The sequence below is a fragment of the Notechis scutatus genome, chromosome Z (genome assembly GCF_049901735.1).
Source record: "Notechis scutatus isolate UNSWTSFEM ecotype Mainland chromosome Z, rNotScu1.2, whole genome shotgun sequence".
Taxonomy (NCBI): domain Eukaryota; kingdom Metazoa; phylum Chordata; class Lepidosauria; order Squamata; family Elapidae; genus Notechis; species Notechis scutatus.
The window spans coordinates 70988163-71056810 of NC_142025.1; the positions used below are offsets into that span (position 1 = coordinate 70988163).

Below are 68648 nucleotides of genomic sequence, written 5' to 3' on the forward strand. Positions count from 1 at the left end.
GTAATCTGCTTTTTTGTTTTGTTTTGGGAGTTGTTGTTGGTACATATAGTTTGATGACTCTTTTGACTTCAAGTAAAAATATGTTATAATGGTCTTCAACGGTATTGCATCCAGTGAATAGAGATTGCCAATCAAGGGATGAGAGATCGTTGTCTATAAGATCATAGTTGCCTTTTTGAAGTTACAATAGGGGATTACATCATTGTGGTGATTTTTGTGGATGTATGTTGAGACAAAAGTCGATCATATTGTGGTCACTACTGGAAAAGGGTTCTGTAGATTGTATTCCGTAGATTAGGTTCAAACTGTTGCAGAAGATGAGATCGAGGCAGTTGTTTAGTCTAGTGTTGTTGGTTACTAGTTGTTCCAGTCCCAGATTTGTAATAGCATTGTAGAAGGTTGTGTGTATGATTTCAGTTGTACAATCATTTAGGGTCCAGTTAATATGAGGTAGATTGAAATCACCAAGAAGGATAAAAGGGTATGGGCAGGATGCAGCCCATGTTAGTAATGTATTTAGCTTGTTTACATGTTCGATGTCATAATCAGGTGCTCTGTAACATAGTAAGAATCGAATTGTGATATTTGAGGATAGTTCACAGATGATGGTTTCAGGAAGGGCAAACTCCTGGGTAACTTGGATATTTTTTAGATGTAAGGATTTTTATAGAATATAGCAACTCCACCTCCTCGACGATTTTCACGATCTGATCTGTAAACATGATAGTCTCTTACTGTGGTAATGGAGTCGGGAGAGATGCATTGAGCCATGTTTCACAGACAAATATAATGTCGAAGTTAGCCATATTTAGGAGGAAGAGAAATTCAGGTATTTTATTCACGAGGCTTCTTGCATTGAGTAGTTTGCATTTAAGGCAGGCAGTAGTTGGAATTGAGGTAGTTGGGGGCGTGCGTGCCTAGTCTTGGGTGATGGTGGATGGGTTGAGGTAGGGTTGTGGTTGAGGGTAAAAGCTGAGTATTGGGTTGAGTGGTTTACTTTTGATACAGTCAGCATGGTAGTCAATGTACAGGTCCTTCTCTCCATTGTCTAGACGGTTTTTGAGTTCGATGCGGAGTGCACGGGAGCGGGCACGTTGCTGTATGGTTAGGTCAGGGCGGCAACGGAGGTTCTTATGGATGGTGTTGGTTTTGGTGAGTGAGTTTATAGTATAAATGAATTTACGTTTGCTTGATTCATTTTTGCAAATGACCCTGCACAAGCGTGGGGCCACAGAGCCGTCTCTATTTTTGAGCTCTCGGTCAATGCGGAAATGTCAAGTATTTCATCAGCGGAGATGGTTGATGCTTGATAATTTCTGATGATGTTTCGGACAGTTGTGATGTCATCATTGACATTGATGTCTTCTAGACCAAATAAGATGGCGTTTGGACGTTTCCGTTCACGCTCAACGGCTTCTCTGATGAGAATTGGAATATCAATATTTGTCTAGGTTGTGTTTATTTGTGGATTGGGTTGTGGATTGGATTGTGGTTGATTGGTAGAGATGTGGTTTGTAGCTATTGGATGTTCAGGTTTTTGCGTTGTGTCCTTTTTTTCAAGGTTGGATATTCTTTCTTTTACGGCGTCCAGGGATGCTACTATGATGTTGAGGGATGTTGTAATGGTTTCGATGGTAGGGGATGTTTCAATGGTTTCAATGGTATCAACTCTTTCAGACAGATCCAGTTTGGGTCTGCATGATTTGCAGAGATGTGGAAACTCATTGGATGATTTTAGGTATTGAATCATCTGCTCAGGTAATCCCAAGCAGTCATGATGAGTGTATTTTTTACACAGAGAACATTTGATGGAGTTTTCATTATCCTTTAGATTTTTGTAGCATTTAAGGCATGTGCAGGAGTCTTGTGGTTCATTGGTGGGGATCATCTTCTCTTTAGGTTGTGGTTTGACGTAGGATTTTCTTTTGGGCATGGTATGATTATGATGGTATTATGATGGTATGATTATGATGAGCCTACTGGAGTACTTATAACCAGTATTTGAAATTTTGACTGAAGTTCCCCCTACAGTCATGTGACTGCAACCAGGATACAATTAAGGCCATTTGCGGTGTCCTGCACTCATGTGACCACATTTTACAAACGTTTTGCTGAAAAACAGCATTTAATTCTAGCTTTTAGCAAAACTACACCCACAGCAGTTCTCTTTATAACTATGGCATTTGTATAGGGGCTCCAGATTCACTTAACAACTGCTGCAAAGAATGGTTTACTTTTTTTATGATTATCATGAGTTTCAACCAAGATAGATAGGCTGTATTATGGTCATAACTTGAGAGCCATCTGTACTTTTTCTGCCATCATGAAACAAAATATAATACTGTAAAACTACTCAATCTTTCTTAAGATAAAAAGTGTTATTTATCACAATTCTGAATAATTCTGTGCATGGCTCAGATCCATGATTACCCTGTTGGAGGGGTCCTTGAAGGACCGGATCCATCTGACCCACTTTGTAGGGGTGGGGGGAAGAGGGGGAGACCACCAGCTGGGTTGAGGGGAGCCGCATCTCCCCTCCCTGGCTTGGTAAACTCCCCTAGAAGACAGAGAGACGTGGCAGTCCTTAATGGCTGCCCTGAAGACTTGAAGCTGCCGGGACACAAGTTTGTGCTGGAGAGTGAAAGAGGTGAGTTGCGTGTAACTGGATAAAAGACTTTGAACATTCTTTTTGAAAATCCCGAAAAAGCGGAAAGAAGGAGCCCTTGTTTGGAAGAGTGGTAGCGGCGAATGAGAGATAAGAGGAAAATATAAGGTAAAGAAAAACTGGAAATAAAAGTGTTATTTGTGATTAGAGACTAAATTTGAAACAGCATACAGAATTGGACATTAATTAGGCATTGGATAAAATGCTGGACTTATTTGGAATTGGTTAAATTTAATGTTAATACTGAGTTCCAGTTTGAGTTCCTTCGCCGACAGACTGAAACCATGATCATGCACCGTTTCGATCCATGCTCACCGCCAGAGTGCCCCGAGCCAGCTGGTTTCGGGGTTAAGCCACCCCATAGAGGTGGTGAAGAGCGGGGAGACTGCCAGCAGGGTTGAGGAGAGCCGCATCTCTCTTCCTCAGCTGGCCATTACTCCCTTTTCCGAAGGCAGTTGCAGTGGTGGTCAGAAATGGCCACCTCAAAGAAGAACTCGACTGGAAAAGAATGTGCAGGAGGAAGATAAGAAGAGAAAGGTTTGGTTGACTGGGTTAAACTGCAAAAGCAACAACGTAAGGTACCCTGGAATTTAAACTATAAAAAAAATAACATTGTTCCCAAAGAAGATTTTGAAGCAGCGAAGGAGAGAGGGAAGGGAAAGGATTTGGTTTTTTTTCTTCCCTTCCCTATACTGATAGCTAAGAGACTTAAGCAAGAAATTGGAAAAAAAAATCCACTTTGACATCAATAGGCATTTAAGCTGAAAATAAAATGTCAAAGGAATAATAAAGATTTCTGGATATTTAAAAGCTTTTAAAAGCAGGAAAGGAGAGAAAAAGAATAAAAGGGCAGGATCTGGAAAAATGGAGGAGACTGCCTGGAACTAAAAGGAATTTACAGTGAAACCTTAACAAGATTCCTAAAAGATACATTTTAACTGAAACTTGGCAACAAAAAATAACAGAACCCCAGGAAGAGAAAGTGGAAAAAAGAAGCAAGAAGAAATAGCTTTGGATTATTTGGATTACCTGGTGATCTTTGGATTTTTGGTTATTGTATTTAAATGACTAAAATCAATCAGGTGGTTGTTTAAAAGTGTTTAAAATGGCATCACTTTTAGAAGAACTGAAAATGGAACTTAAAAAGTACAAAGAAGATGCACAAGAAGGGAGAGGTTCTTTTGGCTTCATATTTCAATTCTTAGAAATGGAGATCTGGAACTATGAGAAACAACAAGAAACGCTGGCAGAACAAGAAGATTGGGACAAAGAAGAAGCCATCTTTAATGATCAAGTAATTTTATGTGGGGGAAAAAAGGAAAGGGGGGAAAGAGAATGAAAAGTTTAAGATTTGAAAAAACAACCAAAAAGAAGAAGAATAGTTTGAAAAATAAGTATAATATTAAAAAGCAACAGAAGAGGGAATGCAGAAGAGAGAATTAGAAGTAGAGAGACAAGGGGATAAAAAGGGGAGGGAGAAGAAGAGGGGGAAGAAGAAAAAGAAAATAAGTTATAAAAGACAGAAACAAGATACAGAGAAACAGGGAAAAGGTACAAGGATTGAAAGTATAAGCCTGTTTAGAGATAATGGGTGAAAACTTAACTGTAAAAGGAATTCTGCAAAGGTACATAAGATAGTATTGTTATATTACAAATAGAAATAATTTTAGAAAATATGATTAAAATGATGGATAAAATATTTATCGTAATCTAGTGGAATGTTTGTTAATAAATAAATGAAATAAAGTGAATGAGAGAATTAAATTAGGAAAGGATGGGAACATTTTAATTATTATTAATGATTTATAAAATATAAGTGAAGAGAAATATGGAAAAAAAGAGAATTAATTATGGAAAGTTTATAAGTGTTCCCAAGGAAGTATGATATTTAATTGAAAGAAATGTTAAAGATGTTAAGATTTTAAAGAATATTAATGATAGAATTGAATTGGAAAGGAATGAGTGCTTTATTTACACACACACACACACACACACACACACACATATAATCTTTTTTAAAGAATATAGTGTGTATTTTAAGAATGTACCGAGCAGAATTCGATTGGAAGTTATATATTATATTGAATGTTATAATCTTAAAGGTATACATTGAAGCTTAAATAAGAGTTGAAGATATAAAGGTGTCATAATATAAATTAAAAGATATAAAGGTGTCCTACTCCAATTAGTAACTACAGGGGAAAATTTGTTTAATGAGAAAAGATAATATGAAATTGAAACAGGACAGACAAAAGTATAAATATAATGATTTGAATTGAGATGAGATAATCAAAATAAAGTTGAGAAAATTAAAAGAAGGGAAAAACTATGTAGAAAATGTAAAACAGTAATAAGATATGGAATAGAACGCAAAAATGAGCATGAAATTGAGTTTGTGTCTGTATGAAGAAGTGATAACCCGGGACCATGCTATTTTCAAAAAGAGATGTTTTATTTGTATTATGTTTTTTTGTGAAAACCCAAATAAAATTTTCAAAAAAAAAATTAATGTTAATACTACGGAAAAGTAACTTATAAATAAAATAGTTTTAAGAAGAAAGTGATACAGAGCACCACCTAAGAGTTAAAGACTTCTTTCTTTTGTGTTTCTATGGTAAATTACTAGTTGTAACAAGTTCCCCAGAAGCTTCAAACGGAGACTCTTGATAAGGACTATAATAGAAAAACTTGACTTTTAACAAAATAAAGAATAATTTAATAGACAAAAGAAATGGAAATAATAAGCAAAGAATTTAAGTCGGAGCTTCAAAATGTGAGAGAGATGCTTAAAGAAAAAACAAGATTATTGGAATTAATGATGAGTAAAGTAATGGCATTTCAACTTGTGGAAGAACAAAGGGAGGAAAACAACACAACAGCTTTGATGACCATGAACAACAAGGATTACTGTCAAAGGATGTAAAATAGAGACATTGACATTAGAGACAATAAATAAAAAAGACAAGACACTCAAGACTAAGAAGAAGAAGGGAATATACAAGAAGAAACTCCAAAAAAGAGAACTGAAAATGGTGGGGGGGGGCATGGCCAACAGGCAGAAGGAATAAAAATAAAATTAGGAGGAAAAAAGAAGAAAGACTGGGGAAACTTAGAAAAGGGAAACCTAGTCAAAATCACATGATTTAGAGATAAGGATTGGGGATTGTATAAAGGGGATACCACATGGGAATGTATATTGGTATTTAGTTTTAATATTTGATGGGAATCATTTTAGGATATATATAACTGTATATGAAGTGTGTTGTTATGAACCCCTATATTAGAGGATTAAAACAGGGGAATGGAAATGTATGAAAATATATAGATAAATTTTGGATGAGTGGTAAGGAAGAAAAATATGATTATTAATGATTATAAGAAAAGTGAAATGTATTAAAGCATACAAATTTTGGCAAGTAGAAAAGGGGAAAATATAATTATTAATGACTAGAAGAAAAGTGAAGTTGAAATGAGTTACATTAAGAAGCCATTCTAGTGATTTTAGGGGGGGGTATTTTAAAATATACATGTTTTAAAATATACAGTTGATTATTTAATGTTTATAAGTTTAAAATTAGGGAATTAATTATCAAATTAGATAATTAATGTTCTTGTTCTCTAATTAATGTTCTTCTTGTTCTCTAATTTCAAATGTCAATTTACTCATTTCAGCACATTCCATTATTTTCTTAATAACTTCCTCCTGCATTGGTATTTTCTCATTTTTCCAATTTTTAGCAAATACAATCCTAGCTGCTGTTAATACATTTACAATCAAATATTTCAATTCCCTACTGTATATTTCAGGTAAAATTCCCAGTAAAAATATCTCTGGTTTCAAGTCTATGTGTTTCTTTGTCATTTTTTCCAACCATGTGTGGATTTTAGTCCAATATCTTTTAGCTTCTGCACACGTCCACCACATATGGTAATATGAGCCCAGTGTTCTCATATGGTAATATGAGCCCAGTATTCTCTTTAAGTGTACTACATCTTGCTGTCAAATGTATCCCCAAGTACTTAACGTTATTTGTGACCTGGATTTTCAAAACATCCACCAATTCTTCCTTTTGTCTTACCAACATATTCTTTGTCAAGATCTTCGTTTTATCTTTATTTATTTTCAAACCAGCTACTTTTCCATATGCCTCTATCTTTTCTATCAATTTAAATGCTGTTTCTAATGGATCCTGTAAAATGAAAACCAGGTCATCTGCAAATACTTGCAGTTTAAATTCTTCCTTTTTAATTTTCATCCCTTTTATATCTTTTTCTTCTCTAATATTTCTATTTAATACTTCCAAGGTTAACACAAACAACAGAGGTGACAGTGGGCAGCCTTGTCTTGTCCCTTTCCTTATATCAATAGAATCTGTCAATTCTCCCTCTATCATTACCTTTGCTGTTTGTTTATGATATGTAGCTTTTATGTTTATGATATAAAGCCCATCTGCTCCAGCTGTAATAACATGAATCGCCAGTTCACATTGTCGAAGGCTTTCTGCACATCTAAAAATATCAAAGCCATTTGTTTTTCAGGATGTGACTCATAGTATTCCAAAGTGTCCAGAATTATTCTCATATTATCTTTAATTTGTCTCTTTGGCAGAAACCCATTTTGATCAGGATGAATAAAATTATTCAAATATCTTTTAAGTCTTTCTGCCAATATTGAAGCAAAGATTTGATAGTCTGAGTTTAGCAGGGAGATAGGTCTATAATTCTTAATTTGTTGTGGGTCGGCGTCCTCCTTTGGGACAAGAGTGATATATGATTCTGACCATGATTTGGGTATCCTCTTCTTTGACATGACTTCATTCATAACTTCTAACAATGGAAGATTCAAGGATTCCTGTAATGCCTTATAAAATTCCGCTGGAAGTCCATCCAGACCTGGTGCTTTTCCATTGTTTTGTTTCTTAAGTGCCTCAGTTAACTCCATCATGGTTATGTTACTTTCTAGCATTATTTCAGTCTCTTTAGGTATCTGGGGTAGATTGGCATTCTGCAGATATTGTTTAACTCTTTCATCGTCTATATTTTCTTGTTCATACAATTTTCCATAATAGTCTCGTATAATTTTTTTCTTCTCTTTGTTTCCATAGGAAACTTGGCCTTGATCATCTATTAATTGCAATATTTTTCTTGATTCTTTCTCCTTTCTCAATTTATATGCTAACCATCTACCTGGATTATTTGTGTCTTCAGAATAGTTCTGTTTCACACTCCTAATTTTTTGTGCTAGTTCTTCTTTTTCCATTAATCCCATTTTGTGTTTAATTGTATCCATTTTTAATTTAATGTCCTTTTTCTGTGGCAGTTTTTGTAACTCTTTTTCAAGTCTTTTATATTCATCCTCTAATACCTTAGAGGCTTGCCTTTTCATAATATTTCTTCTCCTTGTATAGTCTATTATCAAGCCTCTGGCACAAGCCTTCATTCTGTCCCATAGATTCTGCATTGATGCATCCTCTTTTTTATTTTCTTTCAAAAAAAAGTGAATTCTTTCTCCATTTTCTGTATAAAATCTTTTTCTTTTAATATGGTATTATTTAAAGTCCATCTGGATCTTCTTCTTTGTCCTCTCCATTTAATTGTCATTGGATTATGATCTGCCCAGGTACTTGTTTCTATGTCAATTTCTTGTATATTAGAAATCAATTCTGTTGACATCCATATCATATCTATTCTAGACAATGATGAGTGTCTGTTTGAATAAAAAGTGTATTGTTTAGTTTTAGCATTTCTTTCTCTCCATGCATCTTTTAAATTTATTTCATCTTTCATTTTAAAAAAGGATTTAGGGAGACTCTTTCTATTTTGCTTTGTTGTTTTCTGTGTTGTATAGTCCAGTTTATCATCTACTATTCCATTGAAATCTCCCATCATGCAAATATTAACATAGTCCAATTCAATTATTTTCATATGTAGTTTTCTAAAGAATTCTTCTTGATTATCATTTGGAGCGTAAATTGCTATCAGGAGTGTTTTCATATTATTGTCCATTATTCCCACCATTAAAATTCTTCCATCATCATCTGTATAAATCAATTCCGTTAGGATAGTATCTCTAATATATAAGACCACTCATCTTTTCTTACATCGTGTCAATGCAGTCAATATTTTCCCTAGCTTTGGCTGTGTCAATATTTGTTCTTGTTGCTTTTTAATATGTACTTCTTGTAGACAGATTGTATCAAATTTTAATTTCTCTAATTTATGGAAAGTTTTCCTTCTTTTAACAGCTGAGTTAAGTCCATTTATATTCATTGTAATCAGTTTTTTCTCTTCCATGGTTATACTTTATAAGTAGGTTTTGCAGCCCTAGTAGAGTTTGGTTCTCATTGTTCTCTAACTTCCACCTTTCTGTCTACTGCGCCTTCCTCTTTTTCAATCGCTGCTTGACAGTCCTCTTGGAATTCAATTAGTGACATTCTCTTTCTGTCTCCTCCTCTTTCCCTCTGAAGTATTCTGCATAAAATAATTCTGCTTTCTCAATTGAATCAATTCTGTGTCTTTGCTCCTGCCATGTAAACATTAAACCTTCTGGTATCAGCCATCTGTAATTCACCTCTTTTTTAAAGTAATATTTTAGTCAAGAATCGATACTCTCTTCTCATCTCTCTCAGTCTGCAGGCAGGCAGACTGAATTGCTCACAGAATCACAGATTAATTTAGAGATCTATCTGCAATCAGCTGCCTTAGTCTGTCACATAAAATTTGCTTGCAAGCAAACTCACAAAATTAACTCACAACACACCATGTATGTAAATATTGAATATTTTTTATAAAAAAGAGCAACTTTTACCCAAAAGCAGGCAAAGCAGGCAGGCAGATTGAGTTGCTCACAGAATCACAGATTAACTTAGAGATCTATCTATCTGCAATCAGCTACTTGAATCTGCACTGAAAAGCTTAAATCCTGAGGAAGGTTCGCCTCTCCTTTTAGATTAGCTAGAAAGCAAGATATCCAAGGATTTCCTGATTTCTACCTAATCTAAATCTCCTGGCAGAGCAGAACAGCTGATGGTCGGGGAAAAAAAGGAAAATAGCAACTTACCAAACCAGGCAAGTTGGATGGCTCGCATGCTAGGTAAGGAGTGAGTGGGCGGGGAGGAGTGGGGCTAGCCAGTGGACCAATTGTGACACAATTTGGGGACAATTGTGTGTGCAGTGTTTGCAAGAAATCACCAGCTGTGCTGCCTGGACAGCTGACAAGCGCTGCGCTCATGTGTGCAGCATTTGAAAATCCTCTTGTTTCTGCTTTTTCAACCTCAGCTGTGCTGCACAAAGAAGCTGAGGAGGGAAAAGCAGGGAATAAAGGACAGCCTAGAGCCCAGGCAGGTCGGTGGACCAAACACCGAACTGGTTTGGTGTCAGCTGTTCTTCTATAGAACTGGGCCCAATCAGTAGCATCCCACCCCAGGGCCGGGTATATGTGACTGGCAAGGGATGATCCCTCAAATAACCCTGACCCAAGCCATGATGGGCTTTAAAGGTGACAACCAGCATCTTGAATTGCACTCAGAAGCAAATTAGCAACCAATGCAGTTCCCACAGGAGAGATGAGACATGTACATACTGAGATGTACACAAAACCATGCAAGCCATTGCATTTTGCACCAACTGAAGCTTCCAGATGTTCTTCTGGGGGATCCCCATGTAGAGCGAGTTGCAATAGTCAAGGCGGGAGGTGATTAGGGCATGAGTAACCATGAGAAGGGATTGTTGGTCCAGGAAAGAGCATAACTGGTACACAACCCTCAGTTGCACAAAGGCCCTCTTGGCCACAACTGCCACCTGCTCTTCAAGCAGGAGTCATGAGTCCAGGAGAACCCCCAGATTATACACACAGTCTGTTTGAGACAGTGCCACCCATCCAAGACCAAAGGTGGCAATTGTCCATGAGCCAAAGAATTCCAAACCCCTACAGCAGCCCACAGCCATATAATCAGGGATTAATACCATACAAACAGTGAAAACATAGAAAACAATGCCCTAATCAAGAAACTTCCAAAGAGAAAACCACACTGCACACATACACCAAGCATTGGCAGGACACGGTATTGTATATAAACAGGAAGCAAGCTCCATATTTTTTAGTTTTGGTGATGTTATCTATTCAGGTAATGAAATGTCTTGAAGGAAGACATCTCAGAGAGTATCAAGAACTCTATAGCTCAACCATGAGTTATATTTATTCTCTTCTGTTAATTACTGAGCTGTGCCTTATGTGGTTTTTGTTTCAAACAATATAGGTTATTTGGCATATCAATTCCTGTTTCAGGATACAGTACCAACCAAAGACAACCCAGAATTAATAACAGGAGTGTCTGAAGTCCTGAAATGTCAACCACATTTAGCTAGAACTTACAACAGGTGCTTCTGCTTAAGTCTTTTTAAAATTGTTAGTAGTAGTCTCATTTAAAATTACAAGGTTTTGTTCAGCAAATTCCTTTGACTAGCAGACAGCCACATATGATTAGGAATTGAATGGATTATGGGGGCCATAGATCTTTTGGGGAAAAAATAAGCCTAAGATAAAAAAGAAACCTAGCATCTATAGAAACAGTCCTTTGGGACTGAAATCTCAAACTCTTTTTTGTAAGAACCATATGATACTTGATAACCATATATTAGAGAATTTCTTTAAGGAGAAATTCTTAAACCATTTAATTCATATTTCAATTATAATGGACTTTCTTAGAAACTCTTCAGTTATGAATGCGTTAATTTCCCAGAACAGCTTATGAGGTACTTAGGAACTGAGGACTTGGCAGTACAGAAACAGCTAATCGCTGGCCATCAACATACCAATTGGAATCTGCAATCAACCAAATGGAAAGTACTACATAAATATGATGCATAGAATAGTCCAAGTCCACATTCCAGTAGAGAAAAGTTCCCAGAGAATGGGCTCCAGTATGAGTCCAGTAAGGTCGGAAGACGAAACTTCTAGTCCTGGTGATCAAACCAGATTGGATCTTGCAACATTATCCTGGGTCATGTATATTTGCCTTCATTCATGAGTAAAAATTAAGTTCAAGGGGAAAATGTAGTATTGCTCATTGACTTTTTTTATTCACAAAGAATATAAATAAGGCAGAAGAAAACTCTTACACCTGGGACATCTGGGTTATTACATAATATTGAACATCTTTAAAACATAAAGTTAAGAATGAACTGCTTCATATATATTCCACCCAGGGGTGGGATTCAAATTTTTAAACAACCGGTTCTGTGGGTGTGGCTTAGTTGGTGGGCGTGGCTTGGTGGTCATGTGACTGACTGGATGTGGCTTGGTGGTCATGTTATTGGCTGGGTTTGGCCAACTCAATAACACTCACATCGAGGCACGCATCTCCTCGCCTGGCCTCTCATGATTGTGGGGATGCTGCAACAGTCATAAGTGTGAAAAATGGTCATAAGTCACTTTTTTCAGTGCCATTGTAACTTTGAATGGTCGCTCCACACAAGCAGAGTACCAGCAAAGGAGGGGAAAAAACTTCAGAGACATTCCTGAGACAGGAAGTCTAGTCCTGCCAAGAATGTAATAAGGGTTAATGGAAAGGCAGTTTCTGTAAGCAATACCAGAATGTTTCCTTTCTGCCTTCCTTACAGGATTAGGCCAGTAATTTCTTCTAAAAACCGGTTCTCCAAACTGTTTAGAATGTTAACAACTGGTTCTAGCGAATAGGTGTGAACTGGTAGAATCCCACCCCTGATTCCACCCCGAGGCAACCTGTTCCCCTGAGATGCTAGTAAATAGGCAAACTCCACTCTGGAAACTTTTCTAATTTGCATCTTCATCTCTGCTTGATCTATTGTTTATACATACACACAAAAAATCATCATTACTTAAACATTGCCTTTTGCTTCTTTTCCTATATGGTAAAATAGCAACAGCACTTAGACTTATATACTGCTTCACAGTGCTTTGCAGCTCTCTCTAAGCAGTTTACAGAGTCAGCATATTGCCCCCAACAATCTGGGTCCTCATTTTACTGACCTCGGAAGGATGGATGGCTGAGTCAACCTTGAACTCCAGAATCAAATTCCTGGAGTGAGCAGAGAATTACCCTGTGATACTACATTATAACCACTGCACCGTACAAAACGTCCTGGGTAACTGTCTGAAAATATCAGATTAAATCTCATCCATTAAGAAATATATCAAGTGATAGCTGAAAGGGTGGGGCGGGGGAATAATCTAAACATGTTGTCAATGTGATAGTGTAAATCAATAGTTTCCATACTGTTTCTTCATTGTTTCTTCATTGGCAAATATTGATATCCCAATCCTCATCAGAGAAGCTGTTGAGCGTGAACGGAAACGTCCAAACGCCATCTTATTTGGACTAGAAGACAGCATTGTCAATGACGACATCACAACTGTCCGAAACATCATCAGAGATTACCAAGCATCAACCATCTCCGGCGATGAAATACTTGACATTTCCCGCATTGACCGAGAGCTTAAAAATAGAGATGGCTCTGTGGCCCCACGCTTGTGCAGGATCATTTGCAAAAATGAATCAAGCAAACGTAAACTCATTTACACTATAAACTCACTCGCCAAAACCAACACCAACCACAAAAACCTCCGTTGCCGCCCTGACTTAACCATACAGCAACGTGCCCGCTCCCGTGCACTCCGCATCGAACTCAAAACCCGTCTAGACAATGGAGAGAAGGACCTGTACATTGACTACCATGCTGACTGCATCAAAAGTAAGACACGCAACCCAATACCCAACTTTTACCCTCAACCACTACCCTACCTCAACCACCTACCACCACCCACCATCACCCAAAACTACCCACCACCCACCATCACCCAAGACTAGGCACGCACGCCCCAACTACCTCAATCCCAACTGCTGCCGGACTTAAATGCAAACTACTCAATGCAAGAAGCCTCGTGAATAAAATACCTGAATTTCTCATCCTCTTAAATATGGCTAACTTCGACATTATATTTGTCTGTGAAACATGGCTCAATGCATCTCTCCCCGACTCCATTACCACAGTAAGAGACTATCATGTTTACCGATCAGATCGTGAAAATCGTCGAGGAGGTGGTGTTGCTATATTCTATAAAAATCCTTACATCTAAAAAATATCCAAGTTACCCAGGAGCTTGCCCTTCCTGAAACCATCATCTGTGAACTATCCTTAAATATCACAATTCGATTCTTACTATGTTACAGAGCACCTGATTATGACATCGAACATATAAACAAGCTAAATACACTACTAACATGGGCTACATCCTGCCCATACCCTTTTATCTTTCTTGGAGATTTCAATCTACCTCATATTGACTGGACCCTAAATAATTGTACAACTGAAATCATACACACAACCTTCTTCAATGCTATTACAAATCTAGGTCTTGAACAACTAGTAACCAACAACACTAGACTGAACAACTGCCTCGATCTCATCTTCTGCAATAGTTTGAATTTAATTTACCGAATACAAACCAAAGAACCCTTTTCCAGTAGTGATCACAATATGATTGACTTTTGCCTCAACATACGTCCACGCAAAAATCACCACAACGATGTCATCCCTAGTTGTAACTTCAAAAAAGGCAATTATGATCTTATAGATAACGATCTCTCATCCCTCGATTGGCAATCTCTATTCACTGGATGCAATACTGTTGAAGATCATTACAACATATTTTTACTTGAAATCAAAAGAGTCATCAAACTATATGTTCCAACAACAACTCCAATAAAAAAAAAAAAAGCAGATTACCCATATCAATAAGGAAACTTCAATCCAAAAAGAGATCACTCTGGCGGAAAAACAAATCTGGTCACGTTGCTAATTTCAAAAACCGATATAAAAATTTATGCCACCAGATAAAGACCGAATGCACCAATTACCACATTAAACAAGAGGAAAACCTTCTAAGCACCAATTCCACCCGTGCTTTTTACAATTTTGTAAACAACAAACTAAAAGACTCAAGGTCCATCCCTCCCTTGATAGGACCTGATGGTAAAGACTGCAGCGACGACACCATTAAAGCCAACATCTTTAACACATTCTTCGGCTCAGTGTTTGTAAACAGTAATGGATCATGCCCAATGTTTCCTAGCCGTACCACAGACAACAATAATGATCTAATACATATCGATTTTACAGTAGACAACGTTGAAAAAGCACTACGCAACCTAAAACCATCTCTATCTATTGGACCGGATGGAATATGTGCCTACTTCTTAAGAAAACTATCCGCTGCCATAGCCAAACCTCTAAGCATAATCTTTGAAAGATCTTTCAGAACCAGCTCCTTGCCCAACCTATGGTTACAAGCCACAGTCATTCCCATCTTCAAAAAGGGAGACCCAAGCCTAGTTGAAAATTACAGACCAATCTCCTTATGCTGCGTCACCTGTAAAGTCATGGAATCAATTATTAACCAATCCATCATCCTCCATTTAGAGACAAACAACCTACTCTCCAATAAACAATTTGGTTTCAGAAAAAACTATCCTGTAATCTGCAACTCTTACACTGCAAAAACATATGGACTACTCAACTCGACCAGGGCAAAGCAATAGACGCAATCTACATAGACTTCTGCAAAGCCTTTGATTCAGTGGTACACGACAAACTACTCCTAAAAATAAAATCTTATGGTATCTCTGGACAACTGAATAACTGGATAGAAGCATTCCTGTCAAACAGACAACAAATGGTCAAAATTGGGAACGCCCTATCAAATCCAGTACCTGTCAATAGTGGTGTTCCCCAAGGCAGTGTTCTAGGACCAACTCTCTTCATAATCTACATAAACGACCTTTGTGATCATATCAAGAGCAATTGCGCTCTCTTCGCTGATGATGTAAAGCTGTTCAATACCACAGACAATACTACTACCCTTCAAAAAGATCTAGACTATGTATCTGAATGGTCTAACATATGGCAACTCCAAATCTCAACAAATAAATGCTCTGTCTTACATATTGGTAAAAAAATCAGAAAATAAAATACAAACTGAATAGTCAAGATCTTGTTGATGACCCAAGCTCTGTAAAGGACCTTGGAATACTCACCTCTAATGATCTAAGTGCTAGAGCTCACTGCAACTACATAGCCAAAAAGGCATTAAGAGTTGTTAACCTAATCCTACGTTGCTTTTTCTCTGGTAATATCTCACTACTAACCAGAGCATACAAAACATTTGCTAGACCAATACTCGAATACAGTTCATCAGTCTGGAATCCTTATCACGTATGTGATATTAACACAATTGAGAAAGTCCAGAAGTATTTCACAAGAAGAGTTCTCCACTCTTCTACCCGTTATAGAATACCTTACGCCACCAGACTCGAAATTCTAAAACTAGAAAACCTCGAATTACGCCGTCTTCGGTCCGACTTAAGCATGGTATATAAAATCATACATTGCAATGTCCTACCTGTCAATGAATACTTCAGCTTTAACCATAACAACACAAGAGCACACAATAGATACAAACTCAAAGTAAACCGCACCAAACTTGATTGCAGGAAATACGACTTCAGCAATAGAGTGGTCAATGTCTGGAATACTCTACCCGACTCTTTAGTCTCTTCCCCAAACCCCAAAAACTTTAACCTTAGACTGTCTACTATTGACCTCACCCCTTTCCTAAGAGGTCTGTAGGGGGCGTGCATAAGCGCACCAACGTGCCTACCGTCCCTGTCCTATTGTTTCTCTTATTCTTTTATTTTTCTTATATGTACCCATTTCATATATTCACAACTATGTATACACTTGTACTTATTATCTTGTAAACAATTGACAAATCAAATAAATAAAAAAATAACTCCCTCAAGACAGTTTGATTTACCACAATCAATCTTCAATTGCATCATACAATTTCAGGTGAACATTGAATGACATTATAGACCACAATCACATACTGGGTAGTTACTCAGTAGCTGATATGAAATGTCATTAGCATTATCCTATGTAAATATTCTATGTAAATTATCTTACACATGAGGCTTTCCATAGATAGTAAGCATTGAAAGTTTTCCTTAAAGATATTTAAAAGAGTAGTATATATTTTGACATTTAAATAATAATAGAAGTAGGATAATAAAATAGACATTATGTATTCTTGCTTAAAAACTTACAAAAAAAAAAAGACAAGCCATAGCTTTCTGCAACTTTTATGGGATCTGAGTTTTTTAGGGTCTCAGTTTTTATCTCTGGCTTCTCTAGATTATATGCAGCAGCTTCCTATATCCCTGCTAATTTAAACAAGCAAAACCATAATTAAACGCAGCTGATGGTGTCTGAACATATTTTCCCTATTATCAATATAAAATCATCCTTTGCATTGTGGAAAGGGAACTTCATGAGGACAGTGGTGACACCCAAGCAGGAAAAGCCCAAAGGGAACATCAGGCCAGCCATAAAACAAACTTGCATAGGAAAAGAGATTTAATAAAAGGTATTGAAAGAAGCCCCCTAGACAAAAGCCAAGTAATTAAGAAAGCTAGGGAAACAAGGAAAAGAAATCCCTTACAAACAACAGGTCATGCCAAATCAGCAAAAACAAATAGACAAAAGACATGAAATAAATTCCATAGGAAGCAGACAGGAGATTGCCACAAAACAAATATAAGAAAACATTAGGACGAAACCGATAATCCAATCAAACCACCCCGCGGAGTTTTATCCTCCGGCGGAAATGAAGACAACCCCTGACAGGATTTAAAACATTAAGAAATACAAACACAAGCACTCACACACAAAAGGAGAAACAAGTATAAAAATCAGGGGTTTATTATACAAAGCCAGCTAGCCCAGGAACACAGACTTCTTGCTATCTCTTGCCTTCCTGAAAAATAAAAAGAACCAGCTTCCAAGTAGTTGCCTGTATCCTTGCACTGGAGTTCTCCCAGCAGAAAAATCGAACCCTCAGAAGAAAGGCATTTTCCAAGCCTTTCAACAGCGTATTATACTTTTTTAAAAATGGAAGCATTAAACACAATTCCTTTGTCAATGCTCATAATGTTACTGACACATATCTGACATATGTGTGTGAAATGGAAAAAGATACAATATTCCTTATGTCTCCCAATATTGTAACACAGTACTAAGATTTGAATTTTAAAAGGTCATTTCTGATGACAGAGAACTGAATTAGAGTACTTCTGTGTGTTAAAAAACAAACAAAACTAAACTGAATTTTAGTGTGTTTCTCAGCAATTTCCATTGCATCCAATAGGATAATGCATTGCTTGCGTGAGCTGCAAATTAATCAAGAAGGTTAATGGGAAAGATTTTGATTTTTCATTTCTTTCTTGTTTATGTCTGTCTAACATATTAATAAATTGGAATTTAATTAATATATTTATAATCAAGAACTATTATTACAGAATTCCCTTGAAAATTTGGAACAGAACAAAAAAGGGATTCTAATAAATTTTATTCCTATAAATCAAATATTAGTTGAATAAGCTTCAATTGTTTTAAAAACAAGTGTAATTGAAATGCAATTAAGCATTTTCACCTTCCTTCAATACTATCATTAAATCCCTACTTATTCCTTTGTTTAGACTGATTCATATCTTTAGAACAGTTTTAAACAATCTTCTTTCTACCAGTTCCAGATGAAGATTCTCACCCAAATCCTGTTTTGAATTACGTTTTAATAAATACACTTCAAATTGAAATCATCTTTGTGTTTTGTCCTCTTAAGTTTTGATTTCCCACATGCATCATTTTTTCTAGCCATGATTAATATAAAATTTATTCCTGAAATAAAAATCATAAAGTACCATCTCTACCTCTTCCCACCACCAAGATTAAGTCCCAGTTACAATATAGATGTTTTTTACCTCATATAATTTCTGCTGATCTATAGAATTCCACTTAAGTCATAAACTCTTATTTCCAATTATTTATTTTAAATTGTAAATATTGCTAACATCTTAGAAATCAGTATACATTATAGCTTGAGTTTGTGATCAGCAATCTATAATAAGTCAGTCTCTGGGAAGGAAATAGTTCTGAAAGAACTGTTATTCTTGTTTCTCTGGGTAGAAAATGTATGATGCAAGATCTTTATTTAAATCTTGCTTTCAAACTCTTAAGCCCCCTTAATTTGGAATTGTACATTATACTTGAAATGGGACTGCTCTTCTCCATAGTGCTGTTACCCAACAGCTGTCTGTATTGATAGAAAGACAATTAATCAAATTCTTCACTTTTCCCTCTTATCTTAAAGAGAACAAAAGAAAATGAGTACATTCTTATACCAAGAATGTTGGTGACCCCAAGCAAGAGAAACTCAGTTCATAATGTAACTGTTCAAATAGACACACTAGAAAACCAGACAATCCTCTACTTGTAAATTTTTGAGTTAATCAACTTTTGCCCATACAAACTCCAGGTCCTGAAATTGAGACAAAGTCAAAAGGGTTAGCTTACAGAATGCCACATAGTTGAGCAAGGGGAGAAAATGGAAAACACAGCATATTATTATGGTATGAATCATTCCACAATTGGAGTGATCATTATGAATACAGAGAAGATTATAGAAAATGCAAGAAGTTCAGTGCCTTTGTAAGCAATGATAATAAGCAAGAGGACAGGAAAAAGGAATGAAAAAAATGCTCAGCATGTGGATTAAAGATCAGCATCAGCATCATGTTCTTTTAGCCAGGAGAAGGTTAAACATTTATTCTATGGTTTGCAACAGAAGGCTGGTCCTGCTGAAGATACAAATAAACGTGGTTCCTATATTTTAAGGCTTGTGTGAAGCTTAAGAATGAAAAAATGAGTAGTGAGGCAGTGAGTGCAGATGAGGATACAGTCAAGGAGTTCCTGGAAACTGTCAAGGAGATCACTGAGGAAAATGGCTATTTTCCTCAGCAAATATTCACTGAAGTGGGACTTTATTGGAAGAAAATGCTGGCAGAATGCCCAGTTTTAAAACTGTCCTACAAAGTTGCAATGCTTTTGATGGCTTGAACCTAAAAATGTTGCTAGTTTACCATTTTAAGAACGTCAAATAACATTTCAAAGGAGTTACTTCCAGCTGGGCAGAAAACTAAAATATAATCAGATTATTACTTCTAATTATATAAATATATTTTGAAAATGGATATACAACAGCCTTTTGGAATGTAAACTGTCTGTAAGTAGAGGACTATATGCATATAGTATTTTCAACATTGTGGGTCCTTCAGATTTATTTATTTATTTATTTATTTTATTTGTCAAACGCTTACAATATAATAGAAATAAGAATAAACATACATGAAATAGGTACTAATAATTGGGGACAATAGGACAGGGACAGTAGGCATGATTGTGTGCTTATGCATCTCACTTACAGACTTCTTAGGAATGGGGTAAGGTCAATAGAGGTTAGTTTAAGGGTAAAGGAGTGGGAGTTTGAGCATGTGACAACAGAGTCAGGTAGTGAGTTCCAGACATTGACCACTCTGTTGCTGAAATTGTACTTCCTGCAATCAAGTTTGGAGTGGTTTACATTAAGTTTATATCTGTTGTGTGCTCTTGTGATGTTGTGGCTAAAGCTGAACTATTCATTAACTGGTAAGACATTGTAATAGATAATTATATGTACTATGCTTGAGTCCAATCTTAGCCAGTGTAGTTCAAGGATGTCTAAGCCTAGAATCTCAAGTCTGGTGGTGTAGGGTATTCTATTGCGAACAGAGGAGTGTAATACTTTTCTTGTAAAATACTTCTGGACTCGCTCAATTGTATTAATTTCTGATATACAGTGTGGATTCCAGACAGTGGGATTGTATTCAAGTATTGGTCTAGCAAAGGTTTTGTATGCCCTAGTTTGCAAATCAGTATTACCGAAGGAGAAGCTTTGTAAGATTAGATTTACAACTCTTAAAGCTTTTTTGGCAATGTTGTTGCAGTGAGTTCTGGCACTTAAGTCATTTGATATGAGTACTCCAAAGTCCTTGACAGAGTGTGGGTTGTCAACAAAGTCATATCTGCCTAGCTTGTATTGATTTCTTTTACTAATGTGTAGGACAGAGCATTTGTTGGTTGAGATTTGGAGTTGCCAACTGTTTGACCATTCAGACATCATCAGGGTTGCTTTGAAGGAGGGTAGCATTGTCAGTGGTGTTGAATAGTTTTACATCATCAGTGAAGAGGACACAGTTGCTTATAAGGTGATCACAAAGGTCGTTTATATAGAGTGTAAAGCGTGTGGGTCCTAGAATGCTCCCTTGGGGAACACCGCTGTTAACTGGTGTAGAGTTTGTTAGGGCATTTCCTATTTTAACTATTTGTTGCCTGATTGACAGGAAGGCAGTAATCCACTTATGAAGGGATATGGAAATACCATAAGAGTTTAATTTTAATAGTAGTTTGTCATGTACCACTGAGTCAAAGGCTTTGCAGAAATCTATTTAAATTACATCTATTGCTTTACCCTGGTCAAGTAGTGTAGTCCATATATTTTTGCAGTATAGAAGTTGCAAATTGAAGGACAATTTTTTTCTGAAACCAAATTGTTTATTGGAGAGTAGGTTGTTTGACTCTAGGTGGAAGGTAATGCATTGGTTAATGATTGATTGCATGACTTTGCATATGACACAACACAATGAGATTGGTTTGAAGTTTTCAACCAGGCAGGAGTCACCTTTTTTGAAGATAGGGATGACCATTGCTAAAGACCATAGGTTTGGTAAGGAGCTGGTTCTGAATGATATATTGTAAAAAAATAATTAATCAATTAGTTAAAATCAAATAATCAATTAAACAGTGTTGTACTGAGAAAATTAGAGAAGAAAGAATACTGGGGGTGAAGGCAGAAAGAGAAGGAGATTTGGTTTGAATGACTCCTGGGGTTATAGGAAGAGAGCATGTGTTAGGGTGGAAGCGTGAATGAAGGTCTTTTAGCAGAAGGTCCCTCTTCTTAAATCTCATATTTTCTGATTTTCAGTCAGCGATCTTAGATCAGTCTTCACATGGATTTTCTGATCTTTGGCCAGCGATTTTTAGGCAGGGAAGGCACTCAGCCATTGGAAGTTCAGCAGTTGGAGTTCTACCTTTGATCAAGGCTCCAACGGGCTCTGGGCTACAGTGCTCCCTGATGAATTAGGAGCTCCGGCTCCCCGGGATCTCCAGTGCAGGCGGTGGTTTTTATGGGTGGTAAAGGCTCCAACGGGCTCTGGGTTACAGTGCTATCAAGGAATTAGGAGCTCCGGTACCCTGGGATCTCTGATGTAAGCGGTCTTTAAGGGCAGTAATTAAGGGTGATAAGCACTCCGGAAACCAGCCCTCTGTCACAGGATCAGGTGATTACCACCAATAACTGATGCAGGCAGCGACTTAACAGAGTTTTTTGATTGGGGATGATCAGTAAATCTATTTATAATCAATTTACTTCAATCAGTAAGGGAAACAGTAAGAGCCCCACTCATGATCAATTGACCAGCGGAGTGAAAGCCTTACTTTCCTAGTTATGTGCCGCTATCTTCAGATATGATAGGTTAATTTAAATATTTTACATATCAAGTCTACACATCAGTCTAGAGGCATTGACTCTGAATAAATAGTTTTGGTGAAGAATCTAATGATTTTGGTGAAGAATCTAAGAGCCAGAGAAAAATTGTTTGCTCAATGTTTATTTAAGTCATGTTTGAAGAAAAAAAATGATTCAACCTGCATTATATCAACTGTAATTTAAGGTTAGGGCTGCAGTGGAAAATAAGCTAACATGTACATATTTTGTTTCCCAGCACCATCCTTTGGCTAAGATGGAAATTAAATTCCAACACATTTACAGTATCTCAAATTAGGAAGACAGCTGGTTTTCACTGTAATGATTTGATTCAGGATTTTATACTATATTTTGGTAGAACTGTTAACAGGAATTCTGCAAATAAATTGAAGATAAACAACTTCAATAGAAATATATATGGGAAATATCTGTTCACAATGACTTTGCATGGGGAAGTATCCTGAACTACCCATATTTTGGTAGATGAGCACTTATTGGTATGATTAATGTTTAAAGGTGTGAGATTATAAACAAACCGAAAAGTATTTTCCCTATGGTACTTGTAACAACTGTTGATTTACATCCTGTTACAAGGAAATCAATGCTATGCCAAGATTTGCTTCTTCTTTTTAATAATTCTTCTCTTTTATCATTTCTCTTGAAAAAATAATACCATTCAGTTGTTATTTAGAGGAGAATAAAATTTTAGCAACAGTGTCATAAATAAGGTTTAAAGTTCCTAGATTTTCTTTAACTATTATGTATGGGGAGTATGTATGTAAGTTTCCTATCTTGCACTGTATGGCCACACTTATCCACTTCAGCAAAGACAGTGCTACAGAGGTGGTAAATATGCAATAAAAAACAAACAAAATTGGGTCTTCTTTTACTGGTAACAATAACACAAATTCAAATAAACCACCAAATATAATGCGAAAGCATGCTGAGAATGAGAGAGAGAAATAAACATCTGTTTTTGAATAGATGCACAATTTCTAGGAAATTGAAAAAGAGTTTTTGGCTCAATGTTAACTGGGATAAATTTTTAGAGTTTTTGAGGCACAGGAAAAGGAGCATCTGGCTTTTCAGTTTAAGGTGATGCATGATTCCCTCTTAACAGGAAATTAATTCTGTGGTGCATGTTATTCCTCAAAATCCAATAACTGTCTAAATTTTATTATGTTCATATACAAGTGTTAAACTTAAAATATATTACTGTTACATTTTGCTACAACAAAAGTTGCAATAGAATAGAATAGAATAGAATAGAATAGAATAGAATAGAATAGAATAGAATAGAATAGAATAGAATAGAACAACAGAGTTGGAAGGGACCTTGGAAGTCTTCTAGTCCAACCCCCTGCTTAGACAGAAACCCTATACCATTTCAGACAAATGGTTATCAAATCTCTTCTTAAAAACTTCCAGTGTTGGAGCATTCACAACCTCTGGAGGCAAGTTGTTCCACTGATTAATTATCCTAACTAACTGTCAAGAAATTTCTCCTTAGTTCTAAGTTGCTTCTCTCCTTGATTTGTTTCCACCCATTGCTTCTGTCCTACTCTCAAGTTCTTTGGAGAATAGCTTGACTCCAATGATTCCAAATTGTAACAAATAGAATAGAATTATTTATAGAATTAAAATAGAATTCTTTATTGGCCAAGTGTGATTGGACACACAAGGAATTCATCTTGGTTCAAATGCTTTCATTGTACATAAAAGAAAAGATACATTCATCAAGAGTCAGAATCAACAGGTACAACACTTAATAATAGGCATAAGGTACAATAAGCAATCAAATCATACTAGTAAACAGTCAACATAAATTGTAAGGATTCAAGCAACAAAGTTACAGTCATACATTCAAAGTATGAGGGGATGGGCAATAAGGAGTGATGAGAAGATTAATAGTAATAATAATGCAGACTTTATAAATAGTTGGATAGTATTGAGGGAATTAATTGTTTAGCAGAGTGATTGCGTTCAGGAAAAAACTGTCCTTGGTTCTAGTTGTTCTGGTGTGCAGTGCTCTATAGCATCATTTTGAGGGTAGGAGTTGAAACAGTTGATGTCCGGGATGTGAGGGATCTGTAAATATTTTCACATCCCTCTTTTTGATTCGTGCAGCATACAGGTCCTCGGTTGAAGGTAGGTTGGTAGTAATTGGTTTTTGTTTTTTTTTGCAGTCCTAATTACTCTCTGAAGTTTGTGTCTGTCTTATTGGGTTACAGAACCAAACCAGACAGTTATAGAGGTGCAGATGACAGACTCAATAATTCCTCTGTAGAACTGTATCAGCAGCTCCTTTGGCAATTTGAGTTGGTGCAGAAAGAACATTCTTTGTTGTGCTTTTTGATAAGAGGACTGCCCTTCATGACCTTGTCTTTTGTCTTCAGTCTCTTTAAATATTTGTATATTATCTCTGAAATCCAGATTTCATTTTGATATAACAATAACTGTTCATCATTACAGATATTTTCCAGGTACTTGTCTAACCTTTTTCTAAAATGAATCAAGCCAGTGGCTATTCATTAGTAGTATTTGTTTTAATTATTGAAGAAAACTACTTTTATATCTTAAATTTACTGCTAATCAATTTAACTGGATTCCTCTGAATTATACCATCAAGATAAAGGCATAATGTTTCTCTACTACATTTATAATCTCTACTGCATCTCCTCAATTTCCCCCCCAGCTGAATATGTTTCTCATAATGAATATATTCTTTCTTCATAACCTATTATATTCTTGTTTTAATTTCCCAATATGGAGCTTTATGTTTCTTGCTTTAAGTTATCATTATGAATATAAATAGATGTAGACAATATGACTGCACCACAGAATCATAAAATGGTATGATTATTTTGGAGTTTATGAAATATCTTCAATTCAGTTGCTGATTCTGAATTGAACTCTCTCCACCCCCCACTTATGCCACAGGTACCGGTGTAATAACAGCAAACCAGAGGTGATATTCAGTAGGTTCTGACCAGTTCTGTAGAAGTGGTAGTGGAAATTTTGAGTAGTTCAGAAAACTGGCAAATACCACTTCTGACTGGAGATTTTACAGTATCCTTCCCCTGCCATGCCCAACAAGCCACGCCCACAGAACTGGTAGTAATTTTTTTTAATCCCACCACTGCAGCAAACCATAATTTGAAAGTGCAATACAAACATGTATTTAATAATTCCAGAATACTTTACATAATTACACGATATATTCCAGTTCACCATCTTTTAAATAGGTGTATAATCATGAAAGCCAACTGGATAAGAGGGAGCCAGTTATTGTCTCTCAGCCCAACCTACTTCATAGAGTTGTTATTAAAGGAAAAATAGCTTGCAGGAGCATTAAGTAAGTTCACTGCCTTGACTTACATGTAAAAATTATGGGGTAAAATAGAATTAATAATAATAATTTTAAATAAATTTCCTCAAAATTGTGGCATATAAATGCCTACTGTATTTGGCAAAAAAAAAAAATAGCTTCTCTTCTGCAGTCATGTTAGATTCACTAAGAATATGATCATGAAGGTGGACTTTTTTTTTTCTTATTCTTCTTTTCATGAATGGAGAAGTACCTTTAAAACTCAGAATTTATTTTCCCCTAACAAAAAAAAGTACAGATTTTAATATGTGAAACTTGATCAGTGAACAAAGAACAAAAAGGGATGTTTTCCTCTATATTTTAATACATTATGATAAAAATTCAGTAGAAATAAACACCAGATATTTTGCAAATTCAAAAAATACAGAGATCCAGTGGTGAGAGTCTGAGAACTCTTTATCTCCTGAACACTAGCGCACATCCATACAGAGGGTACAGAGATTATCCAGAATAATACATATCACAAAGAAAGAAAAAGAAAAAGCAATTAGAGTCCAGAAAGGACTCTGAAATAAATCAGCATTAAACCACTAGTCAACTTTTGAAGCAAAAAGCAAAATGAAACAATAATTTAAAAAGTGAAAATTAGGACTCATACATTTTTAGAAAACAAAACTGATGACATAAAGGTGTATACAGCCAGTGACTTTTCAATCACTTCCAGAGGAAATTGGAATGTTCAAGAGCCCCCTTCCCAAATGGTCCATGATTATCCAAAAGTCATCTTGGGTTAGGGTTGTGCTCCCATTCAAAACCAAGAGCAACACTGCAAAGAATCAACTTTGGCAGTAAAATCAGCAGTTTGTTGGTAAGAGAAAAAAGAAGCTCTTACTATACAGCAGCCATCTTTAAAGAAAGTTGATATGTTATTAAAACTCTATTTTTAAGCTTTTCTTTGCAAGACTTAAGATACTTTATTTCCCCCAGTTTTATTTTAAAGAACAAAAGAATTAAAGACCCAAAATCATCATTGGATATGCCTTCGTGATACTTAGAAGCCAAAATAATATTTAAATGTGCAATTCCCATATTTAAAAAGATTGTCTCTTCCTAGTCTGGAATGTATTTTCATCTTTGAAATAGTTTATTGAGAGTAGCAATGCAGAAACAATAAATTGAGAAATACATATATTTTATCAAAGTTTGGGGTTCTAGAGAACATTATGTATTAACTTTTACTTTACACATTAGTATCCTTTCCTTTTTACATCAGTCAGCAAAACGACAAAGCTGACATGACTTTTTAAAGAACTTTTTAATTTGCATATTTAAAGAAAATTCGGTTTATGGCAATAATCTTAAGAGAGCTGCTCTAATCTACACAGGAAGTCAGACTTATTGTTTCAAAGTAATGCAAGTCAATCCAGGATTATTTCTCAATGCTGAGAATTGTGAGGCATAGTCTAATAAATTATTGTTATTATTACTTTTCTTTCTTTCATGATAGCTGTATCAAGTTCTGCAGCATTCTAAAGGATGTCCCTTTGTATGAATGTAGCAGAGGTGTACTGCTACACTTTAAATATTAAGAATCTTCTTTGTAGATTGCCTAGAATTGCAAATAGTTTAAAAACTTCCAAAAAATATATTTGAAAAGGATTTGTGATTACTTTAACCTCAGAAAGAAAAAGTGAAGAAGAAGAAGGTATTTAAAAGAAACAGTCTGTTTGGATTGTTTGGTGATTTTGGAACCTTTGGAAATTATTTCTGATTAAATCATCTGGGTGGTTGTTTGGAAAAACTTTTTCTCTACACAATGGCATCACCTGTGGATGGATTGGAACTTATATATCAAAAATATGAAAGAGAAAAACAAGGAGGGAAGATGGACTTGGCACTATTTTTCAATACTTAGAAATGGCGGTTTATATTTATGCGAAGCAGAATGAGGATGATGGGGACAAAGAAGAAGAAGAAGCCATCTTTGATGAAAAAGGACTTTGATTGGAGACGGGAAAAAGCAAGAGAAAAAGGAAAAGAGGTCTTTAAGATCTGAAAAACAGCCCAAAAAGAGAAGAATAAGGTGAAAAAGGGACATTATGTTAAGAAACAACAGAAAGGGGGAAAGCAGAATAAAAGGGAGGTGGAGAGACAAGGGGTTAAAGAGGACAAGGAGAAGAAGAAGCAAGGGAGAAAGGAAGGGATGAGAAGCTCTAATGGTGGGGAGCAAGATATTAAGAAGCAAAAGTTTTTCAGAGATAATGGATAGATCTTATTGTTAATGGGATTCTAGAAAGGTACATAAGATTGCATTTTTATATCTGTATTTAGAAGTAATTATAGAAAATTAGAAATAATATGTAGCTTAAAATGTGATAAAATATCTAACATAAATAAGTGAAATTTTTGTTAAGAAAAAGAGAGTACTGCAATGAAATATGATTCAAGATTGTGATGTGGGGGGTAATAATCGTGGAAAGCATAAGTGTTCCCACAAAGGCATGATATTCAATTGAAATGGATAAAATGTTTAAGATATAAATGATTGTTAAAATTAATGATTAGAACATGGTATACTAGCAAAAAAATTTGTGAAATGAGACTTGAAGTAGAAGAAGGAGGAACATTTCAATGAAATATTGAGCTATAATATGTGATGTGGGGGGGGGATAATTATGGAAAATAGGGCTCTCATAAAAGTATGTGATTTAATTGAAAAGTAATGAGTTAAACGTCTAAGATATGAATGAATATCAATACTAATGAATAGATTTGTATTATTTTTGATAATATAGTATAATTTTAGAATGTACCAGACAGAATCCCAATGTATGTTATGTATTTTATATTAGGTACTATAAATATAAGGGAAAAAGATAAAGGCATCATACTCCATATAGTGTACAGGAGAAGTATTTCTTCTTTTTTTTAAAGAAGAAAAATAAATGATTGGCTGGAATAGAACAGACAAAGAATAATAAATATTAGGATATGAATTGAGAGGAGGAAAAAAAATTGAGAAAATTTAAAGGAGAGGAGAAGTTATATAGAAAATTGAAAATGTTAATAAGATATGAAATGGTATGTAAAATGAATATGAAACTGAACTTGTGTCTGTACCAAGAGTTTTAACCCGGGACTAAGCAACTTTCAGAAAAGAGATTTTTTATGCTTTTATGTTTTGTGTTTATGTGTATTTATGTATTGTTTGTCTTGAAAATAAAACTTGTTTAAAAAAAAAAAGAATCTTCTTTGTGTCAAGCCCAAGAAACCAGGAACCATGTATGAGTTTATTTTATGTTATCTATAGCCAAGAATCTTTTCCCCCCAAAGTTTTTTTATTTTTATTTTACATACCTATCAATGTGTGAACAACATAACACATGGATGTTTTACATTTTACATCCAATAACATATTAGTAATCATGTAAATTATTTTTCCCCATAATCTTATTTCATTCTAGCATCCTTATATTCCATTATTGTCTCCTATTTATTTATATATTCAATATTTCATTATATTGGTTCTTTTATGTTAATTCTCATATTATTCAAATATACTCAATGTCACCATTATATTGTATACCATTATTTTCCACCCCAGTTTTAAATTTTAGTTATGCCACTACAGTTCCCAAGAATATTCCCTCTTTAAAAATATAACATTCACCAAATATATCCTTCCTTTTGCCACAAATAAACATCAGTAATTATATTTAGTGGCCATTTTGACCAGCCTCTTCTCTCTGTCGTGGCATAGAGGGAAAAAGCTCTGGTGTTTCATAGGAGAGTTGTGTTCTCTCCCGGGACCTCACAGAGTGCTAAGGAGTGCCCCTCCTTAGCTTCACCACACCTCCAAGGTGGTTTTCGGTTCCTTATGGAGCCTTCAAACAGTGAGAAGCCAGCAAAGGAATGGAGAACTCCACTCTCTGCTTCTGGTCTCATCACAACGTTAGCCAGAAGTCCACTTGCACCCAGTTTTTGAAGGGACAAAGTTCTTTCAAGGTTGTTCCAAATATCTTGGAGAATAACCACAAATCTTCTGTGGATTAGGCTGCCTCAAATCTTTCTGTTTCTTCTTGTAATCCCAAATAGACTTGATGATGTAGACTTCAGGGCTTGTGGGGGGGGCACCATAACTTTCAGGACTTTGTCATGCCCCTGTCGGAATCTGATTTGGAGGGGGAGGTCGAGCAGCTGAGAGGGAGTGGGAGTGTGGCTCTGTTGGCTGTGGAAGAAACTGAAGAAGGGCAAAGGCTGGCTGGGCAGAGCAGGGAAGAGGTAGACCAAGGGAGAGGGAATTCGGAGGAAGACCCAGGCTCACCCCCTCTTCATCCTAGGGCACTCAGGAAGGAATGGAGAAGGGAGCAACGTGAGTTGCATGACTTATGGGGGAGGAAAGGGCCCTGATTCCCTTCATTAGCTGCAACTGGGAACACAGTGTTTAAAAAGGGAAGCTGCACACAGCAAAGTGGTTGGGAGCAAATCGTGATTATCTGGTATCGTCAAGGCTTATCTGGGTTCCTGGTGTCTTCCCAACTGTGTATGTTTTACTTTCAAGTCTGCAATTCCTTCTCCTGCCCTGTCAAGTTAATTACTGCAATGTGCTTTGTATGGATTTTTATTTACAGTTTATATGTACTTTGTTTTCGGACTGAATTTCCTCTACTTAAAAACTGTTCCAGCTGAAGGTAACCTGGACATTGGGGGCAAAGTTGGAGGTACTAAAGGGACACTTCTTGCTTATTTGACTGTGTTGCCTGTGTTGCATGACCTGGGTCATCATAGACTTCTTGTTCTTCTCTACATTGAAGATAGTACCACTCTCCAGTTCTTCAGCAAACTAACTGCCTCCTGCTTAGCCAAATATTTCAAATTTTGACTACTCAGAACAGAGCACCTGCAGCCATTTTTCTGCACCCCAGTTCCTATGTTTTCATACATGGTTGAGTTATTTAGCCTTGTTTCTTCTATGTTGGAGGTATGGTTCTTTAGCCACAGTTCTTTCATGAAAAGCTCTTCTGCCCAAACTTCTCCAGACAGTAGATGGATGTATCTGGGTCCCATTAGTTTCCCCAGTTCTGTGCTAATGGCACTGCTAGACATCTTCTGATGTTGAAGGGAAGTAAGCATGAGGTGTCTTTCATCTGCTGAATTAAGTTTCCTTGTCCAACCACAACGTCTATGGTCCTCAACATTGCCTGTTTATTTTTGCTTCTTCAAAAGAGCTTGAACAGCACACCTTGAAATCTGAGCCTGCTTTTAAATCTTTGGTAGAGACCTTGCTGATGCAGTATAACTACCTTTTGTCTTGTTCATGTAATCAGTTTTTCATGCTGTATGATTTATGACATGCAACTGTCTTTCACAACCTCACCTTAGTAGCAGAGTTTGGCTGTTCCTCCCCCAGTTTTAAGCCTTTTACAAGCTGTTTCTGTTTCAGTTAATGATTGTGTTTCAATCTACATATGAAATTGATGATCATTAGCACCAACTTGGTATAATTGGTTAATCATACACCTGACTGATCCCATAAAATTACTTGCAAGTATGCAAGTGTAAGAATTGATGCTGTTTTGAAGGCAAAAGTGGTCATACCATATATTGATTTTTTTTGCAATATTTTTTTTAATTTTTTGTTACAACAAAAATATAATTGTGTGAACAGTGTGTTTCTGTAGTGTCTTACATTTTGATACAAATATGACAATACTCTTGTTTAATATAATTGACAATCTTTTAAAATTTAATATTAGTACATATTTTTTATTAAATTATCAATCTTGATTATTCAATATTATAGTATACTATTTTTGTGTCAATCTCTATATTCTTAATATCACTCCTTTTACTTCCAAATATATATTAATAATCATATTTGCAGTGTTTACCAGATTATATAGTTCTAATAACAATTTACAAATTTATATTAAATTATAATTTTCCATTGTTTATTCTGTCTTTAATTTCTAAATATGCCACTTGTCAGGTGAGGCTCCATTCAAAATCCAAGAAAGAAACCATTAGACTTCATTGTTATAAAGAAAAGGACTTTTACTGGAAATCAAGTGGTAGCATCAAAATAATTCAAGATCTGAGGCATTAGGTGCGAAAATCACATATACAAAGTTACGGCAATGTTCCCACCCACAATAGTGCAAACTGGCTATCCAATTTGAGATGTGTGTAATGTCATGTGGGGCATCTTCAGGTGGTGATTCAGACATCTGGCCATTGACCTTGGCCTGGATAGGTAAGATGCTGCGGCTGCACAGTAAGCAAGTAAGCATAAGCAATAAAGTTTTCCCAAGCGCTACAGTTCACCCTGTCAAGCCTCCAGCACTCTTCTCCCCCAAAGCCCAATTTATCCTCCCTTCCCCTGTTACTATGGCAGCTGGAAAGATAAGCAGAAGAAAGATTCTTGAAGGCTGACATTCGGCCCTCCTGCAAAAGAGGCATTAGCCCTGGAAAAGAAATATAGTAAGACAATAGGAAAATAAATGTTCCAAAGACAAGATAAAATATTTTTAATATAAAGTTAAGGTTTGTCAGGATATTTCAAACGAAATGCTTGTATAAGCCTAGGGGTTCTAACATCTTATTCATTCACCCATTCTGACTGTGAAGGAGGGAAATGCTTCCAAACAACTAGATATTGGAGTTGAGTTGTCCTCTTTGTTTTCAAAATCTCAAAATGTTGCTCACCCTCAATCAAAAGAGGAACGGGCGGGGCAAACTGATCAGGTCGCAAATTGGAAGTATTTTCAGGTTTTAATAGAGTGACATGAAAGACAGAGTGAATCTGTCTAAGGGTTTTTGGCAATTGCAATTGTACTGCTACAGGATTCATTAGTCGTACAATTGGGAAAGGTCTGACATATTTAGGTCCCAATTTTTTAGATTTCTGTGTGGTTTGTAAATACTTAGTGGACAAGAAGACCTTGTCCCCCACTTGGTATGGTTTTTGTGGAGCTCTCTTTTTATCAACTTGCTTTTTATGAGCTTGATGAGCATCATCTAGGCTTTACGGGTAACCAGCCAGGTAAGCTGGAGTTGGGTTATCCACTTGGTCAATGATGGAACATTGGATTTCTCTTGTGGAAGTTCTGGTATGGGCACAAAGTCCTGCCCCGAAGCTACCTTAAAGCCAGTGCTACTGTGAACCGAATTATACGCCACCTCTGCAAAAGGCAATAGGTCACCTCTGCAAAAGGCAATCATCTTGTTGATAATTAATATAATATCTAAGGTATTGTTCCAATACCGAGTTAGTTCTCTCACAAGCCCCATTGGTTTGTGAGTGGTGGGTGGAGCTTAAGTCCTGGGCAGAGCCCAATAACTTCAGGAATTCTTTCCAGAAGTTTAACATAAATTGGACCCCCCATCTGAAATTATCTGTTTAGGAACACTATGTAACCTATACACATGTAAAATAAACAGTTTAGCCAATGTTTTTGCAGATGGGACTTTTGCACAAGGTATAAAATGACTGTATTTCCCCCACTTTCAGGCAATCTCACTATAAAGTCCATGAAAATTTCCTTCCATGGAACAGTTGGCCTAGGTACATGTTGTAGTAAGCCTGCAGGTTTTCCAGGTGGCCGTTTGGCCAAAGCACATATAGGACAACTAGCTACATAAGGTTCTATGTCCTTCTTTAAAGTAGGCCACCAGAATTGCTGTTTGACCAAATGTAAGGTTTTCACGAACCCAAAATGACCAGCAGCTTTTGAATCATGGGCTTGCTTTAAAATTGCCCCCCTAAGGCTAGCTGGTACATATAACTTGGCCCCCAGCCATGCCAGACCATCTCTAATAGTACAGTCGTTTGAGTGGGTCAAGAACCAATCATCCAGTTTTAAAGCTTCTTTTAACTGTGCAGTTAAGTCACTTGAAAGACTGACATCTCCCTTTTTCTGGGCTCAGGTAACTATTGGAGCAGCTAATTGCCTTGTAGGAACAATAGAATGGATTATTTCTGAGCGGACACTGTTATATTGGGATAACCTAGATAAAGCACCATAAAATTCTCCCCCCCACCCTGGGAGGTACTTCAATGAAAAATTAAACAGCTTAAAGTATTGCACCCAGCGGACTTGCTTAGGCGACAATTTATGAGGCATTTTTAGAGTCTCTAAGTTTTTATGATCAATCCACACCTCAAAGGTGTTGTTGTATTCAGCTTTGGTCAGGCATGACACTTTCATGACTGTACCAAATGGCTCGCCAGATGGAGGGGCCACCTGACAGCTGACTTGGAGATGTTCAGACTGTATGAGACAGCACAGATGGATGACATCGGCAGGACGATGCCTGGGTAGTCATCAAGCAATACTCAGCTGACGGAGGAGATACCGGGGCACCTGGTTGCTAATATGAAAACAGAACTGTTTGAGGATCGAGAAGATGACACTGGTGGAGGGTATTTGTGAGAACGGTAGGGCTCACGGTGTTAGTGCGATGGTGGGCTCAATGTAATGGACAGAGTGAAACAGGATGTTGGCTTTCTATGGTGGTGTCAGATATTGGAATGAGGGTAATTATTATAATGGATAAATGGAGCTCTGAGCCTGTAGATGCTCAGAGGTGACTTTAAACAGATATCCCATTACTGCTTGTTGTCCCTATCTGTGAAGGAATAAGAAAACCTCTTGCCAGCTTGTGTGGACTTGATTGTTGTTATTACCTTGTCAGAAAGGCTGACCAAAGAGTGGCTGTCCTCAATTTTGTTGTGGGATTGCAAGTTTGTGGGTGTTAAGATGGCTGAAGGGCTTGCCATTGAGGTAGCATTTGACCAGGTGGAGGAAGAAGTGGAAGCTGAGCCAGATAAAGAGGAGTGAGGCTGGCCAGCATGAGGAAGGTGCAGTTGACGACTCACAGCCAATGGTGAGGCCGAAGGTTTGGAAAGGGAAGAAGAGTGAGCTTGACTTCCAGGAAGAAGGTAGTACAAAGGTCCCACAGTGGAAGCCTCCTTCACTGTCATTGTTGCCTCCCAGACAATTTGAAAAATAAAGGGAGTGTAGAATTACAGAAGAGGACAAATGGAGCACCTCGACCACTAGCCTAGGGGTAGTACTTTGGTGTTGTTAAGATTAAAGTATGGGGAGCTCACTACACAGGAGTCAGAGGTCAGGCATACTTGGGAAGCTCAGCAGGGAGGTAGGCTAAGAGTTGATACCTCTTTTTTCAGCCTGGCTTCCCAAGGAAGCCAGGATCATGTCTCTGAGAGAAAGGCAGTGGGAGAGGTTCCTGGGACCCTTGATTCCTCTCTGGCTGATGTTGTGGGGTTGTCAGAAACTAGGGTTCAAGGCTCTAGGCAGCCAGGTTCTACTGCAGGGCAGGGAACAATGTCCTCGGGTTATAGGAGACCTACTTGGGCCCCCAGACTCTAGATAGGTTTTAGCCTCAGCAGATGGCATGGGGCCCTCCACCATTGCAGGCCTCATTCAATAGAAACCCAGATAGGGTATCCCTGTTTTTGAGCTAGATAGTCAACTATGTAGAGTTGTATGCTGCTTGTTACCCCTCACAATGGTCTATTGTGGTGGCAATCACAAGAGTTCTAGTAGGGGATGCAGGCGATTGGGTAGCAGAACTACATAGAGTGCATGCTAGAGAATTAGCAGACACAGGGTTATTTTTGGATGCATTACAGGCTCAGTTTGAAGACAGGTAGAGAATATATCAGACAGAAGAGATGTCATTACAGCAGGAGGTTAGGTTGGCCAAGGAATACTTAAAGGAGTTTCGGAGGGTGGCAGGAAAGTTATGGGCTTGGCCTGAGAGATTGCTCATTCTGTTTTAGACCGTGAGTTATGCCAAGCCTGCTTATATAGAGGGGTTCCACAGAGACTGGGCAAATGGTTTTAAAGGGTGGTGGAATTAGATGTGAGTTTGAAGGAATTTAAACTGAGGAGCTAGGGAATTAGAAAGCCAATGCAGAACATGGGGGCAGGACAGAATAAAGGTTTGAATGTGTTGGGTAGTTTGAGGGAACAGTGGGAATGCTCGCAGATTAGAAGTTTCTGGTGTAATGTATTAGGTCACCAGGCGGCTGATTGTGGAATGGGTCCTATGAAACAAATGGCACGAGTTTTTCTGCAGGGACTGTAAGAACAGATACGTTAAGGAGAGATTTGGGACTGGGTGCTTCTGGAAGTGAGCGATCACAAGGAGCCTCTCAGAGGAACGCGATGGATGGAGTGCCAGTTGGGCAAGACAATAGGCCATGTGAACCCGATCTGTGACTTTGTGTGGTGTTGGGCCTCTATGACAGTGGAGAAGATAGTCAGGAGGACACCTTGGTAAGCGCCCCTGTTAGGTCTTTGTCATTCCTGTGGTCATAGAGAATCTGGGGATGGCAGGAAGGGGTTGATATGGGGCATTGATTGATATCAGTCGTATGAGATGTTTAATCAGCCAAAGAGTTATTGATGATCTGCAGGTGACAGTAGTACCTCTCCCCAAACCTATGCAGTTTGAACAAGTAGATGGGTCATTGTTAGGAGGAGCTCCAGCTACTCAGATGACTCAGCCTGTGTGATTGGAGATCAGGGCTCATTGGGAGAGCATAAGATTTGTTGTAGTGCCGGAGATGAAGGAGGCCATAATTTTGGGTCTAGCATGGATGGACAAGTGGGAACCCGCTATCTGGTGGAAAGGGGGCTTCCAGAAATTACAGCTTGTCATAGAGCCTGGGCCTCCTCACCCCACACAGGAAGGAAACAAACTTAAAGCTGTGATGAAGGAAAAAAAACCTATCCAGAAGTCTACAAAGATTTGGCAGAGGTATTTAGCGAGAAAGAATGTGAGACCTTGCCACCCCATAGGTCCACGGACTGCGCCGTTGAACTGCTTCCTGAGGCCAACTCTCAAAACTGCGTATGTATGCCATGACTCCAAAGGAAATGGAAGAAATGCGGGCATATTTGGACAAAAATCTGGCCGGGGGTTTATTCAACCCAGCAAGTCACAAGTAGCTAGTGCTTTTCCAGGAGAAAAAGTATGGGGGTTTATGTTTATATGTAGACTTCTGCTGGTTAAATGCCATTTGCGTGGAGAATTTGTACCCTCTTTCCTTAATTAGTGATCTTCTAGATACTTTGGCTACTGGAAGTTATTTTACAAAACTGGACCTGTGCGAGGCTTACTACTGAGTGAGGATAAAACCAGGGCACGAGTGGAAAACAATGTTCAATTATCCTTTTGGAAGTTTCAATTTCAAGTGATGCCATGTACCGGGGGGTGACCTTCATGGTGGATGCATTGTTTCAAATGCCCCAATATCATTCCTGTAGGGATGAAGTCAGTCAGCCTATTATTGCTGCCACTCAGATGCAAGATCAGGTGCTAGCTACCCAGCCAATAGATTCAAGGAAGAGTGATATGCAGGTAGCTACCATTCAGGATCCCTGGCTAAATGTGCATAAAAATGTTTATGTCATGATGGTTTGGCCTGGAAAAGGGACAAACTGTATGTACCTGCCACATGTAGGGATTCGATATTGTCCCAGTGTCACGATGTGAAGCAGGCTGGACATTTTGGATTTTTAAAGACATTACACCTGATCAGAAGGCAATTTTGGTGGGCCAAAATGCAGTCAGAGATCAAACAATATATTAAGAAATGCCATACCTGTGCTATATCCAAGTCACAGGCTGGAAAACCTCTGGAGTTGTTACAAACAGTATCTGAGCCTTGTTGTCCATAGCAGGACATTGCCATGGATTTTATTGTTGAACTGCCTAATAAATAGTACAGGATATAATGTGATCTGGACCATCATAGACCTTTTTTCTAAACAGGCTCATTTTGTCCCATGTTCAGGGTTACCCTCTGCCCACAGAATAGTGGGGTTGTTTGTCAGACATATATATCGACTCCATGGAATACCACGGCAAATAATCTCAGACAGAGGGGTTCAGTTCACCACCCAGTTGGCATGCATTCACCCGTGTTTTGGGGTCATTGCAGGGGCTCAGTTCTGCATATCACCCCAGCTCTAATGGGGCCGCCAAGAGAAAATGCAATGGTTGAAAGAGATCTAAGATCATACATTTCATACCAACAGAGGGATTGGGCTGATTTAATCCCATTTGCAGAAGTGGTGTAAAATAATGCGGTCCATGAGAGTACCATTTACAGCTCTTTTCAAATGGTAAATGAAATGGAATTCGTTCCCATCCCAAACCCACAAGGTGAGGTAGACGAACCAGTTAGTTTACAGATGTGGATGCAAACTGTTCAAGGTTGCTGGGAAAACATGAAAAAAGTGTTGGCAAAAGCATCAGAAGAATTTAAAAGCCAAGCAAATAAGAAAAGATGGGATTATAATCCATTCATGGCTGGTGGTCAGGTTTATCTGTCAACCAAATATATAAAATGAAAATTGAATAGCAAAAAATTAGGACCTAAATATATAGGTCCTTTTCTAATAACAAAGGTCATCAATCTGGTCACAGTGCAACTGAAGCTGCCTGCAATATTTGGGAGAGTGTTTTTCATGCACTTTAATTGAAACCTGTTGACCAGCTTACACTCTACCATCAACAACATGTCCAGGTCCTGTGGGAGGAGACCAATATGAAATTGATAAGATACTTGATTCCAGGATACAAAGGGGACACTTCAGTATTTGGTCCGATGGAAGGGTGTCCTGGGTGAAGGATGCAGTGATGTGCATGGACAGGCTTAAGGGCCATTTTCATAAACAGTATCCCGATAAACCTAGGGGGAGCGAGTAACAAATCAATGTTATATATTGTGACTAATGTTCCTTATTTTTCCAGGCACACTCCTGGTAGAGAGGGACGTGTGTCACGCTCAGCTTCAGTCAGGTGCAACACCTCCACGATGTACTGAATAGCTCACCAGCTGGATGGTCTCCTGCCAGCTGACTTGGAGAGGTTCAGACTGTACGAGATGGCGCAGATGGATGACATCAGCAGGACAATGCCTGGATAGCATCGATGAGATGCCCAGCTGACAGAGGAGATACCGTGGTACCATGAAAATGGAACTGTTTGAGGATCGAGAAGATGACACTGGTGAAAAATCATCACCATATTCTTCCATATGGTTACAAACTTGTGCTAGGAAAAATCCTAACTCTTTGGGACCCCCTCCCCATATTTTACTTCCAACAGAGGAACTTTTGGAATTTGACACTGTCAGAGTATATTCATGAACTGGAACAGAGCATGGTAACAAGGTCAGCCAATGAATAGGCGTAGCAACTAAGTCAGCCAATGAGAACTGTTTGGAAACTGAAACTAGAAATAGACAAGGAAACTGAAACTAGAAGTAGCCTAGGCATGACTTTATATTAAGCTCTGCAACTCTGCAGCTATGTTAAGCTCTGAGTCTGCCTATTGAAAATTAAACTGCTTCTCTCCTCTTGCTTGCCTGCTGAACTAAAGTAAAAGAGAAACTAACTTGCTTGCTTGCTTGCTTGCTGAAGACTGGAGCTCTGCTCTGAACTTGCAATACGTTTCTGTCTGAGTTTGCTCCATGTTGGAGAAATCTACAACTGGTTTGTAAGATCTACTTATTATGTTTATAAAGATGTTAAATGAAGCACCAACCATCTGTGTTTATTTTTCTGGTGCTGAATTAATGCTGCAAAACTCTGAATAGACATTTCTGTGCCACTGCTGTCCCCACTGAGGGGCCCTGGACTGCAGCCACCATTTGGACTGGCCCAGGTTGATTTATGGGGATGGATGGATGGGCTCCCAGTGCTCCTGCCTCCCACTTCTTTCTTCCAGATTCTTCACAAATCGGCAATGCATACCTTTCATCGGGTTTATTTCCTTCCATAGCCTCATTTAAGAGATGTAAGGTTTGTGCTAGCAGAAGGTTATCTACTCTCATCCCTATCTTTCTCCCACAGATTTCTCTTTGCAATTCCATATACTATTTAATTTTATTTATAATACTCTCCCCTTGGTTTGCATCAATCATTATATTTATATTTATTTCCTTTTTATCTTTGGTTGCTCTTTCAGTTGGCTCCTTCTCTTCCTGGACTGTTCAGAGTATTGCAGCATAAATTCAGTGCCAGAAAAGTAAACACAGATGGCTGAGGCTTCATTTAACTTCTTTATAAACAAAAGTAAATTTTACAATACCAGTTGTAGATTTCTTCAACATGGAGCAAACTCAAACAGAAGCAGACATGTTACAGGTTCAGAGCAGAACAGCAGCTCAGGAGCTCAGAAACAAACATAAGTTTCACTTTAGTTCAGCAGGCAAGCAAGTTTCTCATTCACTTTAGAGCTTAATATAGAGCCATGCCTAGGCTGCTTCTAGTTTCATTTTCCAAACAGCCCTCATTGGCTGACTTAGTTGCTATGCCTATTCATTGGCTTGACCTTGTTACCATGCTCTATTCCAGTTCATGAATATACTGACATGGACCTCCTGCTTTCTTCTTGTCATTTGTGTCTCAATTTCCAGCACTGCATTCATGTTTTGAATTTTATTCAAAATGTCTTCAAATCCTCTTGTCAGTATATATTTTATTTCTTGAAAATCCAATGCAATTTCTTTGCAAATTCCACTCATCTTTATTTTTATTTCTTTTATTTCTTCCCAGCCAATTGTCCAACTGTCCAACTGTCCTTTATCCAAGCCAAAGCCACTTTTCAAACTAAAAAACCAATATCCAATGTCCAGGGATCTTTATGTACTGAAATTAATCAATCTGTTTTTTTAAATAGTCCAAGGATGAGATCTTCATAAATCCCTCTACCAGCTGAGTCTTATATTGTAGCTTTCAGGTGTCTTTTAATAATAAAATTATCTTATTTTAATAATAAAATTATATTATTCTTATTTTCAAAACTTTGGGGATCTGTTGTTTTTTGCTTTGTCAGCAGGTGGTGCTCTTAAATTAGTTTTCACTTTGTCTTGTCTTTTTAATCAGACTTTATTAATAAATTCCAGATATGAATGTTATGTTCATTTTTATATATATTTCAGCATTTTTATAAATGCCTATCCAAAGACGGTGTCTATCCAATCTAAAAATCAAATTTTCTATATTTTTAACAAATTTACTGTGTTCTTTCTTCACTTTTTTTCTTCCATTTTTATAATGTTAGCATTTACTCTAGTAGGCACAGCCACTTAATATAATTATGAGTCCTCTTTTCTGAATATTTTTCTCAGGTTTATATCTGAAAATAAAAAGGATAGTTCTCACCCAGTTCCACGCTGTCACTAACTCCACTCCTGCACTCTTCCTAGGTTGAAACTGTCTCTGGCTGTGTGGCAGCCATCTTGGCCACCTCTTCTCCTCGATGTGGCTTAGAGAAGAGTAGCCTACAGGGGAGTTGTGTTCTCCCCTGGAACCTCAGAAGGCAGCTCTCCTTTGCTTCACCACCCCTCCAGGGTGGCTTTGCTTTTCTCTGGAGCCCACGAACATGAAGAAGCCAGTGCAGGGATGGAGAGCTCCATTCCCTTGCTGCTGGTGTCACTGCATTGTCACTTCCAGTCATCACATATTGACTTGATTTGGATTTTTCTTCTGTTCTTTTACTTCCCATTTTGTTAATTGATAAAAATTAACACTTCTATTTCTGAAAGCATTCTTAATTCACAGCATTTTTGCACAACTGTCTAACACATTTGCACCATACTGTAATTGTGTCTTCAGAGTCATTTTACTGATTTCATGTCTTTATTACTCAGTCTAATTTAGAAAAAACATTATGCCATAAAATAATTGCTAGTGCAATCTAAGAAATAAATCTTTTAAATCATTAAAAGACCTCAAGTTTATTAATTTAGATGTATAGCCACTCAACTCTGTTAGGTTCTGGGCAGCATTAAAATGTCAACCTTCCATTAAAAACAATTAAACATAAATAAATAAACCTGACCTAAAATTATCTAAAAACAACACAAATCAACAAAACAAAACACCCCCCCACACAACAATTTTAGAGATCTCACTACTAAAAGTTCCCTTTTTGTCAGCCTCCAATTGATTTGAGTGATACTAAGCAAAGTATCAACAGATTTGGATCAACCCAATATTATTAGATATTCTAAAAATATTTAGTGGAAAAAAAGTCTGAAAAGGACCTTATATAAATCAAATGAGAACTCAGTAATGTGAAGTGTTATTTGGGAAGTAAATAAAAGAGTGCAGACACCTTTCACATAGTCTGATTGATTAAATTCCTAATTCAAGAACTATTGTAAAATAGGCACAGGAAAAACAAATAGAATTACTCATAGACAAATTAAAATATTTTACAGTTTTTGCACTCTATCCTAACAAATAAGCTTCACAATGGAGCCTTTCTTCTTAAACATCCCAATGAGGACTGAATTACAGTGGTTATAGAATGATAAAAAAATATATTAGGATATTAGGAGATGGGTCATCTGGTGTGGCGAAAAATGGAATGGAATGGTTCAGAACCAAATAGCTTGGAATTATTTTGCCCCACTTGTCCAAAAATATTTTTACAGTAAATATTTAGAGATATAAAGTTGAAATGAGACAGTGAAAATATGTCTCATTCACAAGAACTTTGAACAATTTTGTAATTACACAAGAGGAGTAGAGTTGGACAGAGACATGGAGGGGGAGAGGGGGGGGAGAGAGAGAGAGAGAGAATTAGATTTGCTGTTTTGAGACCTTGCAATAGTTTTTCAAGCTCTTTGTTCATGATAAATGTTCTCAACTAAATGAAATGCTGCAGCAAACTATGATATATACCAGCCCAAATTCTACTTGTCAGGCAGGAATGCTAAAAACAAGTCACTCAAGAAATATTTCTCTTGATTAGATAATGGCTTTGTTGAAATGTTCTCAGCTTTAGTGAAACAGAAGCTAGCAATTTCGGCCACATCAGATGATGCATCAGTATTCAGTAAACAGACAACGTGCAACCCACTTCCCAGAAAAAGCATTTTTGCTGTGCTATTAGATAGAATCTCTTAATTTGAGAAGCGGTTCCATGAAATAAGATTTTTGCATACAAAATCTCTCAAATTTCCAATGGAAATGTAAAACAAATGAGAGTGTGTTCCCTAGGAGATGGCACCTGTCTTGGATTAGATTGTCTCTGATGTTTTTGCATCATGTTATCAGTGGCTTCAGGGAAATTAAGCAGCAATTTTATATCACAAGAACAAAGACTTCTAAAGTTTTTAAAATGATAATATATTCAAAGAACTTTTGTCTCTGTTCCGTCTAAGATTTTTTAGCAAAAAAAGATAGTATTGTATTCGAATGTGGTTCCTTTAATTATATGTGTATTCCTTAATTGGACTATTTCTTCAAAAGTTCATCTTTATTTGCAATAAAAAAAAACTTAAGAAAAATCCCTTTACTTAATAGAAACCAATCAAGAACATGGATTGTCCACTCAGTTTTGTTTTGCTGTTAGTTTTCTTTTATTAGGAATCAATCTTTGAACAAAACTATACATCATCAACAGTCCCAACTTCTGATTATTTTTGCATGCCTTTAAAAGTTCTGAATTAAGGATTCGAGCGCATGGTTTTTTCCTGAATACCTAGTGAAAAGGTAGGGTTAAAGATAAAACAGATAGCTGCCACAAGCTGCAGAAGGAAAAAAGTCTCAGTAAGGAATTTGGTGCAAAAAGATGTGTGTACATTTACATAATTCTGTCTAAACTAGCTTTCAGTCTCAAGAAAGGTATCTAGTTTTATAATTGTTTTAAAGAAATAACCAGTTAAATTATATTTGATTATGGATAACATCTTCCTTAGGACTACCACCATATTTGGGTTAGAAAACTCTAGCCAACCACTTGATAGTTGTCCAGGTGTCTGCATTGTTGGCTTCAATTGTTTTGTTTTGTTTCATTTTTTGGAGGGCATATACAATAATCATAATCTTGTTCTTTGTCTTGGGAAGCAAAATGCCTTGAAGTAACTATCTAAAGCATTTAAGGATATGTCAATTGTCTTCTGGATCTCATCAATGATAGCACCTGTTTTGAAAACGGGTGAAACAAACTGTATTTTCCTAGAATGCTTACAATAATAAGGAATTATAATAATAAACCTGTATAATGTTTTCCTAATATCTCATAGTAAGAGATTCTTTTCTTGGAAAATGGAACTTCTGATTTTAAACATGGAAGGTCCCTAAGAATTAAATTAATGAATTAATTCTCTGGTGCTATATTTCCCTCAGACAAAACAGTCTCCAAAGACCTTATGGAAACATAAATTTCTGGGACATCTAGAAATGGCATGTCTTAGATCTCCAGAAGATCCTGAAACTAGGATCTACTTTTACCTTTTAGAACAACTTGTTTTTCAAGAAAAAGGATTCCATGGATAATCTGAACCCCCTCTATTATATTTTTCTATAGATGAGGACCCTGAATAGGCATTGTTTGTTTACTCAAACTGTGAAGGCAGAATGTTTTCTAGGAATACACACAGCTAGGAATGTACCAACTGATGCACCAGTCAGCACTGGATGAAGCCTTTTCTGTCCACCATTTCCATTTTTTCCCAGAAGGACCCTCTCTTATTTATTGATATTTATTTTTATCTCATCTTTATTATTTTTATAAATAACACAGGCCAGTGAACAAAGCTAATACTTTTTCTCCTCCTATTTTCCCCACAGCAACAACCATGAGATGTAATTGGACAGAGTGACTGACCTAGCTGGCTTTCATGTCTATGGAGGAATAGAATTTATAATCTCCCAGTTTCTAGACGGATGTCTTATACCTTGGATCAAACTGGCCTAGACACTTGACCAAACTTCTGCATGGGGGGACGGGATGACAATTCTATCAAAAGTCAAAGCTGGAATCATCTCAGAATTGATTGTTGTTGTTGTTAGTCACAAAGTCATGTCCAACCCATTATGACCCCATGGACAATGTTCCTCCAGACCTTCCTGTCCTCTACCATCCCCTGGAGTCCAGTTAAGCTCACACTGACTGGTTAGTGACTCCATCCAGCCACCTCATTCTCTGTCTTCTCAGAATTGATAAGGTTCTCAATTAATAGTCACACCTTCTTGCTTGGATTGAATCTGAGCCTGAATTTGTCCTGACCAGCCCTGACAAATTCCAGTCACAGGAAAGAGACTTCTATTGCATCTCCATTAGGTCCAGAAAAGAGATGATGCAACCTCATTCCAATTGATGGTTTACCTCCACTATAGCTTCATGAAGATGCTAAAATAAAAGAAAGCATCAAATTCCTCATTGTAGATCCAGGATCCATTGATCCAGGATCCTCACTGTAACTAGGAAGAAGCAGCACAGCAGTGGGATCCTATCTGTCCCACTACCAGTTCGGTGATCACACGCACCTAACACGTGTGCACCTAATGTGCGCACGCAGCTTTTCACATACCAGCTGAGGCCTGCAGCGCCAATCAGCTGAGAGGAGAGAGAAGATAAAAGGGCAGGGGTGGATAGGAGGGCTGATCCTGCGCTTTTCTTTTCTTTCTTTTCTCAGCTGATTGTTGGAGGCTTTTTTTCCTACTCTCAGCTGATTGTCAGTTTTTTAAACTACTGGTTTGGCTGAACCGGTAGCATACCACCACTGAAGCAGTGCCATTACAGCACATGCCATTTATTCTCTTTTTTTAAACAGGATAGGAAATTGTTCTATTTTTTTACTGGTTCAGTTTATTGTATTTCTTCCCTCCCAGTTTTTATAATTTTATTCATAAACATTTTTGAATACAGTGTATTGTCAGGGTATACCATTTATAAGAAGAAGAAGAAAGAAAACCATAAAGAATACCACATTAAATATTAACACATGTAGTGATAGCAATATAATATATACTAATAATAACATAATAATATCACCAAGTACTTTTAAGTAAATTTCTTTTTAGAGTAGCTTATTTACATTTTTAGTAATTATAATGATTAAAATTATAAACCATCTCTATTTTAGATGCATACATTCATCTTCTTTCTTCCTCTAATTCCTACCTCTTGTAAACCACTTATAAAATCGATTCTACATCGAATAGTATTCTGTGTCTCCTTTATCTTTTATTTTTAAAGTTAATCTGTTCATTTCAGCACAATCTAAAATTTTCCGAATTACCTCCTCATCTGGCGGGGTGTTCTCATTTTTCTAGTATTTTGTGAAGCTAATCCTTGCTGCTGTCAGTATATGTAAAATTAAATATGTGGTCCCTTTATCATAACCCTCTGGTATTATGCGCAGCAAGTATACTTCTGGTTTCAGGTTTATATTCTGTTTTACTGTCTTTTCCAGCCAGCTACTTATTTTCTCCCAATATTTTCTTGCTTTGATACAAGTCCACCCAGGGGTGGGGTTCTACCAGTTCGTACCTATTCGCTAGAACCGGTTGTTAACATTCTAAGCAGTTCAGAGAACCGGTTGTTAGAAGAATTACTGGCCTAATCCTGTAAGGAAGGCAGGAAGGAAATATTCTGGGGTTGCTTACAGAAACTGCCTCTCCGTTAACCCTTATTACATACTTGGCAGGACTAGACTTCCTGTCTCAGGAACTTCTCTGGAGTTTTTTCCCCATCCTTTACTGGTACTTTGCTTGTGTGGAGTGACCATTGAAAAAAGTGACTTATGACCGTTTTTCACACTTACGACTGTTGCAGCATCCCCAAAGTCATGAGAGGCCAGGCGAGGAGATGCGTGCCTCGATGTGAATGATGTTGAGTTGGCCACGCCCAGCCAGTAACATGACCATGAAGTCATGTCCACCCAGTCACATGACTACCAAGCCATGCCCACCAACTAAGCCATGCCCACAGAACCGGTTGATAAAAGATTTGACTCCTACCCCTGATTCCACCACATATGATAGTTAATATCTGGGGTATGGTTACATTTCCAGCATTTTGCAGACAAATTACAAACATTTTGCAAACATTTTCACCAACCTTGCTGGTGGTAAATGCCACCTATAAAACATTTTATATAAGTGTTCTTTATATGCTGAAACCATAGTCAATTTATAGTTCTTGTCCCAAAGTTTTTGCCATTTTTCTAATTCTATATTGTAACCAAAGTTTTTTCCCCATACAATCATTGTTTCTTTCACTTGCTCCGCTCCCATTTATATATATATATAAATGGGAATCTATTCCCATTTATATATATAGATTCTGCTGAAACGTTGCTACAACTTTAAAAGCACCACTACTATGACGTGGGAAAATACCCGAACAAAGCTGAAGGCCATACATATATATATATATATATATATATATTTGTTTTCTTAAGTTTTCGCGGGTACTTACATGTATGGTGTTCGGCTTGGTTCGGGTATTTTCCCACGTCATTGTAGTTCTTTTAAAGTTGTAGCAACGTTTCAGCAGAATCTCATCTGCCATCATCAGGCTTCTGTATTGTGTCCGTCTGTGGGTCAGACTTTTACAGTGGTTTCAGATTTAAATTTGGGGCAGCCTATTGCTGTGCAGGAATGGTTTTTCTTCATCCTGATTGGTTGGGAGTCTTGGTCTGTGTTTATTGGTCTCGGAGTTTGCTGTGTTCTGCTTGATGGGTGTTTCTGATATCTTCTGTCTGTTTTTGGCTCTTTTTGTATCTTGATTGGCTGGCAGCATTGTGTTACTTTAATGGAGGTCTTTAGTGCAGCTTGGCTTCGGGTAAATGGACGGCTATCATTAGTTAGGAAGCTGGGTTTCATCTGGGTGCCTGGTTGGGGTGTGTTTGAGCTGGAGGTATCAGGGGGATCTGTTTGTGCCCAGGTGTTTGCCTGGCTTGTGGTGTGGAGATTTTTGTTTGTGAGTGCAGGCTTCCAAATGATTGACAGCCTGGTGGAATCATCTCTTCTGTTCATGCTGAATCATCTCTTCTGTTCAAGCATGAACAGAAGGATGATTCCACCAGGCTGTCAATCATGAAGCCTCACTCTGGCTGAAAATCTCCACCCACAAGCCAGGCAAGAACACTGGGCACAACAATCTCCCCTATTCTCAGCTCAAGCACACCAGGACAGATGCAACCCAGCTTCCTGCAATGATAGCCGTCCATTACCTGAGCCAGCTGCACTAAAGACCTCCATTAAGTAACCAATGCTGCCAGCCAATCAAGAAAAAGAGCAAATGAACAGAAGATATCAGAAACACCATCAGCAGAACACAGCAAACTCGAGACCAAGCACAAGACCAAGACTCCAGCCAATCGGGATGAAGAAAACCATTCACTGCACAGCAAAGGCTGCCCAATAAATCTGAAACCATGCAAAGTCTGACCCACTGACGGACCAATAGAAGCCTGATGATGGCAGATGAATTCTGCTGAAACGTTGCTACAACTTTAAAAGAACTACAATGACGTGGAAAAATACCGAACCAAGCCGAACACCATATATATATATATATATATATATATATATATATATATATATGTATATGTATATGTATATGTATATGTATATGTATATGTATATGTATATGTATATGTATATGTATATGTATATGTATATGTATATGTATATGTATATGTATATGTATATGTATATGTATATGTATATGTATATGTATATGTATATGGATGGATGGATGGTATTCAGCTTTGTTCGGGTATTTTCCCACGTCATTATAGTTGTGCTTTTAAAGTTGTAGCAACGTTTCGGCAGAATCTCATCTGCCATCATCAGGCTTCTGTATTGTGTTCATCTGTGAGTCAGACTTTTACAGTTGTTTCAGTTTTAAATTTGGGGCTAGCCTACTGCTGTGCCAGAATGTTTTTTTCTTCATCCTGATTGGTTGGGAGTCTTGGTCTGTGTTTATTGGTCTTGGAGTTTGCTGTGTTCTGCTTGATTGGTGTTTCTAATATCTTCTGTCTGTTTTGTGGCTTTTTTTGTCTTGGTTGGCTGGCAACATTGTGTTCCTGTATTGGAGGCTTTTAGTGCAGCTTGGCTCCGAGTAAATGGACGGCTATCATTTGTTAGGAAGCTAGGTTTCATCTGGGTGCCTGGTTGGGGTGTGTTTGAGCTGGAGGTATCAGGGGGGATCTTTTTGTGCCCAGGTGTTTGCCTGGCTTGTGGTGTGGACAAAAAAAAAGTAACAGTTGTAACAGTTTAAGTTTTATTCTTGGTTTCTTACCCTGCCAAATATATTTCAGCACAATACTATTTAAATCTTCAAAAAACTCTTTCCCTAGTCAGATTGGAATTATGTGGAATAGATATAAAATTCTAGGCAATACATTCATCTTAATTGTAGATATTCTCCCAATCAATGATAGTTGTAAACTTTCCCATTTTGTCAAATCTGTCGCGATCTGTTGTTTGAGTTTAAAATAATTGTCCTCCTTCAGTGTGCTACATCTTGGTGTAATGTATATCCCTAAATACTTAATCTTATTTGTGACCTGTATTTCTAAAACTTCTTCCAACTCTTTTGTCTTGCTAACATGTTCTTTCTTAATATCTTTGTTTTATCTTTATTTATTTTCAAACCTGCTACTTTTCCATATTCTTCTATCTTTTCTATTAATTTGGGTGCTGTTTCCAATGGGTCCTCTAATATAAATACCAGGTCATCTGCAAAAGCTCGCAATTTATACTCTTCCTTTTTGATTTTCATTCCTTTTATTTCTTTTTCTTCTCTAATATTCCTATTCAGCACTTCCAATGTTAACACAAACAGCAGAGGCGACAGTGGGCAACCTTGTCTTGTCCGTTTTCTTATATCTATAGATTTTGTTAATTCTCCATTTACCATAACCTTTGCAGTTTGTTCATAGTATATCATTTCAATGGCTTGGATAAATTTTTTACCAAAGCCCATTTGTATCAATTACAGTAAAATGAATCGCCAACTCACATTGTCAAAGACTTTTTGTGCATCTAAAAACATCAAGGTCATTTGCATTTCCAGATGTGCCTCATAGTATTCCAAAGTGTCCAGAATTATTCTGACATTGTCTTTAATTTGTCTCTTTGGCAGGAATCCATTTTGATCAGCATGGATAAAGTTATTTAAATATCTTTTCAGTCTTTCTGCCAGGATTGAAGCAAAGATTTTAATAGGGATATAGGTCTATAATTTTTAACTTGCTGCAGGTCTGTATCCTCCTTTGGAATAAGTGTAATATATGCTTCTGACCATGTTTTGGATATTCTTTTCTTTAACATAACTTCATTCATAACTTCTAATAGGTGAAGATTCAATATTTCCTGAAAGGTCTTGTAAAATTCCGCTGGCAATCCATCTGGACCTTGTGCTTTTCCAACATTCTGTTTTTTTAAAGCTTCTGTTAATTCCATCATTGTTATATTCCCTTCTAGCATTGTTTCAATGTCTTTGGGTATCTGAGGTAAATTCGCTTTCTGTAAGTAAGTATTGCTTAATTTTCTCTTCTTGAACATTCTCTTGAAAATACAGTTTTCCATAGTAATCTTGTATAATTTTTTTTCTTCTCCTCATTTCTATAGCAAACATGTCCTTCTTCATTTATTAATTGACTAATCCTTCTTGATTCTCTTTATTTTCTCAATTTATAGGCTAGCCATTTGCCTGGTTTGTTTGCATCTTCAAAGTAATTCTGTTTAACGTTTTAATTTTTTTTGTGCTAGTTCCTCTTTTTCCATTAGTCCCATTTTATGTTTAATTATATCCATTTTATTTTTAATATCTTTTTTGTGGGAACTTCTGTAATTCTTTTTCCAGTCTTTTATAGTCATCCTCCAATGTTTTAAAAGTCTTTTTCTGCTTTATATTTCTTTTTCTTGTATAGTCTATTATCAAGCCTCTTGATATCTGGCTTTGTCCCAGATATTCTGTAAAGATGTAACATACTTTCAATCAACCTTTGATTGGAAGGGTTTGAGGATGCTGATGATGGAGTGGAAGATGTCTTCTTCCTTATTGTTAGGAATCTGTCCACCAATTAGTTGTGTTGGCAATATATAAACCAACAATATATGTTTGTAGCTTAAAGACAAAATCACTGTATTGATTTATACTATATTCCGATTGGTTGATTATATTGCAAATTACCATAAGAGGGAGCTAGAGATCATAGCTTGCTCTCTCTGACATTCTGTATCTCAGACATTCTCTCTCTCTGACATTCTGTCTCTCTTACATTCTGTTGCTATCTAAGGTTCTCTGTTGTATTTATGCTGTGCTTATACTTTGATATCTTTGTTTATCTTAAATGACAAAGGCAACCGATAAGAAGATTTTGTAATTAGATATTCTTTGGACTGTTAAATGTATATGACCTGGACCGTTTGTTGGACTGTACTGTTCCTTAAAGTAAACTTTAACTCAATTCAGCGTATCTGTGTGTGGCTGAATAATTATTCATAACTATTGTTAGGGTTTGGGAATTAACCCCTAGAAGAGTATTGCAGCAGTAGTCAAGCCAGGAAGGGCCCCAGAGTATACACACACTGAACACAAACACTGTTTATAGTTTAAATAGTTTTTAATCCAGTTAGAGTTTAAGCATTGTCATTCAGTCCATTAAGTCATTCACAGTATTTCCATCCAATAAGACTCACTAGTATAGTCCAAGTTAAGAGTCCTTGCAATATCTTTATCAGCCGATAAAGATATCTTCTCCTCCTCCAGTGCCTCTCTCCAGAGGAACAAACGCTGGATATTCAGCAAACAGTAGCAAACAATAACAGTTCAGTCACAGGCACTCACAGTCAGTAATCACAGTTAGTCGCAGCAACACACAGTAAGTCGCAGCAGCACACAGTAAGTCGCAGTAAGCTTTCCAGCTTCTAATGCTTCCTTATATAGTAACTTCTAACCGCACCCTTAATCGGCTAATTGCCTGCTGCATTTTTCTTAAAGTGATAAGCACTTAAACCATGATATCTAAGTTTTATATATTTATTCACCCAAACCATATTTGGTATCAATGTTATACCTAACATACTCCCCTTTTGGGTGAAATAAATATATAATACCTTACAATCTAACCCCATATTTTTCACAACTCTCCTGGTGCTTACTGGCACCTTGGGCTTTAGTAAAATTATCAGCTAAATTGTCCTCCGACATACAGTACTCTAGCTGAATCATCTTACTTCTTACAGATTGTCTCACGTTTAGGTATCTTAGATCTGTATGCTTGCTCCTTGTTTTTACTCCAATATTTGTGGCCATTTGAATTGCTGCCTGATTATCTTCATGTATAATTATAGGATAATCTACAGTTATACCTATATCAATTAACATTTGTTTATACATTATTAATTCTGTACATAACAATGATAAACAGGAGAATTCTGACTCCATAGTAGACAAACTTATATGCTGTTGTCTTATTGACTTCCAGCCTATTAATGTCTTACCCAGCATTATGGCTGTTCCTGAAGTCGACTTTCTAGTGTCTCTTTCTGATGCAAAGCTAGCATCTGCATAAGCACTCAGAATTAAATCACCCTTTGGTTCTAAATACAATGAATAATTCATTGTCTTTTTAAGATATCTTAATATCCTCTTAGCTGCATTCCAGTGTCTTTCACATGGTGCAGAATTGAATCTAGCCAACTGATTCACGCAGTACGATATATCTGGTCTAGACCAATTACTAATATAACTCAAACTACCAATTAAAGATTGATAAATCACCTTATCAAACTCAGGGCTTTGTTCATCAGTGTTGCTAAACTCCTGACTCATTGGAGTCTTAGCTGGCTTACAAAGCTCCATCTTGTAATCTTTTAACAATTTGCTTATCTTATCTTCCTGAGATATCTTAAAACCTTTCCGTGTTTTCTTTATATTCAAACCGAGATACTTCTTTATCTCCCCTAATTGCTTGATCTTTATTCTCTTTCCTAATGATGCTATTATTTTATTTGCTTCATCATTAGTTTCAGTAATCAAAGCAATATCATCTGTGAATAGTAATAATAATGATACTTTCCCATTTGTCTCCCTCTTAAACAGACATGGATCGGCTAAACCAGCTTTAAATCCTATATTGTCTAGTTCCTTTACAATATACTGGTTCCATTCATAGCCTGATTGTTTAAGACCATAGAGACTTTTCTTTAACAACCAACAATCATTATTATCCTTATTTTCACTTTTAATACCAACAGGTTTTTTCATATAAATAATATGTTTTAATGGGGCGTGCAAGTAAGCAGTTTCCACATCTAGATGGTTAACTATATAGTTTTTACTAGCTGCCCACACTAAAACTGCCCTCAAGGTTGCTGCCTTAAGACTAGGTGCAAACACCTCATCATAGTCATTAGCATTCTGCCTAAAACCTTGGGCTACTAACCTTGCCTTATGGATTAAATTACCATCTTTATCTATTTTTACCTTAAATATCCATTTGCAGCCAATGGATTTCTTTCCTACAGGTAATTTGGCATTTTCATACACCTTCATATCTCTTAATGAATTCAGTTCCTTATTCATTGCTGCATACCATCTTTCTTTTTCCTTAATAGGATACTTTTTAATTTCTTCAACAGAATTAGGAACTTGATTAATCTGGCACACTGTGTTAGCCTGGTACCTATCAGGCGGTCTAGATACACGTGTAGTTCTTCTGGGAATTACAGGGCTTACAGGAGGACTTTGTTGAACTACTACCTGTTCATCTTCCTCATCCTGTTCAGCTATTGAATCTGTTTCTTCCTTTATGGGCACTATTTCATCCTGTATTTGTCTCTTTACTTTATTTTTAAAGTTACAGGGATAACTAATGGGATTTCTATAGGATTCAATAATTACATCTTTATTGGCATCCTGTTCTAATTTCTCCCATCCTTCATGTTCTAGAAATTGGGCACTAGCACTACATAACACTTTAGATGTGCCTTTCTCCCAAAATCTATATGCCCTATGGTTTGCCTGATAACCAACTCAGAAAAAAAGAGTTGTGCAGGAATATGCACCCATGCTGGTGCACCAAATGTGTGCAGGTAACTTAGATCAGGTTTCCTGCCATGCCACCTGGTAAATGGTATTTCACCTGTTGTTGTATTAACAACGTTGTTCAATATGTTATTAGCACACATTGTAGCCTCCCCCCACAAAGAATCAGGTAACCCAGAATCATTTAACATTGTTCTAACCATTGCCTGTAGTGTTTGGCCTCTTCTTTCAATAAAAGCATTATGTTCTGGCCTGTATGGAGCAGACTTCTTATGCTCTATTCCAGCTACCTTAAGTCTGTTCCGGAATTTATTAATAACAAATTCCATGCCATTATCTGTCACCAGGGTTATCAGTTGTCGTTTAGACTTTCTTTCAGCAAACCTAAGCCAATTGAAAAAATGTTGATATGTTTCAGTTTTGCTTTTCATTAAATAGCAAAACCCATATCTAGAATAATGGTCCATAATGCTCAGTACATATCTAGCACCCCCCATACTGGGTTTCTTTGGACCTATTATGTCTGCAAATACTACTTCTAAAGGTTCTTTTGTTTTGAAACCATTTAGCCTATTTGCAGGCAATACTTTGCTCTTATCTTCACAGCAAACATTACAACGCAAATATTTATCACAAGGTTTTAACCTTATTCCTTCAGATAACTCAACTGTTCGTTTTAGCATTTTAAAATTTACATGCCCCAAACGCCTATGCAATAAATGGATACATTCATCATGAGGCTTTATATTATTAAATACAGTTTGAGCCTCCCCTTTCTTACTATTATCTAAGACATATAATGTTCCATTTAAAGCTGCAGTTACCCTTTTGTTATCTTTTTCAATTATGCAATTATTATCTTTAAAAGTAATTACATAACCTAATTTATCTAATACCCTTACTGAAAGCAAATTAAACTTTAGTTGCGGTACATACAACATTTTTATATCCTGGTTTATGTACGGACAACGTGCAAAACCTTGACCTTTCGCTTTCAGGTTCCAGCCATTGGCAAGTGATATATGTTGAGAGCTTTTAGACATTTTTATAAATTTTGTCTTATCTCTTGTGATGCAGTGGGATGCGCCACTGTCAACCACCCATAAATTATTCTTCACATCAGAGTTGCTAAACGTGGCTAGTTCAAATGCTTTCTTTGGCTTTTTTACATTCTGGCTTTTTCTCTTTTGCAGAATCTTGCCAAATGTCCTCTGCCTCCACAATTAAAACACTTTTTAATTGTGTATGCCGTTGAAGATAAATTCTCTTCTTCCAGGTGCTTTACTTTGCTATGCTGGTTTCTTTCAAGCTTTGAAGATAATTTCTCTTCTTTCTTATCTTCTCTCAGCTCGTCACGCTCACGCCTTCTTCTGGCTTCTTCTAATAGCCTGCCTGTAATCTCGGTTAATGAGAGGCTTTCTTTTGGCAATACCTCTAACGAAGTCACATAGTCATCATAGCTTTGATCTAATGAAGATAATATTATGTAGACTTGTTGCAGTTCATTAAATATAAGCTCTTTTTCTTGCAAATCTTGAAAATGCTCTTCATACAGTTTAAATGAACTAACATATCTCCATTCCTCTGAAGATGCGTTCGAAAAAGCTTCCGTGTAAGATTTATATGTGCTCCTACACTGTCCCGAACATAAATCTTCCTGAGGTTCTCCCAGCAGTTTGCAGCATTTTCTTCTCCACGAATATGGACAAGCTGCTGATCACAGAGAGTCAGTCCTATGATGCATAAAGCCTGCTCATTTTTCAGTTTAAAGTCTTGTAACTTTTCTTTATCATCATCATCAGCAGGATCCCATCTACTCACATCTGGTGGGTTTGCTATAATGTCCCACAAACCTTCTCTGCGTAGAAGTAAACTACATTTCATTGACCATGAAACATAGTTTGTTCCATCCAGCCTGGATATCATGGACAGTTGTGACAAATTTACTTGTGCCATTACTCTTCAGATATTTTGACTATTTTAAACTAATTAAAACAGTTTGTTTTTACAGTAATGTGCAACTCACACCAACTCTCTCTGCTATATCCTGGTTAGTTAGACTATGCTGCTGGGCCCATAACCAATGTTAGGGTTTGGGAATTAACCCCTAGAAGAGTATTGCAGCAGTAGTCAAGCCAGGAAGGGCCCCAGAGTATACACACACTGAACACAAACACTGTTTATAGTTTAAATAGTTTTTAATCCAGTTAGAGTTTAAGCATTGTCATTCAGTCCATTAAGTCATTCACAGTATTTCCATCCAATAAGACTCACTAGTATAGTCCAAGTTAAGAGTCCTTGCAATATCTTTATCAGCCGATAAAGATATCTTCTCCTCCTCCAGTGCCTCTCTCCAGAGGAACAAACGCTGGATATTCAGCAAACAGTAGCAAACAATAACAGTTCAGTCACAGGCACTCACAGTCAGTAATCACAGTTAGTCGCAGCAACACACAGTAAGTCGCAGCAGCACACAGTAAGTCGCAGTAAGCTTTCCAGCTTCTAATGCTTCCTTATATAGTAACTTCTAACCGCACCCTTAATCGGCTAATTGCCTGCTGCATTTTTCTTAAAGTGATAAGCACTTAAACCATGATATCTAAGTTTTATATATTTATTCACCCAAACCATATTTGGTATCAATGTTATACCTAACAACTATTCTCATAAACGTTTCCATGTGCATATCCTTGTTACTCAAGTGTTATTCTGTACATATCATAACATTGGTTCTGGGCCCAGAGAGATATTGAGAATCAGTGTGAATATACAGTTTCATATTCAGCCAGCTGATTGCGGTTTATTGTTAAACTACCAATGGCACAAGAACACTCAAGCAGAATATCCCAGATAACTCGGTTGGATGGAACAAACTATGTTTCCTGTCTATGAAGTGCAGCCTACTTCTGCCTAAGGACAGATTATGGACTGTAGTTAATAGTCCATGAGATGTAACAGCTTGGGACCCATTGAACGATGAAAATAAAAAGAAAATAGCTGACTTTAACTGGGATAATGAAAAGGCTCTTAGTATAATTGGAGTGACACTGAGTGATCAGCAGTTAGTTCATATTTGTGGTGAAGAATCTGCTGCTAGGTGTTGGGACATTTTGAAGAGGATTTGTTAGGAATGTAAGACACCTAACAGCTATTTGGGTTGACAATATATAAACCAGGATAGACATTTTAATACTGTCTCTTTAAGAAAATCTAAAAGTGTAATTGGGTGTGGTTTCTCAAACGGCCATAAGATGGAGCCAGAAACCTGGGTTGTTTAGTTTCAGAAGAGAGTGTGTCTGAGTGAGTCTCTCTGTTTCCTTCTGTTGGAGAGTTTTGCCGTTCCTGTATTAACTGTTATTCTTGGATTTGATGTAAGTCTGATACTGAACTGCTTATGATACTGGACTTTGTTATTGGATTATCCCTGGACTGAAAACTGACTGATTTTACCTGTGAATGACTTTGGACTGCCTATCTTGAACTTTGCTTAAAAGTTTCTGGAAGTAAAAACCTACATTTACTGTACAGTGTATCTGTGTGCTGTATGTGTATTATTCAAACACTTCTCTCAAATACGTCTCCCTGTATGCGCTCATTCTCCTAACAGGGAATTACCTAAACACTAGTTATGGGCCCAGGACATACCAGGCTCAGATAATTGAGAGTTGGTGTGAATACACAGTACTGTATACAGACAGCTGTTTACTGTTTAATTGTGGTTACTATTGTGGTAAAGATGGCACAAGACACTTCAACAAGTCTATCACTGATAACCCGGTTGGATGGAACAAACTATGTTTCCTGGTCTATGAAGTGCAGTCTACTTCTGCATAGAGAAGGGTTATGGAATGTAGTTCAAAATCCACCGGATGTAAATGCTTGGAATCCAGCTAATGAGGATGATGCCAAGAAGCTTGCTGACTTTAAACAGAACAACGAATGAGCTCTTTGTATAATTGGACTAACACTGAGTGACCAGCAGCTAGTTCATTTCATGGAGAAGACTCTGCTGCTAGGTGTTGGGAGAATTTGAAGAGGATTTATGTTCGTGACAGTGTAGGTGCACACATACATCTTATACGTAAACTGTTTAGAGCATGTCTTCTGAAAGGTGGAGATATGTTAGCTCATTTAAACTTCATGAAAAGAACTTTTCAAGAGCTACATGAAAAGGAACTATATTTTCAGAGCTGCATCAAGTTTACATCATTCTTTCCTCATTGGATGAAAGTTATGATGATTATGTATCTTCACTGGAAGTCCTGACCAGAGATGAACTGACATTGACTGACATAACTGGAAGATTGTTAGAAGAAGCAAGAAGACGGCTGGATAGGGACCAACTGAGGAAGAAACAACCACAAGAAGAGGATTTGTGTTCAACTGCCCATACTGTTAGGAAATTTTTTTCTTGTGGGGCTAGGGGACATATAGCTAGATTCTATAAAAAAAAGGAAAACAACAGAATACTAGTAGTCACCAGAAGGCCAAGAAGAATGTTAGTTTAGTTATGTCTAGCGATTCAACTGTAAACCATGATTTGTGGGTTGTTGATAATGGAGCATCGCAATGCATTACTAAAGATAGAAAAACATTTGTAAAGATGTCCATGAGTAAACAACATGTATCATTGGCAAATGGATAGAAGATGAAAGCATCAGGTGAAGGTACTACATATTGTTCTTGTATAAATGAACATTTAACTATGTTATATGTACCTAAACTGAAATTTAATTTATTATCAGTAAGGGCTTTAGTTAATCTTGGTTATGTAGTAACCTTTAGGGGAGATAACTGTGTAATAGAGAAAGAGGGTAAAAGTGTTATTGCTACATTAGAGAATGATTTATATGTGATACATGATGACCATTTGAAGATGGCTAACTCAGTTTATAACAATGTTAAGCCACATGATGGATGTATACATTTACTGCATAGATGTCTGGGGCACATTAATTTCTAGATGCTCAAACAAACTGTTGAATTGTCAGAGGGAGTAAAATTGAAACCCTGTAGCATGTATTTAAACTGTAATGCTTGTAGCCAAGAGAAAAGTAAGGTTACTCCAGCAAACAGACTTAATGGGTTTAAGACCAAAGAACCTTTAGACGTTGTTTTTGCTGACATAATTGGTCCTAAGAAACCTAGTTTTGGCGTCCGGTTTGCAGGGCTTCGGCGGCAGGCAGGAATCTGCGATCGTGCTCGGTTTCTGCCTGGGCTCGCCACTGGAGCGTCCCGAGCCAATTGGCTTCAGGGCTAAGCCACCCCGTAGAGGTGGCAAAGAGGGGGGAGATTTCAGCAGGGTCAAGGAAAGCCGCATCTTTCCTCCCCAGCTGGCTAAACTCCGTTTCCCACCTGGTAAGAGTGGTGGTCAGAAATGGCCGCCTCAAAGAAGCACTCAGCTGGAAAAGAAAGTGCAGGAGGAAGTTAAGAAGTGAAAGTTTTGGCTGACCGGGATAAGAAGCAACAACTAAGGTATCCTGGAATTTAAATTTTAAAAAAAGATACATCGCTCCCAAGGAAGATTCGGAAGCAGCGAATGAAAGTGAAAAGGGAAAGTCTTTTTTTCACTCTCCTTCCTAACGTTGACAACGAACAGAGATGAATGAGAAATCAGAAAACCCGCTTTGGCATCAATAGGTAATTAAACTGGATAATTAAATGTCAAGGGGATAATAAGGATTTCTGAACACTAAAAAAAAAACATTATTTTTTTTTTGCTGTAAATGGGAAGGGAGAGGAAAAGAATAAGAGCAGGATTCGGAAGGAAGAGACTGCCTGGAATTTAAAAGAATCTGATTAAATCCTAACAAGACTTCTAAAAGATACATTTTAACTGGAACTTTGTAACTAAACAGTAACCCCAGGAAGAGAAAGTGAAAAAAGAAGAAAGTGTCAAAAGAAACAGCTTGTGTGTATTTGGATTGCTTGGTGACTTTGGGACTTTTGGAAATTATATTTGAATGACTAAAAACACTTGGGTGGTTGTTTGAATTTTTTTTTTTTACAATGGCATCACTTGTGGATGAACTGAAAATGGAATTTAAAAAATACAAAGAGGAACAAGAAGGGAAGGGCTCTCTTGGCTCTGTCTTTCAATTCTTAGAAATGGCGATCTGTACCTACGACAAACTACAAGAAAAGACTGTGCAACAAGAAGATTGGGACAAAGAAGAAGCCATCTTTAACGAACAAGTAACTTTACTTGGGGAAGAAAGGGGAAAGGAGGGAAAGAAAATGGAGACTTTAAGACCTAAAAAAACAACCAAAAAAGAGAAAAATAAGGTGAAAAGTGGATATAAAGTTGGAAAGCAACAGAAAAGGGGAACACAGAAGAGGGAAATGGAGGTGGAGAGACAAGGGGGTAAAAAGGGTAGAGAGAAGAAGCAATGGAGGAAGGAAGGGAAGAGAAGCTACAAAGGTGTGGAGCAAGATGTAAAGAAACAGGACTTATTTAGAGATAATGGGTAAAAACTTAACTGAAAAAGTGATTCTGCAAAGGTACATAAGATTGTATTGTTATATTTGTATTAGAAATAATGTTAGAAAATTGGAAAGAACATATGATTAAAGTGTGATAAAATACTCAGTGTAATTCAGTGAAACTTTTGTGAACAAAATAAATGAAATGAAATAAATGAGAGAATTGAATTAGGAAGGAATGGGAACATTTTAATGACACAATGTTTAAAAACATAAGTGAAGTTGGGGGGGAAATAACTATGGAAAATTTATAAGTGTTCCCATAGAAGTATGATACTTGTTTGAAAAGTAATGTGTAAAATGTTTAAGATTTAAATGAATATTAATATTAACGATAGATTTGAATTGGTATGGATTGTTGTTTTAATTATATTATATATTTATAATTTTTTCTCTTTTTAAAATATAGTGTGTAACTTTAGAATGTACTAAGCAGAATCCGAATGGAAGCTATGTATTATACTAAGTCTTATAAATTTAGGTGAAAGAGATAAAGGCGTCATACTCTAATCAGTGATTACAGGAGAAATTTTGTTTAATGAGAAAAGATAATAGACAGCTGGAAACAGGACAGACAAAGAATATAAGTATAATGATCTGAACTGAGATGAAATAAATAAAATAAAATTAAGAAAGTTAAAAGAGGGGAGAAGCTATATAGAAAATGTAGAATGGTAATAAGATATGGAATGGTATATAAAATGAGCATGAATTTGAATTTGTGTCTGTACAAAGAGATGTAACCCGGGATCAAGCTGCTTTCAAAAAAGATGTTTTTATATTTTTATGTTTTGTTTGTTTATGTTTGTTTTTAAAAATCAATAAAAAAAATTTTTTTTTAAAAAAAAGAAACCTAGTTTGGGAGGCGCCTGCTATATTTTGAGTATTATGGACCATTACTCACGATATGGTTTCTGCTATCTTATGAAAAACAAAACAGAAACATTCCAACATTTCTTTAACTGGCTAAGGTTTGCTGAGAGAAAAATGAAAAGTAAAGTAATTACTTTAGTTACTGATAATGGGACTGAATTTGTTAACAAAAGATTCCAAACTATGTTGAAATTGGCTGGTGTTGAGCATAAACATTCTGCACCTTACAGACCACAACATAACTTGTTTGTGGAATGAAGAGGGCAAACATTACAAGCCATGGCTCGCACTCTGTTATCTGATTCAGGTTTGCCTGAAACACTGTGGGGTGAGGCCATAATGTGTAGCAACCATGTTTTAAACAATGTAATTAATACAACAACTGGTGAATTGCCATTCACTCATTGGCATGGCAGAAAACCAAATTTAAGTTATTTACACACATTTGGAGCTCCAGCATGGGTGCATATTCCCTCACAAGTAAGACTGAAAGGGCAACATAGAGCTAAGAAGTTATTTTTTGTGGGTTATGAGGCCAACCATAGATCATTTAGATTCTGGGATCAAGGCACAGCTCATGTTTATTGTAGTGCTAGTGCAAAATTTCTTGAGCACATTGGGTGGGATAAACTGGAACAGGAATCCAGAAATGATATTATTATTGACACCAAAGTAGTCCCTAAAGATGAAATAAGTAAACCACGAATAGCCATTAAAGAGGAAGAACAGGCACAGGAGGAAGTAGGAGAACAGGCACAGGAGGAGGTAGAAGAACAGGAGCAGGTGGCACAGGTGAGTCCACCAGTAAGCCCTGTAATACCAAGATGTTCAACCCGAGTAACCTGACCACCTGATAGATATCAGGCTAGTGTTGTATGCCAAGTGAATACAGTTCCAAGTAATTATAGTGAACTAAAACTGTATCCTGGTAAGGATCAGGCTGCTTAGCAGAAAGCAATCGATAAGGAAGTAGAATCTTTAAAAAGACTGGAGGTATACAAAAATGTTAAGTTACCATCAGGTAAACATGCCATAGGCTGTAAATGGATTTATAAACTGAAGACAGGTGTAGATGGGACTGTTACCCATAAAGCCAGGTTAGTAGCACAAGGGTTCACTCAGAGAGCAAATGACTATGATGAGGTGTTTGCGCCTAGTCTGAAGGCTACTACATTAAGGGCAGCATTAGTTTGGGCAGCTAAGGAGAAATACATTGTAAATCATTTAGATGTAGAGATGGCATATCTGCATGCACCGTTGCAACACACTATTTATTTAAAGAAACCTTTAGGTCTCAAAAATGATAATACAACTGATTGCTGGAGACTGAAAGAGTCTTTATGGCTTAAAGCAATCAGGATATGAGTGGAACCAATGTATAGTTAAAGAATTAACTAAGATAGGTGTTGTAATGACGAGGCAGTCGAGTTGTTTGATCATGAACAACTGAATCATGATGATCTTTATTGGAGTATAGTCTTGCATTTATATACATTTTTAGTTATACTCCATCATTGGTTAACTTTGGTTACTGCTTAACTTTCGTTACTGTTTAGTACAGTAATCCATACAATTAATTATCTCTAGTTAAAGTCTAACATATGTTTACTCTCTAACCCTCCTTTATCCATAGATTAGTGACTTTGTTTGCCTGAGTTGTATTTGCTTGGAAACATTCTTTATCTGAGGTTTGCCATCCGAGATTGGAACATTCCTGCAATTACAACTCTACATATCCTCATTTTTTATTTTAAATGGAGGATTCAAAGATTTATAAATGTATCGCAATTACAGAGGGTTAAGAGAGGGGGAAGCGGTACAAAACAATGCAAATAAATTTGAAATACATTGAATAAAACAACAGGTTGCAATTAGTACAATAATAATAATTATAGCATAAAAGAAAAACTGTCTGAACCAAGACCAATCAGGGAGCCAATTGGTTAGCCACTCAAAAGATGAGTAATGAGCATGGATATTATTTTGAATGTATGATTGTAAATTGGCAAGCTCATCCTCAATAGTTTTATTCAAAGAATGAAAATGCACAGCACATCCACGGCGTCCAACTAATGTACAGAACTCTCCCTGATGGGCTAAAAGATAGTCTATGGCAAAATGCTGCTGTAAGACATCTTGATTTAAGTCTTCTATTTCATGCTGCAAATCACGAATAATAGCAGCGGTAGCATTGATGGATTTTTCAAGTCTGCAGGTGAGACCAAGAATAGATCGTCTGTTTTCTTGAGCAATTATGCCAGGATAAGAGCCTAGAGTAAGGACTCCTGTAATGGCCCCTGCCAATGCACGGCCAAATGTAGAACCAGAAGACAATTGTGTGTCAATAATGACTTCATCATTACATGTAGGCCCCAGAGAGGAACGCCGCTGTCAAGTTGATGGGAGGGTACCTATTTGAACAGGTAGAGTAAAATAACCTATAGTTGCACATTGATAATTCTGAGGATGAACATTAATAGCATATTTATCAAAAAAGAACCACATATTAGGATCCTTAAGCTGCCAACCAGCACATATCAATCCTGTATTAGATTGATCAGAGGCATTAAAAATAGGAAAATTGTCAGGATACATATCAGGAGCTATATAATCAGACCAATTATGAAGCCAAGTGTGTTTAGCGTGACAACAGAAACACAGACCGCTTGTAAATTGACTAACTTTCAAGTAACGCCAACGGACAGAATTCAATTGCATAGGGTGTGTAGAAAATAGTCAGGAGTGTGAAATAGATTGTAGTTGTGAGACAATAAATGTAGAAGACATGATCAAGTTAGGGGTAAAAGAAATTTGACCAAATGCCATTGGGGGCTCATAGTATAAAGTAATATTTGTGCCATGGGTCATAAACATGTATTGGGCATGATGAACCCACAAATTAGGGTTAAGACGAACCACAGAAGTGTCATTTTGAGCAGAAACACCATTAACCATAAACAAGAAAATACAAAGTAAAATGGTAACAGAGTTAGCAGTAATAATAGCAAAAACAGCAGCAACAATATTTTCAGGAGTCTGAGGTAATGAGGCCTGTTGCAGTTGTTTGTTGAGCTTGATATGTATTAGATTTAACCTGGCCCCAAGTGATGGGTTGCGGGCGCGTCGACCTTGGAAGACAGACTTCCGTGTTCAGATGAAGATTGAAATCCGGAATCGGGTTGTGAAGGCCCTGATGCCATGCCATGATACGGACGAACACAGCACACTGGAACCCACACTGCTTGTCGAGTAGAAGGATCTTCCACGGTGGCGTAACCGCGACCCCAGGTGATCAGCGGTGTAGGGCCTTTCCAGGTTGGATCTGGAGCTTGGCGATACTTTACCAAAGGCCTTGCTAAAGATTCAGTAGTTCAAAAATGCAAATTAACAGGTGAGTCTGCAAGAGAATCTAAAAAGGTTAAATAATTCCAAGTATATAATGCTACAGCAATGAGATTTTGAATCTTTTGCAGATGGTAAGGGCCAGACTCAGTTTGTAATTGTTTCTGAAGCAATGCCTTAAAAGTAAGATGAGCTCGCTCAACTATAGCTTGACCCTGAGAATTGTAAGGAATTCCGTGCACTAAAGTAATATTCCATTTCTGACAAAAGGTTTGAAGTTCCTTACTAATATATGCGGGGCAATTGTCAGTTTTAAACTGAGAAGGCTGACCCATTACAGCAAAAGAGGATAGGCAATGAGAAATAACATCTGAAGTACATTCATGTTTTGAGGCAGTAACCCAAAGGAAGTGTGAATGAGTGTCAATAGATGTATAGAAGATAACAGTATGGCTTAAAGCAGTGATCCCCAACCTTTTGACGCCATGCCCGGTACCGGCATCAGCTGGGCGCCGCGTCTGGTCACCGGCATCAGCTGGGCGCCGCCATCTTTTTTTGATGAAAAGTGCTTCCGGTGACTCACGGAAGCACGTTTTCATCAAAAGATGGCGGCATGCGCTGCGATGAGCTTTCCGGTAGAAATGGCTTTCTACCCGAAAAGCTCACCGGAAGCGCTGGCGCCGCCATCTTTTTGATGAAAACGCGCTTCCAGTGAGCTTTCTACCCGGAAAGCTCACGGAAGCGCTGGCGCCGCTTATCTTTTTTGATGAAAACGTGCTTCCGTGAGCTTTCTACCGGAAAAGCTCACCGGAAGCACTTTTTCATGAAAAAGATGGCGCGCCCAGCAAGCTGCGGCCCGGTAGGAGTTGTTATGCGGACCGGTATCGGTCCGTGGACCAGTGGTTGGGGACCCCTGGCTTAAAGGTTGAAAATTGAGTTACATCCATTTGCCAAATTTGATTAGCTTGGGTTCCTCGTGGGTTGACACCCACTGGAAAGGGAACTGCCAGTTGCTGACAAGCTGGACAAGCACGGACAATATCCCGCACTTGAGATAATGAAATTTTAAATTGCTTTGCAAGCGATTTGGCATTTTGATGAAAATAAGAATGACTAGCAACAAGATCAGCAAACAAAGACGCAACATCCTTTAAAGATTCATCTGCCTTCTGATTTCCATCAGTCAAGGCATTAGTAAAGGGAGTATGACTTCGAATGTGTTCTACATACAAAGAATACAAGCGAGTTTCCAAACTATTCTTTAAAGATAAAAACAAGGATAACAAATTCTTATCCAAAGAGAGAGCACAATAAGAAAAGGGAAGAGATTGCATAGCTAAATACACATATTGAGTATCAACGATCAAGTTAATAGGTTGGTCATTGAACAATCGTAAAGCCAAAATCACAGCAGCCAGTTCAGCACATTGAGCTGAAGTCTGTGTGGCAGTAAATTTAGAATACCATTGTTGTTGAATCTGCCAGACAACCACACCCCTTGTAGGTGATCCATCAGTAAAGACTGTAAGAGCTTTAGAAATAGGATTTCGCACAAAAATGCAAGAAAAGGCTGGATTTAAAGTAGTAGTAACCACTATTCTAGAATCCTTGGGTAAAGAATACAACAAGTTTCCCACATATTGAGAAAAGGGTATCTGATATGATTCTGAAATCATCATCAAATACTCATGTTCAACTTTTGTACGAGGGAAAGCTAGGCTAATGAGATCCTGTCCTGTAAGATGTAAGGCTCATTTACGACTTTTAATAATCAAATCCTCTAATGCTGATTGATAAGGATAAATGTTTCTAGGTGGAGTAGCTGACAAATTAATCCATTCATGAATGTTGACCGCTTGCGGGGACGCATTAGAATAAAGACATCCCGTGGGTAAGGGTGTAGTGGGAAGAATAGCTAAGCAAAGTCCTATTGTTAAGGAAGTTATCCTGTCCACATATCGATGCTTAAACTTATTCAATATTTCTTGAAGGCATGTTCTTTGAGGATCAGTTAATACAACTAGATCTCCTGGTGATTGTGCTCCCTTCAAAGACTGAAATAAGGGCAACATATCACCAGTTGTAATGTAGAAGAATGGGCGTGTCCAATTAATAATGCCAAGTAATTTTTGCCATTGTTCTAATGTATATGATTTCTGTACTTGTAATTCAGGAAGAATTGGAATGGAGGAATTGTGCAAAATTCTATGTTTCCCATTTTTCTTTTTCTTTTAACAAAAACAGGAGTATTCCAAGGACTAGTAGAAGGTTCTATATGACCAGCAGCCAATTGTTCTTGAACCAATTGTTGTAAAGCAGCGAGTTTTTCCCTTGATAATGGCCATTGTTCCACCCAAACCGGCGTGGAACAGAGCCATTTAAGAGGAAGAGCCATCATCAAGAATCAAATGGGCATTACTTCCGGTTTGCAAGGCTGCTGCGGCAGCAGGAATCTGCGATCGTGTGCGGTTCCTGCTGCGCTCGCTGCTGGAGTGCCCCCGATCCAGTTGGATTTGGAGGCTATAGTTATCCCGTAGAGATAACTGAAGACAGGGGAGATCGGGCAGGGGTCCGGGGGAATCGCAACCCCCCTCCTCAGCCGGCTTAACTCCCTTTTCCAAAGGCGGTGGAACGGCGGTCAGCAATGGCCGCCACAATGAAGCTTTCATACAGACAAGAATGTGCAGGAGGAAGCTGAGAAAGTGAAAGTTTTTGGCTGAACCGGGATAACAAGTAACATCTAAATACCCTGGAAATTCAACTTTTTAAAAGATACATTGTTCCCTAAGAAGATCGTAAAAAGCAGCGGATGAAAGTGAAAAGGGAAAGTTTGTTTTTTCTCACTCTCCTTCCCTACAGAGATAGCAGATGGAAATCGGAAGAACCCGTTTTGGCAACAGAAGGTAATCAAATTTGAAAATTAAAGCCAAGGGGACATTAAAGATTTCTGAATATTGGAATTAAAATTTTTTTTTTTGCTACAAGTGGGAAGGGAGAGGTAAAGAATTTATATTAAGACTTTGCTGGAGGAGACTGCTTGGAGCTTATAAGATGAGAGATAAACGGTAATAAGACTTCTAAAAAATACATTTTGGAACTTTGCAATTGAATTCTACCCCAGGAAGAGAAAGTAAAAAAGAAGAAAGTGCTAAATGAAACAGCTTGTGTTGATTTGGATTGCTTGGTGACTTTGGGACTTTTGGAAATTATATTTGAATGACTAAAAACATTTGGGTTGTTCAAAAAAAAAATCTCACAATGGCATTATCTGTGGAAGAATTGAAAATGGAATTCAAAAAGTTAAAAGAAGAGGAACAAGAAGAGAAGAGAAATTATAAAGGCTTGAAACAAGATGTAGAAAAACAGGTTTTTTTCAGAGACAAAGGGTAAAATACAATTAAAAAAGAGATTCTGCAAAAGTACATAAGACTGTATTGTAGTATTTGTATTTGAAATAGAGTTAGAAAATTGGGATATTATATGATTTAATAAAATATTAAAGGGAATGTGTAAAATGTTTAAGATTAAATGATAGAGTTTAATTTGCTATGGATTATTGTTTTAACTATATTATAAATTTATTATTTTTTTATTTTAAAATCTAGTACGTAGAATGTACTAAGCAGAATCAGAATGGAAATTATATATTATTTTAAGTGTTAAATTTAGGGGAAAGATAGAAAGGCGTCACAGTTCAATCAGTGATTACAGGAGAAATTTTGTGTTAAAGAGAAAAGATAAATAGATAATTGAAAAAGAACGGACAAAAGATACAAGTATATTGATTTAAATTGAGATGAAATAAATAAAATAGAATTAAGAGAGTGAAAAGAGGGGAGAAGCCATATAGAAAATATAGAATGGTAAATAAGATATGAAATGGTATATAAGGTGAGCATGAATTTGATTTATGTCTGTACAAAAAGATGTAACCCGGGATTAAGCCGCTTTCCAAAAAGAAGTTTTTATGTTTCCATGTTTTGTATTTTGTTTGTCTATGTTTGTTTATTGAAAATTAATAAAAATTTTATTAAAAAAAAAAGAATCAAATGGGCATTAAGAAGAGAAAGGATATCACAGCCCCAAATATTAGTATGAATATCTAGAATGTATGGTTGTAGGAAAAAGGACTTACCAGCAGATGTTGTAACATTAATTTCTTGAACACTCTGCCAAGTAGCTGTAGAACCTCCTATTCCCCACAATGAAGAAACTGTCATTTTTGGCCACTGTACTGGCCACTGTAAAGAGGAGATGACAGTAACATCGGCTCCAGTATCCAATAACCCTTGAAATGGTTGTTTATTAAGGAAGAGCGTTAACAAAGGACGAGAGGAGTTCAGCTGATGAAGTAAGCCTACAGATAAAGAAGTTGATCCAAATCCTGCATCCCCATGATTACCTATACCAGGAGATGGAATTTCATATGGAAGAAGAAGCAATTGAGCAACAGAAGAATTACAAGGAAGAACTTGAGGAAGATTCACCCAAATCTGAATCATGAGGATACCAGTGTAATCTGAATCTATTACCCCAGGGACAACAAAATAGCCCTTTTTGTGTGCAGAAGAACGAGGCAAAATTAAGCCAACTAA

At 37.2% G+C, this 68648-nt stretch overlaps 1 pseudogene; it reads right to left on the bottom strand.

Moving 5' to 3' along the window:
- Nucleotides 1-20015: 20015 nt before the first annotated feature.
- On the bottom strand, nt 20016-37046 carry LOC148128925 (uncharacterized; annotated as a pseudogene).
- Between the last annotated feature and the right edge of the window lie 31602 nt (nt 37047-68648).